Source organism: Oncorhynchus clarkii, unplaced genomic scaffold (assembly GCF_045791955.1).
Source record: "Oncorhynchus clarkii lewisi isolate Uvic-CL-2024 unplaced genomic scaffold, UVic_Ocla_1.0 unplaced_contig_6197_pilon_pilon, whole genome shotgun sequence".
Lineage (NCBI taxonomy): Eukaryota > Metazoa > Chordata > Actinopteri > Salmoniformes > Salmonidae > Oncorhynchus > Oncorhynchus clarkii.
Genome location: NW_027258289.1, coordinates 9,830 through 81,918, shown reverse-complemented (window position 1 = coordinate 81,918; position 72,089 = coordinate 9,830). Strand labels below are relative to the sequence as shown.

At 44.6% G+C, this 72,089-nt stretch overlaps 1 protein-coding gene across 1 annotated transcript; it reads right to left on the bottom strand.

The window, feature by feature from the left end:
• Positions 1-61,582: 61,582 nt before the first annotated feature.
• On the bottom strand, positions 61,583-67,645 carry LOC139396486 (transmembrane protein 131-like; the record flags this gene model as incomplete). Its single annotated transcript, XM_071143508.1, has 6 exons — positions 67,614-67,645; positions 64,657-64,775; positions 64,453-64,561; positions 62,893-63,001; positions 62,398-62,551; positions 61,583-61,744 (listed from the first exon to the last, which is right to left on the bottom strand). Coding segments are annotated over exons 2-6 (627 nt in total), but the record flags the coding sequence as incomplete, so codon positions are not given.
• Between the last annotated feature and the right edge of the window lie 4,444 nt (positions 67,646-72,089).

Genomic DNA, 72,089 nt, shown 5'->3' with positions numbered 1-72,089 from the left:
GTCAACACCTCTTAGTCAATACCTCTTAGTCAACACCTCTTAGTCAATACCTCTTAGTCAACACCTCTTAGTCAACACCTCTTAGTCAATACCTCTTAGTCAACACCTCTTAGTCGGTGGTTTAACAACCAGTGGCCTGAGTCAACACCTCTTAGTCAATACCTCTTAGTCAACACCTCTTAGTCAACACCTCTTAGTCAACACCTCTTAGTCAACACCTCTTAGTCAACACCTCTTAGTCAACACCTCTTAGTCAATACCTCTTAGTCAACACCTCTTAGTCGGTGGTTTAACAACCAGTGGCCTGAGTCAACACCTCTTAGTCAATACCTCTTAGTCAACACCTCTTAGTCAACACCTCTTAGTCAACACCTCTGAGTCAACACCTCTGAGTCAACACCTCTTAGTCAATACCTCTTAGTCGACACCTCTTAGTCGACACCTCTTAGTCGACACCTCTCAGTCGACACCTCTTAGTCGACACCTCTTAGTCGACACCTCTTAGTCGACACCTCTTAGTCGACACCTCTTAGTCGACACCTCTTAGTCGACACCTCTTAGTCGACACCTCTGAGTCGACACCTCTTAGTCGACACCTCTTAGTCGACACCTCTTAGTCAACACCTCTGAGTCAACACCTCTGAGTCAACACCTCTGAGTCAACACCTCTGAGTCAACACCTCTGAGTCAACACCTCTGAGTCAACACCTCTGAGTCAACACCTCTTAGTCAACACCTCTTAGTCAACACCTCTTAGTCAACACCTCTTAGTCAACACCTCTTAGTCAACACCTCTTAGTCGGTGGTTTAACAACCAGTGGCCTGAGTCAACACCTCTTAGTCAACACCTCTTAGTCAACACCTCTTAGTCAACACCTCTTAGTCGGTGGTTTAACAACCAGTGGCCTGAGTCAATACCTCTTAGTCAACACCTCTTAGTCAACACCTCTTAGTCAACACCTCTTAGTCAACACCTCTTAGTCAACACCTCTTAGTCAACACCTCTTAGTCAACACCTCTTAGTCGGTGGTTTAACAACCAGTGGCCTGAGTCAACACCTCTTAGTCAACACCTCTTAGTCAACACCTCTTAGTCGGTGGTTTAACAACCAGTGGCCTGAGTCAACACCTCTTAGTCAACACCTCTTAGTCAACTCCTCTTAGTCAACACCTCTGAGTCAACACCTCTGAGTCAACACCTCTTAGTCAACACCTCTGAGTCAACACCTCTTAGTCAACACCTCTTAGTCAATACCTCTTAGTCAATACCTCTTAGTCAATACCTCTTAGTCAACACCTCTGAGTGAACACCTCTTAGTCAATACCTCTGAGTCAATACCTCTTAGTCAACACCTCTTAGTCAATACCTCTGAGTCAACACCTCTTAGTCAATACCTCTTAGTCAACACCTCTTAGTCAATACCTCTTAGTCAACACCTCTTAGTCGGTGGTTTAACAACCAGTGGCCTGAGTCAACACCTCTTAGTCAATACCTCTTAGTCAACACCTCTTAGTCAATACCTCTTAGTCAACACCTCTTAGTCAACACCTCTTAGTCAACACCTCTTAGTCAACACCTCTTAGTCAACACCTCTTAGTCAATACCTCTTAGTCAACACCTCTTAGTCGGTGGTTTAACAACCAGTGGCCTGAGTCAACACCTCTTAGTCAATACCTCTTAGTCAACACCTCTTAGTCAACACCTCTTAGTCAACACCTCTGAGTCAACACCTCTGAGTCAATACCTCTTAGTCAATACCTCTTAGTCAACACCTCTTAGTCAACACCTCTTAGTCAATACCTCTGAGTCAACACCTCTTAGTCAACACCTCTTAGTCAACACCTCTGAGTCAACACCTCTGAGTCAATACCTCTTAGTCAATACCTCTTAGTCAACACCTCTTAGTCAACACCTCTTAGTCAACACCTCTTAGTCAACACCTCTTAGTCAACACCTCTTAGTCAACACCTCTTAGTCAACACCTCTTAGTCAACACCTCTTAGTCAATACCTCTTAGTCAACACCTCTTAGTCGGTGGTTTAACAACCAGTGGCCTGAGTCAACACCTCTTAGTCAACACCTCTTAGTCAACACCTCTTAGTCAATACCTCTTAGTCGACACCTCTTAGTCGACACCTCTTAGTCGACACCTCTCAGTCGACACCTCTTAGTCGACACCTCTTAGTCGACACCTCTTAGTCGACACCTCTTAGTCGACACCTCTTAGTCGACACCTCTTAGTCGACACCTCTGAGTCGACACCTCTTAGTCGACACCTCTTAGTCGACACCTCTTAGTCAACACCTCTGAGTCAACACCTCTGAGTCAACACCTCTGAGTCAACACCTCTGAGTCAACACCTCTGAGTCAACACCTCTGAGTCAACACCTCTGAGTCAACACCTCTTAGTCAACACCTCTTAGTCAACACCTCTTAGTCAACACCTCTTAGTCAACACCTCTTAGTCAACACCTCTTAGTCGGTGGTTTAACAACCAGTGGCCTGAGTCAACACCTCTTAGTCAACACCTCTTAGTCAACACCTCTTAGTCAACACCTCTTAGTCGGTGGTTTAACAACCAGTGGCCTGAGTCAATACCTCTTAGTCAACACCTCTTAGTCAACACCTCTTAGTCAACACCTCTTAGTCAACACCTCTTAGTCAACACCTCTTAGTCAACACCTCTTAGTCAACACCTCTTAGTCAACACCTCTTAGTCGGTGGTTTAACAACCAGTGGCCTGAGTCAACACCTCTTAGTCAACACCTCTTAGTCAACACCTCTTAGTCGGTGGTTTAACAACCAGTGGCCTGAGTCAACACCTCTTAGTCAACACCTCTTAGTCAACACCTCTTAGTCAACACCTCTGAGTCAACACCTCTGAGTCAACACCTCTTAGTCAACACCTCTGAGTCAACACCTCTTAGTCAACACCTCTTAGTCAATACCTCTTAGTCAATACCTCTTAGTCAATACCTCTTAGTCAACACCTCTGAGTGAACACCTCTTAGTCAATACCTCTGAGTCAATACCTCTTAGTCAACACCTCTTAGTCAATACCTCTGAGTCAACACCTCTTAGTCAATACCTCTTAGTCAACACCTCTTAGTCAATACCTCTTAGTCAACACCTCTTAGTCGGTGGTTTAACAACCAGTGGCCTGAGTCAACACCTCTTAGTCAATACCTCTTAGTCAACACCTCTTAGTCAATACCTCTTAGTCAACACCTCTTAGTCAACACCTCTTAGTCAACACCTCTTAGTCAACACCTCTTAGTCAACACCTCTTAGTCAATACCTCTTAGTCAACACCTCTTAGTCGGTGGTTTAACAACCAGTGGCCTGAGTCAACACCTCTTAGTCAATACCTCTTAGTCAACACCTCTTAGTCAACACCTCTTAGTCAACACCTCTGAGTCAACACCTCTGAGTCAATACCTCTTAGTCAATACCTCTTAGTCAACACCTCTTAGTCAACACCTCTTAGTCAATACCTCTTAGTCAACACCTCTTAGTCAACACCTCTTAGTCAACACCTCTGAGTCAACACCTCTGAGTCAATACCTCTTAGTCAATACCTCTTAGTCAACACCTCTTAGTCAACACCTCTTAGTCAACACCTCTTAGTCAACACCTCTTAGTCAACACCTCTTAGTCAACACCTCTTAGTCAACACCTCTTAGTCAACACCTCTTAGTCAACACCTCTTAGTCAACACCTCTTAGTCAACACCTCTTAGTCAATACCTCTTAGTCAACACCTCTTAGTCGGTGGTTTAACAACCAGTGGCCTGAGTCAACACCTCTTAGTCAACACCTCTTAGTCAACACCTCTTAGTCAACACCTCTTAGTCGGTGGTTTAACAACCAGTGGCCTGAGTCAATACCTCTTAGTCAACACCTCTTAGTCAACACCTCTTAGTCAACACCTCTTAGTCAACACCTCTTAGTCAACACCTCTTAGTCAACACCTCTTAGTCAACACCTCTTAGTCAACACCTCTTAGTCAACACCTCTTAGTCAATACCTCTTAGTCGACACCTCTTAGTCGACACCTATTAGTCGACACCTCTTAGTCGACACCTCTTAGTCGACACCTCTTAGTCGACACCTCTGAGTCGACACCTCTTAGTCAACACCTCTTAGTCAACACCTCTTAGTCAACACCTCTTAGTCAACACCTCTTAGTCGGTGGTTTAAAAACCAGTGGCCTGAGTCAACACCTCTTAGTCAATACCTCTTAGTCAACACCTCTTAGTCAACACCTCTTAGTCAACACCTCTTAGTCAACACCTCTTAGTCAACACCTCTTAGTCAACACCTCTGAGTCAACACCTCTGAGTCAATACCTCTTAGTCAACACCTCTTAGTCAACACCTCTGAGTCAATACCTCTGAGTCAACACCTCTGAGTCAACACCTCTGAGTCAACACCTCTGAGTCAACACATCTGAGTCAACACCTCTTAGTCAACACCTCTTAGTCAATACCTCTTAGTCAATACCTCTTAGTCAACACCTCTGAGTCAACACCTCTTAGTCAATACCTCTGAGTCAATACCTCTTAGTCAACACCTCTTAGTCAACACCTCTTAGTCAATACCTCTGAGTCAACACCTCTTAGTCAACACCTCTTAGTCAATACCTCTTAGTCAACACCTCTTAGTCAATACCTCTTAGTCAACACCTCTTAGTCGGTGGTTTAACAACCAGTGGCCTGAGTCAACACCTCTTAGTCAATACCTCTTAGTCAACACCTCTTAGTCAATACCTCTTAGTCAACACCTCTTAGTCAACACCTCTTAGTCAACACCTCTTAGTCAACACCTCTTAGTCAACACCTCTTAGTCAATACCTCTTAGTCAACACCTCTTAGTCGGTGGTTTAACAACCAGTGGCCTGAGTCAACACCTCTTAGTCAATACCTCTTAGTCAACACCTCTTAGTCAACACCTCTTAGTCAACACCTCTGAGTCAACACCTCTTAGTCAACACCTCTTAGTCAACACCTCTTAGTCAATACCTCTTAGTCAACACCTCTTAGTCAACACCTCTTAGTCAACACCTCTTAGTCAACACCTCTTAGTCAACACCTCTTAGTCAACACCTCTTAGTCAACACCTCTTAGTCAACACCTCTTAGTCAATACCTCTTAGTCAACACCTCTTAGTCAACACCTCTTAGTCGGTGGTTTAACAACCAGTGGCCTGAGTCAACACCTCTTAGTCAACACCTCTTAGTCAACACCTCTTAGTCAACACCTCTTAGTCGGTGGTTTAACAACCAGTGGCCTGAGTCAATACCTCTTAGTCAACACCTCTTAGTCAACACCTCTTAGTCAACACCTCTTAGTCAACACCTCTTAGTCAACACCTCTTAGTCAATACCTCTTAGTCAACACCTCTTAGTCAACACCTCTTAGTCAACACCTCTTAGTCAATAACTCTTAGTCGACACCTCTTAGTCGACACCTATTAGTCGACACCTCTTAGTCGACACCTCTTAGTCGACACCTCTGAGTCGACACCTCTTAGTCAACACCTCTTAGTCAACACCTCTGAGTCAACACCTCTTAGTCAACACCTCTTAGTCAACACCTCTTAGTCAACACCTCTTAGTCAACACCTCTTAGTCAACACCTCTTAGTCAACACCTCTTAGTCAACACCTCTTAGTCAACACCTCTTAGCCAACACCTCTTAGCCAACACCTCTTAGCCAACACCTCTGAGTCAACACCTCTGAGTCAACACCTCTTAGTCAACACCTCTTAGTCAACACCTCTGAGTCAACACCTCTGAGTCAACACCTCTGAGTCAACACCTCTGAGTCAACACCTCTTAGTCAACACCTCTTAGTCAACACCTCTTAGTCAACACCTCTTAGCCAACACCTCTTAGTCAACACCTCTGAGTCAACACCTCTGAGTCAACACCTCTGAGTCAACACCTCTGAGTCAACACCTCTGAGTCAACACCTCTGAGTCAACACCTCTTAGTCAACACCTCTTAGCCAACACCTCTTAGTCAACACCTCTGAGTCAACACCTCTGAGTCAACACCTCTGAGTCAACACCTCTGAGTCAATACCTCTTAGTCAATACCTCTGAGTCAACACCTCTGAGTCAATACCTCTTAGTCAACACCTCTGAGTCAATACCTCTTAGTCAACACCTCTGAGTCAACAACTCTGAGTCAACACCTCTGAGTCAATACCTCTTAGTCAACACCTCTTAGTCAACACCTCTGAGTCAACACCTCTTAGTCAATACCTCTTAGTCAACACCTCTGAGTCAACACCTCTTAGTCAATACCTCTGAGTCAATTCCTCTGAGTCAACACCTCTAAGTCAACACCTCTTAGTCAACACCTCTTAGTCAATACCTCTTAGTCAACACCTCTTAGTCAATACCTCTTAGTCAACACCTCTTAGTCAACACCTCTTAGTCAATACCTCTTAGTCAATACCTCTTAGTCAATACCTCTTAGTCAATACCTCTTAGTCAACACCTCTTAGTCGGTGGTTTAACAACCAGTGGCCTGAGTCAACACCTCTTAGTCAATACCTCTTAGTCAACACCTCTTAGTCAACACCTCTTAGTCAACACCTCTTAGTCAACACCTCTTAGTCAACACCTCTTAGTCAACACCTCTTAGTCAACACCTCTTAGTCAACACCTCTTAGTCAATACCTCTTAGTCAACACCTCTTAGTCGGTGGTTTAACAACCAGTGGCCTGAGTCAACACCTCTTAGTCAATACCTCTTAGTCAACACCTCTTAGTCAACACCTCTGAGTCAACACCTCTGAGTCAACACCTCTGAGTCAACACCTCTGAGTCAACACCTCTTAGTCAATACCTCTTAGTCGACACCTCTTAGTCGACACCTCTTAGTCGACACCTCTTAGTCGACACCTCTTAGTCGACACCTCTTAGTCGACACCTCTTAGTCGACACCTCTTAGTCGACACCTCTTAGTCGACACCTCTTAGTCGACACCTCTGAGTCAACACCTCTTAGTCAACACCTCTTAGTCAACACCTCTGAGTCAACACCTCTGAGTCAACACCTCTGAGTCAACACCTCTGAGTCAACACCTCTGAGTCAACACCTCTGAGTCAACACCTCTGAGTCAACACCTCTTAGTCAACACCTCTTAGTCAACACCTCTTAGTCAACACCTCTTAGTCAACACCTCTTAGTCAACACCTCTTAGTCGGTGGTTTAACAACCAGTGGCCTGAGTCAACACCTCTTAGTCAACACCTCTTAGTCAACACCTCTTAGTCGGTGGTTTAACAACCAGTGGCCTGAGTCAATACCTCTTAGTCAACACCTCTTAGTCAACACCTCTTAGTCAATACTTCTTAGTCAACACCTCTTAGTCAACACCTCTTAGTCAACACCTCTTAGTCAACACCTCTTAGTCGGTGGTTTAACAACCAGTGGCCTGAGTCAACACCTCTTAGTCAACACCTCTTAGTCAACACCTCTTAGTCGGTGGTTTAACAACCAGTGGCCTGAGTCAACACCTCTTAGTCAACACCTCTTAGTCAACACCTCTTAGTCAACACCTCTTAGTCAACACCTCTTAGTCAACACCTCTTAGTCAACACCTCTGAGTCAACACCTCTGAGTCAACACCTCTGAGTCAACACCTCTTAGTCAACACCTCTGAGTCAACACCTCTTAGTCAACACCTCTTAGTCAATACCTCTTAGTCAATACCTCTTAGTCAATACCTCTTAGTCAACACCTCTGAGTGAACACCTCTTAGTCAATACCTCTTAGTCAACACCTCTTAGTCAATACCTCTGAGTCAACACCTCTTAGTCAACACCTCTTAGTCAATACCTCTTAGTCAACACCTCTTAGTCAATACCTCTTAGTCAACACCTCTTAGTCGGTGGTTTAACAACCAGTGGCCTGAGTCAACACCTCTTAGTCAATACCTCTTAGTCAACACCTCTTAGTCGGTGGTTTAACAACCAGTGGCCTGAGTCAACACCTCTTAGTCAACACCTCTTAGTCAACACCTCTTAGTCAACACCTCTTAGTCAACACCTCTTAGTCAACACCTCTTAGTCAACACCTCTGAGTCAACACCTCTGAGTCAACACCTCTGAGTCAACACCTCTTAGTCAACACCTCTGAGTCAACACCTCTTAGTCAATACCTCTTAGTCAATACCTCTTAGTCAATACCTCTTAGTCAACACCTCTGAGTGAACACCTCTTAGTCAATACCTCTGAGTCAATACCTCTTAGTCAACACCTCTTAGTCAATACCTCTGAGTCAACACCTCTTAGTCAACACCTCTTAGTCAATACCTCTTAGTCAACACCTCTTAGTCAATACCTCTTATTCAACACCTCTTAGTCGGTGGTTTAACAACCAGTGGCCTGAGTCAACACCTCTTAGTCAATACCTCTTAGTCAACACCTCTGAGTCAACACCTCTGAGTCAACACCTCTGAGTCAATACCTCTTAGTCAATACCTCTGAGTCAACACCTCTGAGTCAATACCTCTTAGTCAACACCTCTGAGTCAATACCTCTTAGTCAACACCTCTGAGTCAACACCTCTGAGTCAACACCTCTGAGTCAATACCTCTTAGTCAACACCTCTTAGTCAACACCTCTGAGTCAACACCTCTTAGTCAATACCTCTTAGTCAACACCTCTGAGTCAACACCTCTTAGTCAATACCTCTGAGTCAATTCCTCTGAGTCAACACCTCTAAGTCAACACCTCTTAGTCAACACCTCTTAGTCAATACCTCTTAGTCAACACCTCTTAGTCAATACCTCTTAGTCAACACCTCTTAGTCAACACCTCTTAGTCAATACCTCTTAGTCAATACCTCTTAGTCAACACCTCTTAGTCGGTGGTTTAACAACCAGTGGCCTGAGTCAACACCTCTTAGTCAATACCTCTTAGTCAACACCTCTTAGTCAACACCTCTTAGTCAACACCTCTTAGTCAACACCTCTTAGTCAACACCTCTTAGTCAACACCTCTTAGTCAACACCTCTTAGTCAACACCTCTTAGTCAATACCTCTTAGTCAACACCTCTTAGTCGGTGGTTTAACAACCAGTGGCCTGAGTCAACACCTCTTAGTCAATACCTCTTAGTCAACACCTCTTAGTCAACACCTCTGAGTCAACACCTCTGAGTCAACACCTCTGAGTCAACACCTCTTAGTCAATACCTCTTAGTCGACACCTCTTAGTCGACACCTCTTAGTCGACACCTCTTAGTCGACACCTCTTAGTCGACACCTCTTAGTCGACACCTCTTAGTCGACACCTCTTAGTCGACACCTCTTAGTCGACACCTCTTAGTCGACACCTCTTAGTCGACACCTCTGAGTCAACACCTCTTAGTCAACACCTCTTAGTCAACACCTCTGAGTCAACACCTCTGAGTCAACACCTCTGAGTCAACACCTCTGAGTCAACACCTCTGAGTCAACACCTCTGAGTCAACACCTCTGAGTCAACACCTCTGAGTCAACACCTCTGAGTCAACACCTCTGAGTCAACACCTCTTAGTCAACACCTCTTAGTCAACACCTCTTAGTCAACACCTCTTAGTCAACACCTCTTAGTCAACACCTCTTAGTCGGTGGTTTAACAACCAGTGGCCTGAGTCAACACCTCTTAGTCAACACCTCTTAGTCAACACCTCTTAGTCGGTGGTTTAACAACCAGTGGCCTGAGTCAATACCTCTTAGTCAACACCTCTTAGTCAACACCTCTTAGTCAATACTTCTTAGTCAACACCTCTTAGTCAACACCTCTTAGTCAACACCTCTTAGTCAACACCTCTTAGTCGGTGGTTTAACAACCAGTGGCCTGAGTCAACACCTCTTAGTCAACACCTCTTAGTCAACACCTCTTAGTCGGTGGTTTAACAACCAGTGGCCTGAGTCAACACCTCTTAGTCAACACCTCTTAGTCAACACCTCTTAGTCAACACCTCTTAGTCAACACCTCTTAGTCAACACCTCTTAGTCAACACCTCTGAGTCAACACCTCTGAGTCAACACCTCTGAGTCAACACCTCTTAGTCAACACCTCTGAGTCAACACCTCTTAGTCAACACCTCTTAGTCAATACCTCTTAGTCAATACCTCTTAGTCAATACCTCTTAGTCAACACCTCTGAGTGAACACCTCTTAGTCAATACCTCTTAGTCAACACCTCTTAGTCAATACCTCTGAGTCAACACCTCTTAGTCAACACCTCTTAGTCAATACCTCTTAGTCAACACCTCTTAGTCAATACCTCTTAGTCAACACCTCTTAGTCGGTGGTTTAACAACCAGTGGCCTGAGTCAACACCTCTTAGTCAATACCTCTTAGTCAACACCTCTTAGTCGGTGGTTTAACAACCAGTGGCCTGAGTCAACACCTCTTAGTCAACACCTCTTAGTCAACACCTCTTAGTCAACACCTCTTAGTCAACACCTCTTAGTCAACACCTCTTAGTCAACACCTCTGAGTCAACACCTCTGAGTCAACACCTCTGAGTCAACACCTCTTAGTCAACACCTCTGAGTCAACACCTCTTAGTCAATACCTCTTAGTCAATACCTCTTAGTCAATACCTCTTAGTCAACACCTCTGAGTGAACGCCTCTTAGTCAATACCTCTGAGTCAATACCTCTTAGTCAACACCTCTTAGTCAATACCTCTGAGTCAACACCTCTTAGTCAACACCTCTTAGTCAATACCTCTTAGTCAACACCTCTTAGTCAATACCTCTTATTCAACACCTCTTAGTCGGTGGTTTAACAACCAGTGGCCTGAGTCAACACCTCTTAGTCAATACCTCTTAGTCAACACCTCTTAGTCAATACCTCTTAGTCAACACCTCTTAGTCAACACCTCTTAGTCAACACCTCTTAGTCAACACCTCTTAGTCAACACCTCTTAGTCAACACCTCTTAGTCAATACCTCTTAGTCAACACCTCTTAGTCGGTGGTTTAACAACCAGTGGCCTGAGTCAACACCTCTTAGTCAATACCTCTTAGTCAACACCTCTTAGTCAACACCTCTTAGTCAACACCTCTGAGTCAACACCTCTGAGTCAACACCTCTTAGTCAACACCTCTTAGTCAATACCTCTTAGTCAACACCTCTTAGTCAACACCTCTTAGTCAACACCTCTTAGTCAACACCTCTTAGTCAACACCTCTTAGTCAACACCTCTTAGTCAATACCTCTTAGTCGGTGGTTTAACAACCAGTGGCCTGAGTCAACACCTCTTAGTCAACACCTCTTAGTCAACACCTCTTAGTCAACACCTCTTAGTCGGTGGTTTAACAACCAGTGGCCTGAGTCAATACCTCTTAGTCAACACCTCTTAGTCAACACCTCTTAGTCAACACCTCTTAGTCAACACCTCTTAGTCAACACCTCTTAGTCAACACCTCTTAGTCAACACCTCTTAGTCAACACCTCTTAGTCAATACCTCTTAGTCGACACCTCTTAGTCGACACCTCTTAGTCGACACCTATTAGTCGACACCTCTTAGTCGACACCTCTTAGTCGACACCTCTTAGTCGACACCTCTGAGTCAACACCTCTTAGTCAACACCTCTTAGTCAACACCTCTTAGTCAACACCTCTGAGTCAACACCTCTGAGTCAACACCTCTTAGTCAACACCTCTTAGTCAATACCTCTTAGTCAACACCTCTTAGTCAATACCTCTTAGTCAACACCTCTTAGTCAACACCTCTTAGTCAACACCTCTTAGTCAACACCTCTTAGTCAACACCTCTGAGTCAACACCTCTGAGTCAATACCTCTTAGTCAACACCTCTTAGTCAACACCTCTGAGTCAATACCTCTGAGTCAACACCTCTGAGTCAACACCTCTGAGTCAACACCTCTGAGTCAACACCTCTTAGTCAATACCTCTTAGTCAATACCTCTTAGTCAACACCTCTGAGTCAACACCTCTGAGTCAATACCTCTTAGTCAACACCTCTTAGTCAATACCTCTGAGTCAACACCTCTTAGTCAACACCTCTTAGTCAATACCTCTTAGTCAACACCTCTTAGTCAACACCTCTTAGTCAACACCTCTTAGTCAACACCTCTTAGTCAACACCTCTTAGTCGGTGGTTTAACAACCAGTGGCCTGAGTCAACACCTCTTAGTCAATACCTCTTAGTCAACACCTCTTAGTCAATACCTCTTAGTCAACACCTCTTAGTCAACACCTCTTAGTCAACACCTCTTAGTCAACACCTCTTAGTCAACACCTCTTAGTCAATACCTCTTAGTCAACACCTCTTAGTCGGTGGTTTAACAACCAGTGGCCTGAGTCAACACCTCTTAGTCAATACCTCTTAGTCAACACCTCTTAGTCAACACCTCTTAGTCAACACCTCTGAGTCAACACCTCTGAGTCAACACCTCTTAGTCAACACCTCTTAGTCAATACCTCTTAGTCAACACCTCTTAGTCAATACCTCTTAGTCAACACCTCTTAGTCAACACCTCTTAGTCAACACCTCTTAGTCAACACCTCTTAGTCAACACCTCTTAGTCAACACCTCTTAGTCAACACCTCTTAGTCAACACCTCTTAGTCAATACCTCTTAGTCAACACCTCTTAGTCGGTGGTTTAACAACCAGTGGCCTGAGTCAACACCTCTTAGTCAACACCTCTTAGTCAACACCTCTTAGTCAACACCTCTTAGTCGGTGGTTTAACAACCAGTGGCCTGAGTCAATACCTCTTAGTCAACACCTCTTAGTCAACACCTCTTAGTCAACACCTCTTAGTCAACACCTCTTAGTCAACACCTCTTAGTCAACACCTCTTAGTCAACACCTCTTAGTCAACACCTCTTAGTCGACACCTCTTAGTCGATACCTCTTAGTCGACACCTCTTAGTCGACACCTATTAGTCGACACCTCTTAGTCGACACCTCTTAGTCGACACCTCTTAGTCGACACCTCTGAGTCGACACCTCTTAGTCAACACCTCTTAGTCAACACCTCTTAGTCAACACCTCTTAGTCAACACCTCTTAGTCAACACCTCTTAGTCAACACCTCTGAGTCAACACCTCTTAGTCAACACCTCTTAGTCAACACCTCTTAGTCAACACCTCTTAGTCAACACCTCTTAGTCAACACCTCTTAGTCAACACCTCTTAGTCAACACCTCTGAGTCAACACCTCTTAGTCAACACCTCTTAGTCAACACCTCTGAGTCAACACCTCTGAGTCAACACCTCTGAGTCAACACCTCTGAGTCAACACCTCTTAGTCAACACCTCTTAGCCAACACCTCTGAGTCAACACCTCTGAGTCAACACCTCTGAGTCAACACCTCTGAGTCAACACCTCTGAGTCAACACCTCTGAGTCAACACCTCTGAGTCAACACCTCTTAGTCAACACCTCTTAGCCAACACCTCTTAGTCAACACCTCTGAGTCAACACCTCTGAGTCAACACCTCTGAGTCAACACCTCTGAGTCAATACCTCTTAGTCAACACCTCTGAGTCAACACCCCTGAGTCAACACCTCTGAGTCAATACCTCTTAGTCAACACCTCTTAGTCAACACCTCTGAGTCAACACCTCTTAGTCAATACCTCTTAGTCAATACCTCTTAGTCAACACCTCTGAGTCAACACCTCTTGGTCAATACCTCTGAGTCAATTCCTCTGAGTCAACACCTCTTAGTCAACACCTCTTAGTCAACACCTCTTAGTCAATACCTCTTAGTCAACACCTCTTAGTCAATACCTCTTAGTCAACACCTCTTAGTCAACACCTCTTAGTCAATACCTCTTAGTCAACACCTCTTAGTCGGTGGTTTAACAACCAGTGGCCTGAGTCAACACCTCTTAGTCAATACCTCTTAGTCAACACCTCTTAGTCAACACCTCTTAGTCAACACCTCTTAGTCAACACCTCTTAGTCAACACCTCTTAGTCAACACCTCTTAGTCAACACCTCTTAGTCGGTGGTTTAACAACCAGTGGCCTGAGTCAACACCTCTTAGTCAATACCTCTTAGTCAACACCTCTTAGTCAACACCTCTTAGTCAACACCTCTGAGTCAACACCTCTGAGTCAACACCTCTTAGTCAATACCTCTTAGTCGACACCTCTTAGTCGACACCTCTTAGTCGACACCTCTTAGTCGACACCTCTTAGTCGACACCTCTTAGTCAACACCTCTTAGTCAACACCTCTTAGTCAATACCTCTTAGTCAACACCTCTTAGTCGGTGGTTTAACAACCAGTGGCCTGAGTCAACACCTCTTAGTCAATAACTCTTAGTCAACACCTCTTAGTCAACACCTCTTAGTCAACACCTCTGAGTCAACACCTCTGAGTCAACACCTCTTAGTCAACACCTCTTAGTCAATACCTCTTAGTCAACACCTCTTAGTCAACACCTCTTAGTCAACACCTCTTAGTCAACACCTCTTAGTCAACACCTCTTAGTCAACACCTCTTAGTCAATACCTCTTAGTCAACACCTCTTAGTCGGTGGTTTAACAACCAGTGGCCTGAGTCAACACCTCTTAGTCAACACCTCTTAGTCAACACCTCTTAGTCAACACCTCTTAGTCGGTGGTTTAACAACCAGTGGCCTGAGTCAATACCTCTTAGTCAACACCTCTTAGTCAACACCTCTTAGTCAACACCTCTTAGTCAACACCTCTTAGTCAACACCTCTTAGTCAACACCTCTTAGTCAACACCTCTTAGTCAACACCTCTTAGTCAATACCTCTTAGTCGACACCTCTTAGTCGACACCTCTTAGTCGACACCTATTAGTCGACACCTCTTAGTCGACACCTCTTAGTCGACACCTCTTAGTCGACACCTCTGAGTCAACACCTCTTAGTCAACACCTCTTAGTCAACACCTCTTAGTCAACACCTCTGAGTCAACACCTCTGAGTCAACACCTCTTAGTCAACACCTCTTAGTCAATACCTCTTAGTCAACACCTCTTAGTCAATACCTCTTAGTCAACACCTCTTAGTCAACACCTCTTAGTCAACACCTCTTAGTCAACACCTCTTAGTCAACACCTCTGAGTCAACACCTCTGAGTCAATACCTCTTAGTCAACACCTCTTAGTCAACACCTCTGAGTCAATACCTCTGAGTCAACACCTCTGAGTCAACACCTCTGAGTCAACACCTCTGAGTCAACACCTCTTAGTCAATACCTCTTAGTCAATACCTCTTAGTCAACACCTCTGAGTCAACACCTCTGAGTCAATACCTCTTAGTCAACACCTCTTAGTCAATACCTCTGAGTCAACACCTCTTAGTCAACACCTCTTAGTCAATACCTCTTAGTCAACACCTCTTAGTCAACACCTCTTAGTCAACACCTCTTAGTCAACACCTCTTAGTCAACACCTCTTAGTCGGTGGTTTAACAACCAGTGGCCTGAGTCAACACCTCTTAGTCAATACCTCTTAGTCAACACCTCTTAGTCAATACCTCTTAGTCAACACCTCTTAGTCAACACCTCTTAGTCAACACCTCTTAGTCAACACCTCTTAGTCAACACCTCTTAGTCAATACCTCTTAGTCAACACCTCTTAGTCGGTGGTTTAACAACCAGTGGCCTGAGTCAACACCTCTTAGTCAATACCTCTTAGTCAACACCTCTTAGTCAACACCTCTTAGTCAACACCTCTGAGTCAACACCTCTGAGTCAACACCTCTTAGTCAACACCTCTTAGTCAATACCTCTTAGTCAACACCTCTTAGTCAATACCTCTTAGTCAACACCTCTTAGTCAACACCTCTTAGTCAACACCTCTTAGTCAACACCTCTTAGTCAACACCTCTTAGTCAACACCTCTTAGTCAACACCTCTTAGTCAACACCTCTTAGTCAATACCTCTTAGTCAACACCTCTTAGTCGGTGGTTTAACAACCAGTGGCCTGAGTCAACACCTCTTAGTCAACACCTCTTAGTCAACACCTCTTAGTCAACACCTCTTAGTCGGTGGTTTAACAACCAGTGGCCTGAGTCAATACCTCTTAGTCAACACCTCTTAGTCAACACCTCTTAGTCAACACCTCTTAGTCAACACCTCTTAGTCAACACCTCTTAGTCAACACCTCTTAGTCAACACCTCTTAGTCAACACCTCTTAGTCGACACCTCTTAGTCGATACCTCTTAGTCGACACCTCTTAGTCGACACCTATTAGTCGACACCTCTTAGTCGACACCTCTTAGTCGACACCTCTTAGTCGACACCTCTGAGTCGACACCTCTTAGTCAACACCTCTTAGTCAACACCTCTTAGTCAACACCTCTTAGTCAACACCTCTTAGTCAACACCTCTTAGTCAACACCTCTGAGTCAACACCTCTTAGTCAACACCTCTTAGTCAACACCTCTTAGTCAACACCTCTTAGTCAACACCTCTTAGTCAACACCTCTTAGTCAACACCTCTTAGTCAACACCTCTTAGTCAACACCTCTTAGTCAACACCTCTTAGTCAACACCTCTTAGCCAACACCTCTTAGCCAACACCTCTTAGCCAACACCTCTTAGCCAACACCTCTTAGCCAACACCTCTGAGTCAACACCTCTTAGTCAACACCTCTGAGTCAACACCTCTGAGTCAACACCTCTGAGTCAACACCTCTGAGTCAACACCTCTGAGTCAACACCTCTTAGTCAACACCTCTTAGCCAACACCTCTGAGTCAACACCTCTGAGTCAACACCTCTGAGTCAACACCTCTGAGTCAACACCTCTGAGTCAACACCTCTGAGTCAACACCTCTTAGTCAACACCTCTTAGCCAACACCTCTTAGTCAACACCTCTGAGTCAACACCTCTGAGTCAACACCTCTGAGTCAACACCTCTGAGTCAATACCTCTTAGTCAACACCTCTGAGTCAACACCCCTGAGTCAACACCTCTGAGTCAATACCTCTTAGTCAACACCTCTTAGTCAACACCTCTGAGTCAACACCTCTTAGTCAATACCTCTTAGTCAATACCTCTTAGTCAACACCTCTGAGTCAACACCTCTTAGTCAATACCTCTGAGTCAATTCCTCTGAGTCAACACCTCTTAGTCAACACCTCTTAGTCAACACCTCTTAGTCAATACCTCTTAGTCAACACCTCTTAGTCAATACCTCTTAGTCAACACCTCTTAGTCAACACCTCTTAGTCAATACCTCTTAGTCAACACCTCTTAGTCGGTGGTTTAACAACCAGTGGCCTGAGTCAACACCTCTTAGTCAATACCTCTTAGTCAACACCTCTTAGTCAACACCTCTTAGTCAACACCTCTTAGTCAACACCTCTTAGTCAACACCTCTTAGTCAACACCTCTTAGTCAACACCTCTTAGTCGGTGGTTTAACAACCAGTGGCCTGAGTCAACACCTCTTAGTCAATACCTCTTAGTCAACACCTCTTAGTCAACACCTCTTAGTCAACACCTCTGAGTCAACACCTCTGAGTCAACACCTCTTAGTCAATACCTCTTAGTCGACACCTCTTAGTCGACACCTCTTAGTCGACACCTCTTAGTCGACACCTCTTAGTCGACACCTCTTAGTCGACACCTCTGAGTCAACACCTCTTAGTCAACACCTCTGAGTCAACACCTCTGAGTCAACACCTCTGAGTCAACACCTCTGAGTCAACACCTCTTAGTCAACACCTCTTAGTCAACACCTCTTAGTCAACACCTCTTAGTCAACACCTCTTAGTCAACACCTCTTAGTCAACACCTCTTAGTCGGTGGTTTAACAACCAGTGGCCTGAGTCAACACCTCTTAGTCAACACCTCTTAGTCAACACCTCTTAGTCAACACCTCTTAGTCGGTGGTTTAACAACCAGTGGCCTGAGTCAATACCTCTTAGTCAACACCTCTTAGTCAACACCTCTTAGTCAATACCTCTTAGTCAACACCTCTTAGTCAACACCTCTTAGTCAACACCTCTTAGTCAACACCTCTTAGTCGTTGGTTTATCAACCAGTGGCCTGAGTCAACACCTCTTAGTCAACACCTCTTAGTCGGTGGTTTAAAAACCAGTGGCCTGAGTCAACACCTCTTAGTCAACACCTCTTAGTCAACACCTCTTAGTCAACACCTCTTAGTCGGTGGTTTAACAACCAGTGGCCTGAGTCAATACCTCTTAGTCAACACCTCTTAGTCAACACCTCTTAGTCAATACCTCTTAGTCAACACCTCTTAGTCAACACCTCTTAGTCAACACCTCTTAGTCGGTGGTTTAACAACCAGTGGCCTGAGTCAACACCTCTTAGTCAACACCTCTTAGTCAACACCTCTTAGTCGGTGGTTTAACAACCAGTGGCCTGAGTCAACACCTCTTAGTCAACACCTCTTAGTCAACACCTCTTAGTCAACACCTCTTAGTCAACACCTCTTGTCAACACCTCTTAGTCAACACCTCTTAGTCAACACCTCTGAGTCAACACCTCTGAGTCAACACCTCTGAGTCAACACCTCTTAGTCAACACCTCTGAGTCAACACCTCTTAGTCAACACCTCTTAGTCAATACCTCTTAGTCAATACCTCTTAGTCAATAACTCTTAGTCAACACCTCTGAGTGAACACCTCTTAGTCAATACCTCTGAGTCAATACCTCTTAGTCAACACCTCTTAGTCAATACCTCTTAGTCAATACCTCTGAGTCAACACCTCTTAGTCAACACCTCTTAGTCAATACCTCTTAGTCAACACCTCTTAGTCAACACCTCTTAGTCGGTGGTTTAACAACCAGTGGCCTGAGTCAACACCTCTTAGTCAATACCTCTTAGTCAACACCTCTTAGTCAATACCTCTTAGTCAACACCTCTTAGTCAACACCTCTTAGTCAACACCTCTTAGTCAACACCTCTTAGTCAACACCTCTTAGTCAACACCTCTTAGTCAATACCTCTTAGTCAACACCTCTTAGTCGGTGGTTTAACAACCAGTGGCCTGAGTCAACACCTCTTAGTCAATACCTCTTAGTCAACACCTCTTAGTCAACACCTCTTAGTCAACACCTCTGAGTCAACACCTCTGAGTCAACACCTCTGAGTCAACACCTCTTAGTCAACACCTCTTAGTCAATACCTCTTAGTCAACACCTCTTAGTCAACACCTCTTAGTCAACACCTCTTAGTCAACACCTCTTAGTCAACACCTCTTAGTCAACACCTCTTAGTCAACACCTCTTAGTCAACACCTCTTAGTCAATACCTCTTAGTCAACACCTCTTAGTCGGTGGTTTAACAACCAGTGGCCTGAGTCAACACCTCTTAGTCAACACCTCTTAGTCAACACCTCTTAGTCAACACCTCTTAGTCGGTGGTTTAACAACCAGTGGCCTGAGTCAATACCTCTTAGTCAACACCTCTTAGTCAACACCTCTTAGTCAACACCTCTTAGTCAACACCTCTTAGTCAACACCTCTTAGTCAACACCTCTTAGTCAACACCTCTTAGTCAATACCTCTTAGTCGACACCTCTTAGTCGACACCTATTAGTCGACACCTCTTAGTCGACACCTCTTAGTCGACACCTCTTAGTCGACACCTCTGAGTCAACACCTCTTAGTCAACACCTCTTAGTCAACACCTCTTAGTCAACACCTCTTAGTCGGTGGTTTAAAAACCAGTGGCCTGAGTCAACACCTCTTAGTCAATACCTCTTAGTCAACACCTCTTAGTCAACACCTCTTAGTCAATACCTCTTAGTCAACACCTCTTAGTCAATACCTCTTAGTCAACACCTCTTAGTCAACACCTCTTAGTCAACACCTCTTAGTCAACACCTCTTAGTCAACACCTCTGAGTCAACACCTCTGAGTCGACACCTATTAGTCGACACCTCTTAGTCGACACCTCTTAGTCGACACCTCTTAGTCGACACCTCTGAGTCAACACCTCTTAGTCAACACCTCTTAGTCAACACCTCTTAGTCAACACCTCTTAGTCGGTGGTTTAAAAACCAGTGGCCTGAGTCAACACCTCTTAGTCAATACCTCTTAGTCAACACCTCTCAGTCAACACCTCTTAGTCAACACCTCTTAGTCAATACCTCTTAGTCAACACCTCTTAGTCAACACCTCTTAGTCAACACCTCTTAGTCAACACCTCTGAGTCAACACCTCTTAGTCAACACCTCTTAGTCAACACCTCTTAGTCAACACCTCTTAGTCAACACCTCTTAGTCAACACCTCTTAGTCAACACCTCTTAGTCAACACCTCTTAGTCAACACCTCTTAGTCAACACCTCTTAGTCAACACCTCTTAGCCAACACCTCTTAGCCAACACCTCTTAGCCAACACCTCTTAGCCAACACCTCTTAGCCAACACCTCTGAGTCAACACCTCTTAGTCAACACCTCTGAGTCAACACCTCTGAGTCAACACCTCTGAGTCAACACCTCTGAGTCAACACCTCTTAGTCAACACCTCTTAGCCAACACCTCTGAGTCAACACCTCTGAGTCAACACCTCTGAGTCAACACCTCTGAGTCAACACCTCTGAGTCAACACCTCTGAGTCAACACCTCTTAGCCAACACCTCTTAGTCAACACCTCTGAGTCAACACCTCTGAGTCAACACCTCTGAGTCAACACCTCTGAGTCAATACCTCTTAGTCAACACCTCTGAGTCAACACCCCTGAGTCAACACCTCTGAGTCAATACCTCTTAGTCAACACCTCTTAGTCAACACCTCTGAGTCAACACCTCTTAGTCAATACCTCTTAGTCAATACCTCTTAGTCAACACCTCTGAGTCAACACCTCTTAGTCAATACCTCTGAGTCAATTCCTCTGAGTCAACACCTCTTAGTCAACACCTCTTAGTCAACACCTCTTAGTCAATACCTCTTAGTCAACACCTCTTAGTCAATACCTCTTAGTCAACACCTCTTAGTCAACACCTCTTAGTCAATACCTCTTAGTCAACACCTCTTAGTCGGTGGTTTAACAACCAGTGGCCTGAGTCAACACCTCTTAGTCAATACCTCTTAGTCAACACCTCTGAGTGAACACCTCTTAGTCAATACCTCTGAGTCAATACCTCTTAGTCAACACCTCTTAGTCAATACCTCTTAGTCAATACCTCTGAGTCAACACCTCTTAGTCAACACCTCTTAGTCAATACCTCTTAGTCAACACCTCTTAGTCAACACCTCTTAGTCGGTGGTTTAACAACCAGTGGCCTGAGTCAACACCTCTTAGTCAATACCTCTTAGTCAACACCTCTTAGTCAATACCTCTTAGTCAACACCTCTTAGTCAACACCTCTTAGTCAACACCTCTTAGTCAACACCTCTTAGTCAACACCTCTTAGTCAACACCTCTTAGTCAATACCTCTTAGTCAACACCTCTTAGTCGGTGGTTTAACAACCAGTGGCCTGAGTCAACACCTCTTAGTCAACACCTCTTAGCCAACACCTCTTAGTCAACACCTCTGAGTCAACACCTCTGAGTCAACACCTCTGAGTCAACACCTCTGAGTCAATACCTCTTAGTCAACACCTCTGAGTCAACACCCCTGAGTCAACACCTCTGAGTCAATACCTCTTAGTCAACACCTCTTAGTCAACACCTCTGAGTCAACACCTCTTAGTCAATACCTCTTAGTCAATACCTCTTAGTCAACACCTCTGAGTCAACACCTCTTAGTCAATACCTCTGAGTCAATTCCTCTGAGTCAACACCTCTTAGTCAACACCTCTTAGTCAACACCTCTTAGTCAATACCTCTTAGTCAACACCTCTTAGTCAATACCTCTTAGTCAACACCTCTTAGTCAACACCTCTTAGTCAATACCTCTTAGTCAACACCTCTTAGTCGGTGGTTTAACAACCAGTGGCCTGAGTCAACACCTCTTAGTCAATACCTCTTAGTCAACACCTCTTAGTCAACACCTCTTAGTCAACACCTCTTAGTCAACACCTCTTAGTCAACACCTCTTAGTCGGTGGTTTAACAACCAGTGGCCTGAGTCAACACCTCTTAGTCAATACCTCTTAGTCAACACCTCTTAGTCAACACCTCTTAGTCAACACCTCTGAGTCAACACCTCTGAGTCAACACCTCTTAGTCAATACCTCTTAGTCGACACCTCTTAGTCGACACCTCTTAGTCGACACCTCTTAGTCGACACCTCTTAGTCGACACCTCTTAGTCGACACCTCTTAGTCGACACCTCTGAGTCAACACCTCTTAGTCAACACCTCTGAGTCAACACCTCTGAGTCAACACCTCTGAGTCAACACCTCTGAGTCAACACCTCTTAGTCAACACCTCTTAGTCAACACCTCTTAGTCAACACCTCTTAGTCAACACCTCTTAGTCAACACCTCTTAGTCGGTGGTTTAACAACCAGTGGCCTGAGTCAACACCTCTTAGTCAACACCTCTTAGTCAACACCTCTTAGTCAACACCTCTTAGTCGGTGGTTTAACAACCAGTGGCCTGAGTCAATACCTCTTAGTCAACACCTCTTAGTCAACACCTCTTAGTCAATACCTCTTAGTCAACACCTCTTAGTCAACACCTCTTAGTCAACACCTCTTAGTCAACACCTCTTAGTCGGTGGTTTAACAACCAGTGGCCTGAGTCAACACCTCTTAGTCAACACCTCTTAGTCGGTGGTTTAACAACCAGTGGCCTGAGTCAACACCTCTTAGTCAACACCTCTTAGTCAACACCTCTTAGTCAACACCTCTTAGTCGGTGGTTTAACAACCAGTGGCCTGAGTCAATACCTCTTAGTCAACACCTCTTAGTCAACACCTCTTAGTCAATACCTCTTAGTCAACACCTCTTAGTCAACACCTCTTAGTCAACACCTCTTAGTCGGTGGTTTAACAACCAGTGGCCTGAGTCAACACCTCTTAGTCAACACCTCTTAGTCAACACCTCTTAGTCGGTGGTTTAACAACCAGTGGCCTGAGTCAACACCTCTTAGTCAACACCTCTTAGTCAACACCTCTTAGTCAACACCTCTTAGTCAACACCTCTTGTCAACACCTCTTAGTCAACACCTCTTAGTCAACACCTCTGAGTCAACACCTCTGAGTCAACACCTCTGAGTCAACACCTCTTAGTCAACACCTCTGAGTCAACACCTCTTAGTCAACACCTCTTAGTCAATACCTCTTAGTCAATACCTCTTAGTCAATAACTCTTAGTCAACACCTCTGAGTGAACACCTCTTAGTCAATACCTCTGAGTCAATACCTCTTAGTCAACACCTCTTAGTCAATACCTCTTAGTCAATACCTCTGAGTCAACACCTCTTAGTCAACACCTCTTAGTCAATACCTCTTAGTCAACACCTCTTAGTCAACACCTCTTAGTCGGTGGTTTAACAACCAGTGGCCTGAGTCAACACCTCTTAGTCAATACCTCTTAGTCAACACCTCTTAGTCAATACCTCTTAGTCAACACCTCTTAGTCAACACCTCTTAGTCAACACCTCTTAGTCAACACCTCTTAGTCAACACCTCTTAGTCAACACCTCTTAGTCAATACCTCTTAGTCAACACCTCTTAGTCGGTGGTTTAACAACCAGTGGCCTGAGTCAACACCTCTTAGTCAATACCTCTTAGTCAACACCTCTTAGTCAACACCTCTTAGTCAACACCTCTGAGTCAACACCTCTGAGTCAACACCTCTGAGTCAACACCTCTTAGTCAACACCTCTTAGTCAACACCTCTTAGTCAACACCTCTTAGTCAACACCTCTTAGTCAACACCTCTTAGTCAACACCTCTTAGTCAACACCTCTTAGTCAACACCTCTTAGTCAACACCTCTTAGTCAATACCTCTTAGTCAACACCTCTTAGTCGGTGGTTTAACAACCAGTGGCCTGAGTCAACACCTCTTAGTCAACACCTCTTAGTCAACACCTCTTAGTCAACACCTCTTAGTCGGTGGTTTAACAACCAGTGGCCTGAGTCAATACCTCTTAGTCAACACCTCTTAGTCAACACCTCTTAGTCAACACCTCTTAGTCAACACCTCTTAGTCAACACCTCTTAGTCAACACCTCTTAGTCAACACCTCTTAGTCAATACCTCTTAGTCGACACCTCTTAGTCGACACCTATTAGTCGACACCTCTTAGTCGACACCTCTTAGTCGACACCTCTTAGTCGACACCTCTGAGTCAACACCTCTTAGTCAACACCTCTTAGTCAACACCTCTTAGTCAACACCTCTTAGTCGGTGGTTTAAAAACCAGTGGCCTGAGTCAACACCTCTTAGTCAATACCTCTTAGTCAACACCTCTTAGTCAACACCTCTTAGTCAACACCTCTTAGTCAATACCTCTTAGTCAACACCTCTTAGTCAATACCTCTTAGTCAACACCTCTTAGTCAACACCTCTTAGTCAACACCTCTTAGTCAACACCTCTTAGTCAACACCTCTGAGTCAACACCTCTGAGTCGACACCTATTAGTCGACACCTCTTAGTCGACACCTCTTAGTCGACACCTCTTAGTCGACACCTCTGAGTCAACACCTCTTAGTCAACACCTCTTAGTCAACACCTCTTAGTCAACACCTCTTAGTCGGTGGTTTAAAAACCAGTGGCCTGAGTCAACACCTCTTAGTCAATACCTCTTAGTCAACACCTCTCAGTCAACACCTCTTAGTCAACACCTCTTAGTCAATACCTCTTAGTCAACACCTCTTAGTCAATACCTCTTAGTCAACACCTCTTAGTCAACACCTCTTAGTCAACACCTCTTAGTCAACACCTCTTAGTCAACACCTCTGAGTCAACACCTCTGAGTCAATACCTCTTAGTCAACACCTCTTAGTCAACACCTCTGAGTCAACACCTCTGAGTCAACACCTCTGAGTCAACACCTCTTAGTCAACACCTCTTAGTCAATACCTCTTAGTCAATACCTCTTAGTCAATACCTCTTAGTCAACACCTCTGAGTCAACACCTCTTAGTCAATACCTCTTAGTCAATACCTCTTAGTCAACACCTCTTAGTCAGTGGTTTAACAACCAGTGGCCTGAGTCAACACCTCTTAGTCAATACCTCTTAGTCAACACCTCTTAGTCAACACCTCTTAGTCAACACCTCTGAGTCAACACCTCTGAGTCAACACCTCTTAGTCAACACCTCTTAGTCAATACCTCTTAGTCAACACCTCTTAGTCAATACCTCTTAGTCAACACCTCTTAGTCAACACCTCTTAGTCAACACCTCTGAGTCAACACCTCTGAGTCAACACCTCTTAGTCAACACCTCTTAGTCAACACCTCTTAGTCAACACCTCTTAGTCAACACCTCTTAGTCGGTGGTTTAACAACCAGTGGCCTGAGTCAACACCTCTTAGTCAACACCTCTTAGTCAACACCTCTTAGTCAACACCTCTTAGTCGGTGGTTTAACAACCAGTGGCCTGAGTCAATACCTCTTAGTCAACACCTCTTAGTCAACACCTCTTAGTCAATACCTCTTAGTCAACACCTCTTAGTCAACACCTCTTAGTCAACACCTCTTAGTCAACACCTCTTAGTCGGTGGTTTAACAACCAGTGGCCTGAGTCAACACCTCTTAGTCAACACCTCTTAGTCAACACCTCTTAGTCGGTGGTTTAACAACCAGTGGCCTGAGTCAACACCTCTTAGTCAACACCTCTTAGTCAACACCTCTTAGTCAACACCTCTTAGTCAACACCTCTTAGTCAACACCTCTTAGTCAACACCTCTGAGTCAACACCTCTGAGTCAACACCTCTGAGTCAACACCTCTTAGTCAACACCTCTGAGTCAACACCTCTTAGTCAACACCTCTTAGTCAACACCTCTTAGTCAATACCTCTTAGTCAATACCTCTTAGTCAACACCTCTGAGTGAACACCTCTTAGTCAATACCTCTGAGTCAATACCTCTTAGTCAACACCTCTTAGTCAATACCTCTGAGTCAACACCTCTTAGTCAACACCTCTTAGTCAACACCTCTTAGTCAACACCTCTTAGTCGGTGGTTTAACAACCAGTGGCCTGAGTCAACACCTCTTAGTCAATACCTCTTAGTCAACACCTCTTAGTCAATACCTCTTAGTCAACACCTCTTAGTCAACACCTCTTAGTCAACACCTCTTAGTCAACACCTCTTAGTCAACACCTCTTAGTCAACACCTCTTAGTCAACACCTCTTAGTCAATACCTCTTAGTCAACACCTCTTAGTCGGTGGTTTAACAACCAGTGGCCTGAGTCAACACCTCTTAGTCAATACCTCTTAGTCAACACCTCTTAGTCAACACCTCTTAGTCAACACCTCTGAGTCAACACCTCTGAGTCAACACCTCTGAGTCAACACCTCTTAGTCAACACCTCTTAGTCAACACCTCTTAGTCAACACCTCTTAGTCAATACCTCTTAGTCAACACCTCTTAGTCAACACCTCTTAGTCAACACCTCTTAGTCAACACCTCTTAGTCAACACCTCTTAGTCAACACATCTTAGTCAACACCTCTTAGTCAATACCTCTTAGTCAACACCTCTTAGTCGGTGGTTTAACAACCAGTGGCCTGAGTCAACACCTCTTAGTCAACACCTCTTAGTCAACACCTCTTAGTCAACACCTCTTAGTCGGTGGTTTAACAACCAGTGGCCTGAGTCAATACCTCTTAGTCAACACCTCTTAGTCAACACCTCTTAGTCAACACCTCTTAGTCAACACCTCTTAGTCAACACCTCTTAGTCAACACCTCTTAGTCAACACCTCTTAGTCAACACCTCTTAGTCAATACCTCTTAGTCGACACCTCTTAGTCGACACCTATTAGTCGACACCTCTTAGTCGACACCTCTTAGTCGACACATCTTAGTCGACACCTCTGAGTCAACACCTCTTAGTCAACACCTCTTAGTCAACACCTCTTAGTCAACACCTCTTAGTCAACACCTCTTAGTCGGTGGTTTAAAAACCAGTGGCCTGAGTCAACACCTCTTAGTCAATACCTCTTAGTCAACACCTCTTAGTCAACACCTCTTAGTCAACACCTCTGAGTCAACACCTCTGAGTCAACACCTCTTAGTCAACACCTCTTAGTCAATACCTCTTAGTCAACACCTCTTAGTCAATACCTCTTAGTCAACACCTCTTAGTCAACACCTCTTAGTCAACACCTCTTAGTCAACACCTCTTAGTCAACACCTCTGAGTCAACACCTCTGAGTCAATACCTCTTAGTCAACACCTCTTAGTCAACACCTCTGAGTCAATACCTCTGAGTCAACACCTCTGAGTCAACACCTCTGAGTCAACACCTCTGAGTCAACACCTCTGAGTCAACACCTCTTAGTCAACACCTCTTAGTCAATACCTCTTAGTCAATACCTCTTAGTCAATACCTCTTAGTCAACACCTCTGAGTCAACACCTCTTAGTCAACACCTCTTAGTCAACACCTCTTAGTCAATACCTCTGAGTCAACACCTCTTAGTCAACACCTCTTAGTCAATACCTCTTAGTCAACACCTCTTAGTCAATACCTCTTAGTCAACACCTCTTAGTCGGTGGTTTAACAACCAGTGGCCTGAGTCAACACCTCTTAGTCAATACCTCTTAGTCAACACCTCTTAGTCAATACCTCTTAGTCAACACCTCTTAGTCAACACCTCTTAGTCAACACCTCTTAGTCAACACCTCTTAGTCAATACCTCTTAGTCAATACCTCTTAGTCAACACCTCTTAGTCGGTGGTTTAACAACCAGTGGCCTGAGTCAACACCTCTTAGTCAATACCTCTTAGTCAACACCTCTTAGTCAACACCTCTTAGTCAACACCTCTGAGTCAACACCTCTGAGTCAACACCTCTTAGTCAACACCTCTTAGTCAATACCTCTTAGTCAACACCTCTTAGTCAACACCTCTTAGTCAATACCTCTTAGTCAACACCTCTTAGTCAACACCTCTTAGTCAACACCTCTTAGTCAACACCTCTTAGTCAACACCTCTTAGTCAACACCTCTTAGTCAACACCTCTTAGTCAACACCTCTTAGTCAATACCTCTTAGTCAACACCTCTTAGTCGGTGGTTTAACAACCAGTGGCCTGAGTCAACACCTCTTAGTCAATACCTCTTAGTCAACACCTCTTAGTCAATACCTCTTAGTCAACACCTCTTAGTCAACACCTCTTAGTCAACACCTCTTAGTCAACACCTCTTAGTCAACACCTCTTAGTCAACACCTCTTAGTCAACACCTCTTAGTCAATACCTCTTAGTCAACACCTCTTAGTCGGTGGTTTAACAACCAGTGGCCTGAGTCAACACCTCTTAGTCAATACCTCTTAGTCAACACCTCTTAGTCAATACCTCTTAGTCAACACCTCTTAGTCAACACCTCTTAGTCAACACCTCTTAGTCAACACCTCTTAGTCAACACCTCTTAGTCAACACCTCTTAGTCAATACCTCTTAGTCAACACCTCTTAGTCGGTGGTTTAACAACCAGTGGCCTGAGTCAACACCTCTTAGTCAACACCTCTTAGTCAACACCTCTTAGTCGGTGGTTTAACAACCAGTGGCCTGAGTCAATACCTCTTAGTCAACACCTCTTAGTCAACACCTCTTAGTCAACACCTCTTAGTCAACACCTCTTAGTCAACACCTCTTAGTCAACACCTCTTAGTCAACACCTCTTAGTCAACACCTCTTAGTCAATACCTCTTAGTCGACACCTCTTAGTCGACACCTATTAGTCGACACCTCTTAGTCGACACCTCTTAGTCGACACCTCTGAGTCAACACCTCTTAGTCAACACCTCTTAGTCAACACCTCTTAGTCAACACCTCTTAGTCAACACCTCTTAGTCAACACCTCTTAGTCGGTGGTTTAAAAACCAGTGGCCTGAGTCAACACCTCTTAGTCAATACCTCTTAGTCAACACCTCTTAGTCAACACCTCTTAGTCAACACCTCTGAGTCAACACCTCTGAGTCAACACCTCTTAGTCAACACCTCTTAGTCAATACCTCTTAGTCAACACCTCTTAGTCAATACCTCTTAGTCAACACCTCTTAGTCAACACCTCTTAGTCAACACCTCTGAGTCAACACCTCTGAGTCAATACCTCTTAGTCAACACCTCTTAGTCAACACCTCTGAGTCAATACCTCTGAGTCAACACCTCTGAGTCAACACCTCTGAGTCAACACCTCTGAGTCAACACCTCTGAGTCAACACCTCTTAGTCAACACCTCTTAGTCAATACCTCTTAGTCAATACCTCTTAGTCAATACCTCTTAGTCAACACCTCTGAGTCAACACCTCTTAGTCAATACATCTGAGTCAATACCTCTTAGTCAATACCTCTTAGTCAATACCTCTTAGTCAACACCTCTGAGTCAACACCTCTTAGTCAATACCTCTGAGTCAATACCTCTTAGTCAACACCTCTTAGTCAATACCTCTGAGTCAACACCTCTTAGTCAACACCTCTTAGTCAATACCTCTTAGTCAACACCTCTTAGTCAATACCTCTTAGTCAACACCTCTTAGTCGGTGGTTTAACAACCAGTGGCCTGAGTCAACACCTCTTAGTCAATACCTCTTAGTCAACACCTCTTAGTCAATACCTCTTAGTCAACACCTCTTAGTCAACACCTCTTAGTCAACACCTCTTAGTCAACACCTCTTAGTCAACACCTCTTAGTCAACACCTCTTAGTCAATACCTCTTAGTCAACACCTCTTAGTCGGTGGTTTAACAACCAGTGGCCTGAGTCAACACCTCTTAGTCAATACCTCTTAGTCAACACCTCTTAGTCAACACCTCTTAGTCAACACCTCTGAGTCAACACCTCTGAGTCAACACCTCTTAGTCAACACCTCTTAGTCAATACCTCTTAGTCAACACCTCTTAGTCAATACCTCTTAGTCAACACCTCTTAGTCAACACCTCTTAGTCAACACCTCTTAGTCAACACCTCTTAGTCAACACCTCTTAGTCAACACCTCTTAGTCAACACCTCTTAGTCAACACCTCTTAGTCAACACCTCTTAGTCAATACCTCTTAGTCAACACCTCTTAGTCGGTGGTTAAACAACCAGTGGCCTGAGTCAACACCTCTTAGTCAACACCTCTTAGTCAACACCTCTTAGTCAACACCTCTTAGTCGGTGGTTTAACAACCAGTGGCCTGAGTCAATACCTCTTAGTCAACACCTCTTAGTCAACACCTCTTAGTCAACACCTCTTAGTCAACACCTCTTAGTCAACACCTCTTAGTCAACACCTCTTAGTCAATACCTCTTAGTCGACACCTCTTAGTCGACACCTATTAGTCGACACCTCTTAGTCGACACCTCTTAGTCGACACCTCTTAGTCGACACCTCTGAGTCGACACCTCTGAGTCGACACCTCTTAGTCGACACCTCTTAGTCAACACCTCTTAGTCAACACCTCTGAGTCAACACCTCTTAGTCAACACCTCTTAGTCAACACCTCTTAGTCAACACCTCTTAGTCAACACCTCTTAGTCAACACCTCTTAGTCAACACCTCTTAGTCAACACCTCTTAGTCAACACCTCTGAGTCAACACCTCTTAGTCAACACCTCTTAGTCAACACCTCTTAGTCAATACCTCTTAGTCAACACCTCTTAGCCAACACCTCTTAGCCAACACCTCTTAGCCAACACCTCTTAGCCAACACCTCTGAGTCAACACCTCTTAGTCAACACCTCTTAGTCAACACCTCTTAGTCAACACCTCTGAGTCAACACCTCTGAGTCAACACCTCTGAGTCAACACCTCTGAGTCAACACCTCTGAGTCAACACCTCTGAGTCAACACCTCTTAGCCAACACCTCTGAGTCAACACCTCTGAGTCAACACCTCTGAGTCAACACCTCTGAGTCAACACCTCTGAGTCAACACCTCTGAGTCAACACCTCTTAGCCAACACCTCTTAGTCAACACCTCTGAGTCAACACCTCTGAGTCAACACCTCTGAGTCAACACCTCTGAGTCAATACCTCTTAGTCAATACCTCTGAGTCAACACCTCTGAGTCAATACCTCTTAGTCAACACCTCTGAGTCAATACCTCTTAGTCAACACCTCTGAGTCAACACCTCTGAGTCAACACCTCTGAGTCAATACCTCTTAGTCAACACCTCTTAGTCAACACCTCTGAGTCAACACCTCTTAGTCAATACCTCTGAGTCAACACCTCTTAGTCAACACCTCTGAGTCAACACCTCTTAGTCAATACCTCTGAGTCAATTCCTCTGAGTCAACACCTCTTAGTCAACACCTCTTAGTCAACACCTCTTAGTCAATACCTCTTAGTCAACACCTCTTAGTCAATACCTCTTAGTCAACACCTCTTAGTCAACACCTCTTAGTCAATACCTCTTAGTCAACACCTCTTAGTCGGTGGTTTAACAACCAGTGGCCTGAGTCAACACCTCTTAGTCAATACCTCTTAGTCAACACCTCTTAGTCAACACCTCTTAGTCAACACCTCTTAGTCAACACCTCTTAGTCAACACCTCTTAGTCAACACCTCTTAGTCAACACCTCTTAGTCAACACCTCTTAGTCGGTGGTTTAACAACCAGTGGCCTGAGTCAACACCTCTTAGTCAATACCTCTTAGTCAACACCTCTTAGTCAACACCTCTGAGTCAACACCTCTGAGTCGACACCTCTGAGTCGACACCTCTTAGTCGACACCTCTTAGTCGACACCTCTTAGTCGACACCTCTTAGTCGACACCTCTTAGTCGACACCTCTTAGTCGACACCTCTTAGTCGACACCTCTTAGTCGACACCTCTTAGTCGACACCTCTTAGTCGACACCTCTTAGTCGACACCTCTGAGTCGACACCTCTTAGTCGACACCTCTGAGTCGACACCTCTGAGTCGACACCTCTTAGTCAACACCTCTTAGTCAACACCTCTGAGTCAACACCTCTGAGTCAACACCTCTTAGTCAACACCTCTTAGTCAACACCTCTTAGTCAACACCTCTGAGTCAACACCTCTGAGTCAACACCTCTGAGTCAACACCTCTGAGTCAACACCTCTGAGTCAACACCTCTGAGTCAACACCTCTGAGTCAACACCTCTGAGTCAACACCTCTGAGTCAACACCTCTGAGTCAACACCTCTGAGTCAACACCTCTTAGTCAACACCTCTTAGTCAACACCTCTTAGTCAACACCTCTTAGTCAACACCTCTTAGTCGGTGGTTTAACAACCAGTGGCCTGAGTCAATACCTCTTAGTCAACACCTCTTAGTCAACACCTCTTAGTCAATACCTCTTAGTCAACACCTCTTAGTCAACACCTCTTAGTCAACACCTCTTAGTCAACACCTCTTAGTCGGTGGTTTAACAACCAGTGGCCTGAGTCAACACCTCTTAGTCAACACCTCTTAGTCAACACCTCTTAGTCGGTGGTTTAACAACCAGTGGCCTGAGTCAACACCTCTTAGTCGACACCTCTTAGTCGACACCTCTTAGTCGACACCTCTTAGTCGACACCTCTTAGTCGACACCTCTGAGTCGACACCTCTGAGTCGACACCTCTGAGTCGACACCTCTTAGTCGACACCTCTTAGTCGACACCTCTTAGTCGACACCTCTTAGTCGACACCTCTTAGTCGACACCTCTTAGTCGACACCTCTTAGTCGACACCTCTGAGTCGACACCTCTGAGTCGACACCTCTTAGTCGACACCTCTTAGTCGACACCTCTTAGTCGACACCTCTTAGTCGACACCTCTTAGTCAACACCTCTTAGTCAACACCTCTTAGTCAACACCTCTTAGTCAACACCTCTTAGTCAACACCTCTTAGTCAACACCTCTTAGTCAACACCTCTTAGTCAACACCTCTTAGTCGGTGGTTTAACAACCAGTGGCCTGAGTCAACACCTCTTAGTCAATACCTCTTAGTCAACACCTCTTAGTCAACACCTCTTAGTCAACACCTCTTAGTCAACACCTCTTAGTCAACACCTCTTAGTCAACACCTCTTAGTCAATACCTCTTAGTCAACACCTCTTAGTCGGTGGTTTAACAACCAGTGGCCTGAGTCAACACCTCTTAGTCAATACCTCTTAGTCAACACCTCTTAGTCAACACCTCTTAGTCAACACCTCTTAGTCAACACCTCTTAGTCAACACCTCTGAGTCAACACCTCTGAGTCAACACCTCTTAGTCAACACCTCTTAGTCAACACCTCTGAGTCAATACCTCTGAGTCAACACCTCTGAGTCAACACCTCTGAGTCAACACCTCTTAGTCAACACCTCTGAGTCAACACCTCTGAGTCAACACCTCTTAGTCAACACCTCTTAGTCAATACCTCTTAGTCAATACCTCTTAGTCAACACCTCTGAGTCAACACCTCTTAGTCAATACCTCTGAGTCAATACCTCTGAGTCAATACCTCTTAGTCAACACCTCTTAGTCAATACCTCTGAGTCAACACCTCTTAGTCAACACCTCTTAGTCAATACCTCTTAGTCAACACCTCTTAGTCAATACCTCTTAGTCAACACCTCTTAGTCGGTGGTTTAACAACCAGTGGCCTGAGTCAACACCTCTTAGTCAATACCTCTTAGTCAACACCTCTTAGTCAACACCTCTTAGTCAACACCTCTTAGTCAACACCTCTTAGTCAACACCTCTTAGTCAACACCTCTTAGTCAACACCTCTTAGTCAATACCTCTTAGTCAACACCTCTTAGTCGGTGGTTTAACAACCAGTGGCCTTAGTCAACACCTCTTAGTCAATACCTCTTAGTCAACACCTCTTAGTCAACACCTCTTAGTCAACACCTCTGAGTCAACACCTCTGAGTCAACACCTCTTAGTCAACACCTCTTAGTCAATACCTCTTAGTCAACACCTCTTAGTCAACACCTCTTAGTCAACACCTCTTAGTCAACACCTCTTAGTCAACACCTCTTAGTCAACACCTCTTAGTCAACACCTCTTAGTCAACACCTCTTAGTCAACACCTCTTAGTCAATACCTCTTAGTCAACACCTCTTAGTCGGTGGTTTAACAACCAGTGGCCTGAGTCAACACCTCTTAGTCAACACCTCTTAGTCAACACCTCTTAGTCAACACCTCTTAGTCGGTGGTTTAACAACCAGTGGCCTGAGTCAATACCTCTTAGTCAACACCTCTTAGTCAACACCTCTTAGTCAACACCTCTTAGTCAACACCTCTTAGTCAACACCTCTTAGTCAACACCTCTTAGTCAACACCTCTTAGTCAATACCTCTTAGTCGACACCTCTTAGTCGACACCTCTTAGTCGACACCTATTAGTCGACACCTCTTAGTCGACACCTCTTAGTCGACACCTCTTAGTCGACACCTCTGAGTCAACACCTCTGAGTCAATACCTCTTAGTCAACACCTCTTAGTCAACACCTCTGAGTCAATACCTCTGAGTCAACACCTCTGAGTCAACACCTCTGAGTCAACACCTCTGAGTCAACACCTCTTAGTCAACACCTCTTAGTCAATACCTCTTAGTCAATACCTCTTAGTCAATACCTCTTAGTCAACACCTCTGAGTCAACACCTCTTAGTCAATACATCTGAGTCAATACCTCTTAGTCAATACCTCTTAGTCAATACCTCTTAGTCAACACCTCTGAGTCAACACCTCTTAGTCAACACCTCTGAGTCAATACCTCTGAGTCAACACCTCTTAGTCAACACCTCTTAGTCAACACCTCTTAGTCAACACCTCTTAGTCAATACCTCTTAGTCAACACCTCTTAGTCGGTGGTTTAACAACCAGTGGCCTGAGTCAACACCTCTTAGTCAATACCTCTTAGTCAACACCTCTTAGTCAATACCTCTTAGTCAACACCTCTTAGTCAACACCTCTTAGTCAACACCTCTTAGTCAACACCTCTTAGTCAACACCTCTTAGTCAACACCTCTTAGTCAATACCTCTTAGTCAACACCTCTTAGTCGGTGGTTTAACAACCAGTGGCCTGAGTCAACACCTCTTAGTCAATACCTCTTAGTCAACACCTCTTAGTCAACACCTCTTAGTCAACACCTCTGAGTCAACACCTCTGAGTCAACACCTCTTAGTCAACACCTCTTAGTCAATACCTCTTAGTCAATACCTCTTAGTCAACACCTCTTAGTCAACACCTCTTAGTCAACACCTCTTAGTCAACACCTCTTAGTCAACACCTCTTAGTCAACACCTCTTAGTCAACACCTCTTAGTCAACACCTCTTAGTCAACACCTCTTAGTCAACACCTCTTAGTCAATACCTCTTAGTCAACACCTCTTAGTCGGTGGTTTAACAACCAGTGGCCTGAGTCAACACCTCTTAGTCAACACCTCTTAGTCAACACCTCTTAGTCAACACCTCTTAGTCGGTGGTTTAACAACCAGTGGCCTGAGTCAATACCTCTTAGTCAACACCTCTTAGTCAACACCTCTTAGTCAACACCTCTTAGTCAACACCTCTTAGTCAACACCTCTTAGTCAACACCTCTTAGTCAATACCTCTTAGTCGACACCTCTTAGTCGACACCTATTAGTCGACACCTCTTAGTCGACACCTCTTAGTCGACACCTCTTAGTCGACACCTCTGAGTCGACACCTCTGAGTCGACACCTCTTAGTCGACACCTCTTAGTCAACACCTCTTAGTCAACACCTCTTAGTCAACACCTCTGAGTCAACACCTCTTAGTCAACACCTCTTAGTCAACACCTCTTAGTCAACACCTCTTAGTCAACACCTCTTAGTCAACACCTCTTAGTCAACACCTCTTAGTCAACACCTCTTAGTCAACACCTCTTAGTCAACACCTCTTAGTCAACACCTCTTAGTCAATACCTCTTAGTCAACACCTCTTAGCCAACACCTCTTAGCCAACACCTCTTAGCCAACACCTCTTAGCCAACACCTCTGAGTCAACACCTCTTAGTCAACACCTCTTAGTCAACACCTCTTAGTCAACACCTCTGAGTCAACACCTCTGAGTCAACACCTCTGAGTCAACACCTCTGAGTCAACACCTCTGAGTCAACACCTCTTAGCCAACACCTCTGAGTCAACACCTCTGAGTCAACACCTCTGAGTCAACACCTCTGAGTCAACACCTCTGAGTCAACACCTCTTAGTCAACACCTCTTAGCCAACACCTCTTAGTCAACACCTCTGAGTCAACACCTCTGAGTCAACACCTCTGAGTCAACACCTCTGAGTCAATACCTCTTAGTCAATACCTCTGAGTCAACACCTCTGAGTCAATACCTCTTAGTCAACACCTCTGAGTCAATACCTCTTAGTCAACACCTCTGAGTCAACACCTCTGAGTCAACACCTCTGAGTCAATACCTCTTAGTCAACACCTCTTAGTCAACACCTCTGAGTCAACACCTCTTAGTCAATACCTCTGAGTCAACACCTCTTAATCAACACCTCTGAGTCAACACCTCTTAGTCAATACCTCTGAGTCAATTCCTCTGAGTCAACACCTCTTAGTCAACACCTCTTAGTCAACACCTCTTAGTCAATACCTCTTAGTCAACACCTCTTAGTCAATACCTCTTAGTCAACACCTCTTAGTCAACACCTCTTAGTCAATACCTCTTAGTCAACACCTCTTAGTCGGTGGTTTAACAACCAGTGGCCTGAGTCAACACCTCTTAGTCAATACCTCTTAGTCAACACCTCTTAGTCAACACCTCTTAGTCAACACCTCTTAGTCAACACCTCTTAGTCAACACCTCTTAGTCAACACCTCTTAGTCAACACCTCTTAGTCAACACCTCTTAGTCGGTGGTTTAACAACCAGTGGCCTGAGTCAACACCTCTTAGTCAATACCTCTTAGTCAACACCTCTTAGTCAACACCTCTGAGTCGACACCTCTGAGTCGACACCTCTGAGTCGACACCTCTTAGTCGACACCTCTTAGTCGACACCTCTTAGTCGACACCTCTTAGTCGACACCTCTTAGTCGACACCTCTTAGTCGACACCTCTTAGTCGACACCTCTTAGTCGACACCTCTTAGTCGACACCTCTGAGTCGACACCTCTTAGTCGACACCTCTGAGTCGACACCTCTGAGTCGACACCTCTTAGTCAACACCTCTTAGTCAACACCTCTGAGTCAACACCTCTGAGTCAACACCTCTTAGTCAACACCTCTGAGTCAATACCTCTTAGTCAATACCTCTGAGTCAACACCTCTGAGTCAATACCTCTTAGTCAACACCTCTGAGTCAATACCTCTTAGTCAACACCTCTGAGTCAACACCTCTGAGTCAACACCTCTGAGTCAATACCTCTTAGTCAACACCTCTTAGTCAACACCTCTGAGTCAACACCTCTTAGTCAATACCTCTGAGTCAACACCTCTTAGTCAACACCTCTGAGTCAACACCTCTTAGTCAATACCTCTGAGTCAATTCCTCTGAGTCAACACCTCTTAGTCAACACCTCTTAGTCAACACCTCTTAGTCAATACCTCTTAGTCAACACCTCTTAGTCAATACCTCTTAGTCAACACCTCTTAGTCAACACCTCTTAGTCAATACCTCTTAGTCAACACCTCTTAGTCGGTGGTTTAACAACCAGTGGCCTGAGTCAACACCTCTTAGTCAATACCTCTTAGTCAACACCTCTTAGTCAACACCTCTTAGTCAACACCTCTTAGTCAACACCTCTTAGTCAACACCTCTTAGTCAACACCTCTTAGTCAACACCTCTTAGTCAACACCTCTTAGTCGGTGGTTTAACAACCAGTGGCCTGAGTCAACACCTCTTAGTCAATACCTCTTAGTCAACACCTCTTAGTCAACACCTCTGAGTCGACACCTCTGAGTCGACACCTCTGAGTCGACACCTCTTAGTCGACACCTCTTAGTCGACACCTCTTAGTCGACACCTCTTAGTCGACACCTCTTAGTCGACACCTCTTAGTCGACACCTCTTAGTCGACACCTCTTAGTCGACACCTCTTAGTCGACACCTCTTAGTCGACACCTCTGAGTCGACACCTCTTAGTCGACACCTCTGAGTCGACACCTCTGAGTCGACACCTCTTAGTCAACACCTCTTAGTCAACACCTCTGAGTCAACACCTCTGAGTCAACACCTCTTAGTCAACACCTCTTAGTCAACACCTCTTAGTCAACACCTCTTAGTCAACACCTCTGAGTCAACACCTCTGAGTCAACACCTCTGAGTCAACACCTCTGAGTCAACACCTCTGAGTCAACACCTCTGAGTCAACACCTCTGAGTCAACACCTCTGAGTCAACACCTCTTAGTCAACACCTCTTAGTCAACACCTCTTAGTCAACACCTCTTAGTCAACACCTCTTAGTCGGTGGTTTAACAACCAGTGGCCTGAGTCAACACCTCTTAGTCAACACCTCTTAGTCAACACCTCTTAGTCGGTGGTTTAACAACCAGTGGCCTGAGTCAATACCTCTTAGTCAACACCTCTTAGTCAACACCTCTTAGTCAATACCTCTTAGTCAACACCTCTTAGTCAACACCTCTTAGTCAACACCTCTTAGTCAACACCTCTTAGTCGGTGGTTTAACAACCAGTGGCCTGAGTCAACACCTCTTAGTCAACACCTCTTAGTCAACACCTCTTAGTCGGTGGTTTAACAACCAGTGGCCTGAGTCAACACCTCTTAGTCGACACCTCTTAGTCGACACCTCTTAGTCGACACCTCTTAGTCGACACCTCTTAGTCGACACCTCTGAGTCGACACCTCTGAGTCGACACCTCTGAGTCGACACCTCTTAGTCGACACCTCTTAGTCGACACCTCTTAGTCGACACCTCTTAGTCGACACCTCTTAGTCGACACCTCTTAGTCGACACCTCTTAGTCGACACCTCTTAGTCGACACCTCTGAGTCGACACCTCTGAGTCGACACCTCTTAGTCGACACCTCTTAGTCGACACCTCTTAGTCGACACCTCTTAGTCGACACCTCTTAGTCAACACCTCTTAGTCAACACCTCTTAGTCAACACCTCTTAGTCAACACCTCTTAGTCAACACCTCTTAGTCAACACCTCTTAGTCAACACCTCTTAGTCGGTGGTTTAACAACCAGTGGCCTGAGTCAACACCTCTTAGTCAATACCTCTTAGTCAACACCTCTTAGTCAACACCTCTTAGTCAACACCTCTTAGTCAACACCTCTTAGTCAACACCTCTTAGTCAACACCTCTTAGTCAATACCTCTTAGTCAACACCTCTTAGTCGGTGGTTTAACAACCAGTGGCCTGAGTCAACACCTCTTAGTCAATACCTCTTAGTCAACACCTCTTAGTCAACACCTCTTAGTCAACACCTCTTAGTCAACACCTCTTAGTCAACACCTCTGAGTCAACACCTCTGAGTCAACACCTCTTAGTCAACACCTCTTAGTCAACACCTCTGAGTCAATACCTCTGAGTCAACACCTCTGAGTCAACACCTCTGAGTCAACACCTCTTAGTCAACACCTCTGAGTCAACACCTCTGAGTCAACACCTCTTAGTCAACACCTCTTAGTCAATACCTCTTAGTCAATACCTCTTAGTCAACACCTCTGAGTCAACACCTCTTAGTCAATACCTCTGAGTCAATACCTCTGAGTCAATACCTCTTAGTCAACACCTCTTAGTCAATACCTCTGAGTCAACACCTCTTAGTCAATACCTCTTAGTCAACACCTCTTAGTCAATACCTCTTAGTCAACACCTCTTAGTCGGTGGTTTAACAACCAGTGGCCTGAGTCAACACCTCTTAGTCAATACCTCTTAGTCAACACCTCTTAGTCAACACCTCTTAGTCAACACCTCTTAGTCAACACCTCTTAGTCAACACCTCTTAGTCAACACCTCTTAGTCAACACCTCTTAGTCAATACCTCTTAGTCAACACCTCTTAGTCGGTGGTTTAACAACCAGTGGCCTGAGTCAACACCTCTTAGTCAATACCTCTTAGTCAACACCTCTTAGTCAACACCTCTTAGTCAACACCTCTGAGTCAACACCTCTGAGTCAACACCTCTTAGTCAACACCTCTTAGTCAATACCTCTTAGTCAACACCTCTTAGTCAACACCTCTTAGTCAACACCTCTTAGTCAACACCTCTTAGTCAACACCTCTTAGTCAACACCTCTTAGTCAACACCTCTTAGTCAACACCTCTTAGTCAATACCTCTTAGTCAACACCTCTTAGTCGGTGGTTTAACAACCAGTGGCCTGAGTCAACACCTCTTAGTCAACACCTCTTAGTCAACACCTCTTAGTCAACACCTCTTAGTCGGTGGTTTAACAACCAGTGGCCTGAGTCAATACCTCTTAGTCAACACCTCTTAGTCAACACCTCTTAGTCAACACCTCTTAGTCAACACCTCTTAGTCAACACCTCTTAGTCAACACCTCTTAGTCAACACCTCTTAGTCAATACCTCTTAGTCGACACCTCTTAGTCGACACCTCTTAGTCGACACCTATTAGTCGACACCTCTTAGTCGACACCTCTTAGTCGACACCTCTTAGTCGACACCTCTGAGTCAACACCTCTTAGTCAATACCTCTTAGTCAACACCTCTTAGTCAACACCTCTTAGCCAACACCTCTTAGACAACACCTCTTAGCCAACACCTCTGAGTCAACACCTCTTAGTCAACACCTCTTAGTCAACACCTCTGAGTCAACACCTCTGAGTCAACACCTCTGAGTCAATACCTCTGAGTCAATACCTCTGAGTCAACACCTCTTAGTCAACACCTCTTAGTCAACACCTCTTAGCCAACACCTCTTAGTCAACACCTCTGAGTCAACACCTCTGAGTCAACACCTCTGAGTCAACACCTCTGAGTCAACACCTCTGAGTCAACACCTCTGAGTCAACACCTCTGAGTCAACACCTCTTAGTCAACACCTCTTAGCCAACACCTCTTAGTCAACACCTCTGAGTCAACACCTCTGAGTCAACACCTCTGAGTCAACACCTCTGAGTCAACACCTCTGAGTCAATACCTCTTAGTCAACACCTCTGAGTCAATACCTCTTAGTCAACACCTCTGAGTCAACACCTCTGAGTCAATACCTCTTAGTCAATACCTCTGAGTCAACACCTCTGAGTCAATACCTCTGAGTCAATACCTCTTAGTCAACACCTCTGAGTCAACACCTCTGAGTCAACACCTCTTAGTCAATACCTCTTAGTCAATACCTCTTAGTCAACACCTCTGAGTCAACACCTCTTAGTCAATACCTCTGAGTCAATTCCTCTGAGTCAACACCTCTTAGTCAACACCTCTTAGTCAACACCTCTTAGTCAATACCTCTTAGTCAACACCTCTTAGTCAATACCTCTTAGTCAATACCTCTTAGTCAACACCTCTTAGTCGGTGGTTTAACAACCAGTGGCCTGAGTCAACACCTCTTAGTCAACACCTCTTAGTCAACACCTCTTAGTCAACACCTCTTAGTCAACACCTTAGTCAACACCTCTTAGTCAACACCTCTTAGTCAATACCTCTTAGTCAACACCTCTTAGTCGGTGGTTTAACAACCAGTGGCCTGAGTCAACACCTCTTAGTCAATACCTCTTAGTCAACACCTCTTAGTCAACACCTCTTGGTCAACACCTCTGAGTCAACACCTCTTAGTCAATACCTCTTAGTCAATACCTCTTAGTCGACACCTCTTAGTCGACACCTCTTAGTCGACACCTCTTAGTCGACACCTCTTAGTCGACACCTCTTAGTCGACACCTCTTAGTCGACACCTCTTAGTCGACACCTCTGAGTCGACACCTCTGAGTCGACACCTCTGAGTCGACACCTCTGAGTCAACACCTCTTAGTCAACACCTCTTAGTCAACACCTCTTAGTCAACACCTCTTAGTCAACACCTCTGAGTCAACACCTCTGAGTCAACACCTCTGAGTCAACATCTCTGAGTCAACACCTCTGAGTCAACACCTCTGAGTCAACACCTCTTAGTCAACACCTCTTAGTCAACACCTCTTAGTCAACACCTCTTAGTCAACACCTCTTAGTCAACACCTCTTAGTCGGTGGTTTAACAACCAGTGGCCTGAGTCAACACCTCTTAGTCAACACCTCTTAGTCAACACCTCTTAGTCAACACCTCTTAGTCGGTGGTTTAACAACCAGTGGCCTGAGTCAATACCTCTTAGTCAACACCTCTTAGTCAACACCTCTTAGTCAACACCTCTTAGTCAACACCTCTTAGTCAACACCTCTTAGTCAACACCTCTTAGTCAACACCTCTTAGTCAACACCTCTTAGTCGGTGGTTTAACAACCAGTGGCCTGAGTCAACACCTCTTAGTCAACACCTCTTAGTCAACACCTCTTAGTCGGTGGTTTAACAACCAGTGGCCTGAGTCAACACCTCTTAGTCAACACCTCTTAGTCAACACCTCTTAGTCAACACCTCTTAGTCAACACCTCTTAGTCAACACCTCTTAGTCAATACCTCTTAGTCAACATCTCTTAGTCAACACCTCTTAGTCAATACCTCTTAGTCAACATCTCTTAGTCAACACCTCTTAGTCGGTGGTTTAACAACCAGTGGCCTGAGTCAACACCTCTTAGTCAACACCTCTTAGTCGGTGGTTTAACAACCAGTGGCCTGAGTCAACACCTCTCAGTCAACACCTCTTAGTCAACACCTCTTAGTCGACACCTCTTAGTCGACACCTCTTAGTCGACACCTCTTAGTCGACACCTCTGAGTCGACACCTCTTAGTCAACACCTCTTAGTCGACACCTCTTAGTCGACACCTCTTAGTCGACACCTCTGAGTCGACACCTCTTAGTCAACACCTCTTAGTCAACACCTCTTAGTCAACACCTCTGAGTCAACACCTCTTAGTCAACACCTCTTAGTCAACACCTCTTAGTCAACACCTCTTAGTCAACACCTCTTAGTCAACACCTCTTAGTCAACACCTCTTAGTCAACACCTCTTAGTCAATACCTCTTAGTCAACACCTCTTAGCCAACACCTCTTAGGCAACACCTCTTAGCCAACACCTCTTAGCCAACACCTCTGAGTCAACACCTCTTAGTCAACACCTCTTAGTCAACACCTCTTAGTCAACACCTCTGAGTCAACACCTCTGAGTCAACACCTCTGAGTCAACACCTCTGAGTCAACACCTCTTAGTCAACACCTCTTAGCCAACACCTCTGAGTCAACACCTCTGAGTCAACACCTCTGAGTCAACACCTCTGAGTCAACACCTCTGAGTCAACACCTCTGAGTCAACACCTCTTAGTCAACACCTCTTAGCCAACACCTCTTAGTCAACACCTCTGAGTCAACACCTCTGAGTCAACACCTCTGAGTCAACACCTCTGAGTCAATACCTCTTAGTCAATACCTCTGAGTCAACACCTCTGAGTCAATACCTCTTAGTCAACACCTCTTAGTCGGTGGTTTAACAACCAGTGGCCTGAGTCAACACCTCTTAGTCAACACCTCTTAGTCAACACCTCTTAGTCAACACCTCTTAGTCAACACCTTAGTCAACACCTCTTAGTCAACACCTCTTAGTCAATACCTCTTAGTCAACACCTCTTAGTCGGTGGTTTAACAACCAGTGGCCTGAGTCAACACCTCTTAGTCAATACCTCTTAGTCAACACCTCTTAGTCAACACCTCTTAGTCAACACCTCTGAGTCAACACCTCTTAGTCAATACCTCTTAGTCGACACCTCTTAGTCGACACCTCTTAGTCGACACCTCTTAGTCGACACCTCTTAGTCGACACCTCTTAGTCGACACCTCTTAGTCGACACCTCTTAGTCGACACCTCTTAGTCGACACCTCTGAGTCGACACCTCTGAGTCGACACCTCTGAGTCGACACCTCTGAGTCGACACCTCTGAGTCAACACCTCTTAGTCAACACCTCTTAGTCAACACCTCTTAGTCAACACCTCTTAGTCAACACCTCTGAGTCAACACCTCTGAGTCAACACCTCTGAGTCAACATCTCTGAGTCAACACCTCTGAGTCAACACCTCTGAGTCAACACCTCTTAGTCAACACCTCTTAGTCAACACCTCTTAGTCAACACCTCTTAGTCAACACCTCTTAGTCAACACCTCTTAGTCGGTGGTTTAACAACCAGTGGCCTGAGTCAACACCTCTTAGTCAACACCTCTTAGTCAACACCTCTTAGTCAACACCTCTTAGTCGGTGGTTTAACAACCAGTGGCCTGAGTCAATACCTCTTAGTCAACACCTCTTAGTCAACACCTCTTAGTCAACACCTCTTAGTCAACACCTCTTAGTCAACACCTCTTAGTCAACACCTCTTAGTCAACACCTCTTAGTCGGTGGTTTAACAACCAGTGGCCTGAGTCAACACCTCTTAGTCAACACCTCTTAGTCAACACCTCTTAGTCGGTGGTTTAACAACCAGTGGCCTGAGTCAACACCTCTTAGTCAACACCTCTTAGTCAACACCTCTTAGTCAACACCTCTTAGTCAACACCTCTTAGTCAACACCTCTTAGTCAATACCTCTTAGTCAACATCTCTTAGTCAACACCTCTTAGTCAATACCTCTTAGTCAACATCTCTTAGTCAACACCTCTTAGTCGGTGGTTTAACAACCAGTGGCCTGAGTCAACACCTCTTAGTCAACACCTCTTAGTCGGTGGTTTAACAACCAGTGGCCTGAGTCAACACCTCTCAGTCAACACCTCTTAGTCAACACCTCTTAGTCGACACCTCTTAGTCGACACCTCTTAGTCGACACCTCTGAGTCGACACCTCTGAGTCGACACCTCTTAGTCAACACCTCTTAGTCAACACCTCTTAGTCAACACCTCTGAGTCAACACCTCTTAGTCAACACCTCTTAGTCAACACCTCTTAGTCAACACCTCTTAGTCAACACCTCTTAGTCAACACCTCTTAGTCAACACCTCTTAGTCAACACCTCTTAGTCAATACCTCTTAGTCAACACCTCTTAGCCAACACCTCTTAGCCAACACCTCTTAGCCAACACCTCTTAGCCAACACCTCTGAGTCAACACCTCTTAGTCAACACCTCTTAGTCAACACCTCTTAGTCAACACCTCTGAGTCAACACCTCTGAGTCAACACCTCTGAGTCAACACCTCTGAGTCAACACCTCTTAGTCAACACCTCTTAGCCAACACCTCTGAGTCAACACCTCTGAGTCAACACCTCTGAGTCAACACCTCTGAGTCAACACCTCTGAGTCAACACCTCTGAGTCAACACCTCTTAGTCAACACCTCTTAGCCAACACCTCTTAGTCAACACCTCTGAGTCAACACCTCTGAGTCAACACCTCTGAGTCAACACCTCTGAGTCAATACCTCTTAGTCAATACCTCTGAGTCAACACCTCTGAGTCAATACCTCTTAGTCAACACCTCTGAGTCAATACCTCTTAGTCAACACCTCTGAGTCAACACCTCTGAGTCAACACCTCTGAGTCAATACCTCTTAGTCAACACCTCTTAGTCAACACCTCTGAGTCAACACCTCTTAGTCAATACCTCTGAGTCAACACCTCTTAGTCAACACCTCTGAGTCAACACCTCTTAGTCAATACCTCTGAGTCAATTCCTCTGAGTCAACACCTCTTAGTCAACACCTCTTAGTCAACACCTCTTAGTCAATACCTCTTAGTCAACACCTCTTAGTCAATACCTCTTAGTCAACACCTCTTAGTCAACACCTCTTAGTCAATACCTCTTAGTCAACACCTCTTAGTCGGTGGTTTAACAACCAGTGGCCTGAGTCAACACCTCTTAGTCAATACCTCTTAGTCAACACCTCTTAGTCAACACCTCTGAGTCAACACCTCTGAGTCAACACCTCTGAGTCAACACCTCTTAGTCAATACCTCTTAGTCGACACCTCTTAGTCGACACCTCTTAGTCGACACCTCTTAGTCGACACCTCTTAGTCGACACCTCTTAGTCGACACCTCTTAGTCGACACCTCTTAGTCGACACCTCTTAGTCGACACCTCTTAGTCGACACCTCTGAGTCGACACCTCTTAGTCGACACCTCTGAGTCGACACCTCTGAGTCAACACCTCTTAGTCAACACCTCTTAGTCAACACCTCTGAGTCAACACCTCTTAGTCAACACCTCTTAGTCAACACCTCTTAGTCAACACCTCTTAGTCAACACCTCTGAGTCAACACCTCTGAGTCAACACCTCTGAGTCAACACCTCTGAGTCAACACCTCTTAGTCAACACCTCTTAGTCGACACCTCTTAGTCAACACCTCTTAGTCAACACCTCTTAGTCGGTGGTTTAACAACCAGTGGCCTGAGTCAACACCTCTTAGTCAACACCTCTTAGTCAACACCTCTTAGTCGGTGGTTTAACAACCAGTGGCCTGAGTCAATACCTCTTAGTCAACACCTCTTAGTCAACACCTCTTAGTCAATACCTCTTAGTCAACACCTCTTAGTCAACACCTCTTAGTCAACACCTCTTAGTCAACACCTCTTAGTCGGTGGTTTAACAACCAGTGGCCTGAGTCAACACCTCTTAGTCAACACCTCTTAGTCAACACCTCTTAGTCGGTGGTTTAACAACCAGTGGCCTGAGTCAACACCTCTTAGTCGACACCTCTTAGTCGACACCTCTTAGTCGACACCTCTTAGTCGACACCTCTTAGTCGACACCTCTGAGTCGACACCTCTGAGTCGACACCTCTTAGTCGACACCTCTTAGTCGACACCTCTTAGTCGACACCTCTTAGTCAACACCTCTTAGTCAACACCTCTTAGTCAACACCTCTTAGTCAACACCTCTTAGTCAACACCTCTTAGTCAACACCTCTTAGTCAACACCTCTTAGTCAACACCTCTTAGTCAACACCTCTTAGTCGGTGGTTTAACAACCAGTGGCCTGAGTCAACACCTCTTAGTCAATACCTCTTAGTCAACACCTCTTAGTCAACACCTCTTAGTCAACACCTCTTAGTCAACACCTCTTAGTCAACACCTCTTAGTCAACACCTCTTAGTCAACACCTCTTAGTCAATACCTCTTAGTCAACACCTCTTAGTCGGTGGTTTAACAACCAGTGGCCTGAGTCAACACCTCTTAGTCAATACCTCTTAGTCAACACCTCTTAGTCAACACCTCTTAGTCAACACCTCTTAGTCAACACCTCTTAGTCAACACCTCTGAGTCAACACCTCTGAGTCAACACCTCTTAGTCAACACCTCTTAGTCAACACCTCTGAGTCAATACCTCTGAGTCAACACCTCTGAGTCAACACCTCTGAGTCAACACCTCTTAGTCAACACCTCTGAGTCAACACCTCTGAGTCAACACCTCTTAGTCAACACCTCTTAGTCAATACCTCTTAGTCAATACCTCTTAGTCAATACCTCTTAGTCAACACCTCTGAGTCAACACCTCTTAGTCAATACCTCTGAGTCAATACCTCTTAGTCAACACCTCTTAGTCAATACCTCTGAGTCAACACCTCTTAGTCAACACCTCTTAGTCAATACCTCTTAGTCAACACCTCTTAGTCAATACCTCTTAGTCAACACCTCTTAGTCGGTGGTTTAACAACCAGTGGCCTGAGTCAACACCTCTTAGTCAATACCTCTTAGTCAACACCTCTTAGTCAATACCTCTTAGTCAACACCTCTTAGTCAACACCTCTTAGTCAACACCTCTTAGTCAACACCTCTTAGTCAACACCTCTTAGTCAATACCTCTTAGTCAACACCTCTTAGTCGGTGGTTTAACAACCAGTGGCCTGAGTCAACACCTCTTAGTCAACACCTCTTAGTCAACACCTCTTAGTCAACACCTCTTAGTCAACACCTCTGAGTCAACACCTCTGAGTCAACACCTCTTAGTCAACACCTCTTAGTCAATACCTCTTAGTCAACACCTCTTAGTCAACACCTCTTAGTCAATACCTCTTAGTCAACACCTCTTAGTCAACACCTCTTAGTCAACACCTCTTAGTCAACACCTCTTAGTCAACACCTCTTAGTCAACACCTCTTAGTCAACACCTCTTAGTCAATACCTCTTAGTCAACACCTCTTAGTCGGTGGTTTAACAACCAGTGGCCTGAGTCAACACCTCTTAGTCAACACCTCTTAGTCAACACCTCTTAGTCAACACCTCTTAGTCGGTGGTTTAACAACCAGTGGCCTGAGTCAATACCTCTTAGTCAACACCTCTTAGTCAACACCTCTTAGTCAACACCTCTTAGTCAACACCTCTTAGTCAACACCTCTTAGTCAACACCTCTTAGTCAACACCTCTTAGTCAACACCTCTTAGTCGACACCTCTTAGTCGACACCTCTTAGTCGACACCTATTAGTCGACACCTCTTAGTCGACACCTCTTAGCCAACACCTCTTAGACGACACCTCTTAGCCAACACCTCTGAGTCAACACCTCTTAGTCAACACCTCTTAGTCAACACCTCTGAGTCAATACCTCTGAGTCAATACCTCTGAGTCAACACCTCTTAGTCAACACCTCTTAGTCAACACCTCTTAGCCAACACCTCTTAGTCAACACCTCTGAGTCAACACCTCTGAGTCAACACCTCTGAGTCAACACCTCTGAGTCAACACCTCTGAGTCAACACCTCTGAGTCAACACCTCTGAGTCAACACCTCTTAGTCAACACCTCTTAGTCAACACCTCTTAGCCAACACCTCTTAGTCAACACCTCTGAGTCAACACCTCTGAGTCAACACCTCTGAGTCAACACCTCTGAGTCAACACCTCTGAGTCAATACCTCTTAGTCAATACCTCTGAGTCAACACCTCTGAGTCAATACCTCTTAGTCAATACCTCTGAGTCAACACCTCTGAGTCAATACCTCTTAGTCAACACCTCTTAGTCAACACCTCTGAGTCAACACCTCTTAGTCAATACCTCTTAGTCAATACCTCTTAGTCAACACCTCTGAGTCAACACCTCTTAGTCAATACCTCTGAGTCAATTCCTCTGAGTCAACACCTCTTAGTCAACACCTCTTAGTCAACACCTCTTAGTCAATACCTCTTAGTCAACACCTCTTAGTCAATACCTCTTAGTCAATACCTCTTAGTCAACACCTCTTAGTCGGTGGTTTAACAACCAGTGGCCTGAGTCAACACCTCTTAGTCAATACCTCTTAGTCAACACCTCTTAGTCAACACCTCTTAGTCAACACCTCTTAGTCAACACCTCTTAGTCAACACCTTAGTCAACACCTCTTAGTCAACACCTCTTAGTCAATACCTCTTAGTCAACACCTCTTAGTCGGTGGTTTAACAACCAGTGGCCTGAGTCAACACCTCTTAGTCAATACCTCTTAGTCAACACCTCTTAGTCGACACCTCTTAGTCGACACCTCTTAGTCGACACCTCTTAGTCGACACCTCTTAGTCGACACCTCTTAGTCGACACCTCTTAGTCGACACCTCTGAGTCGACACCTCTGAGTCGACACCTCTGAGTCGACACCTCTGAGTCAACACCTCTTAGTCAACACCTCTTAGTCAACACCTCTTAGTCAACACCTCTGAGTCAACACCTCTGAGTCAACACCTCTGAGTCAACACCTCTGAGTCAACACCTCTGAGTCAACACCTCTGAGTCAACACCTCTGAGTCAACACCTCTTAGTCAACACCTCTTAGTCAACACCTCTTAGTCAACACCTCTTAGTCAACACCTCTTAGTCAACACCTCTTAGTCGGTGGTTTAACAACCAGTGGCCTGAGTCAACACCTCTTAGTCAACACCTCTTAGTCAACACCTCTTAGTCAACACCTCTTAGTCGGTGGTTTAACAACCAGTGGCCTGAGTCAACACCTCTTAGTCAACACCTCTTAGTCAACACCTCTTAGTCAACACCTCTTAGTCAACACCTCTTAGTCAACACCTCTTAGTCAACACCTCTTAGTCGGTGGTTTAACAACCAGTGGCCTGAGTCAACACCTCTTAGTCAACACCTCTTAGTCAACACCTCTTAGTCGGTGGTTTAACAACCAGTGGCCTGAGTCAACATCTCTTAGTCAACACCTCTTAGTCAACACCTCTTAGTCAACACCTCTTAGTCAACACCTCTTAGTCAATACCTCTTAGTCAACATCTCTTAGTCAACACCTCTTAGTCAATACCTCTTAGTCAACATCTCTTAGTCAACACCTCTTAGTCGGTGGTTTAACAACCAGTGGCCTGAGTCAACACCTCTTAGTCAACACCTCTTAGTCGGTGGTTTAACAACCAGTGGCCTGAGTCAACACCTCTCAGTCAACACCTCTTAGTCAACACCTCTTAGTCAACACCTCTTAGTCAACACCTCTTAGTCAACACCTCTTAGTCAACACCTCTTAGGCAATACCTCTTAGTCAACATCTCTTAGTCAACACCTCTTAGTCAATACCTCTTAGTCAACATCTCTTAGTCAACACCTCTTAGTCGGTGGTTTAACAACCAGTGGCCTGAGTCAACACCTCTTAGTCAACACCTCTTAGTCAACACCTCTTAGTCAACACCTCTTAGTCAACACCTCTTAGTCAACACCTCTTAGTCAACACCTCTTAGTCGGTGGTTTAACAACCAGTGGCCTGAGTCAACACCTCTTAGTCAACACCTCTTAGTCAACACCTCTTAGTCAACACCTCTTAGTCAACACCTCTTAGTCGGTGGTTTAACAACCAGTGGCCTGAGTCAATACCTCTTAGTCAACACCTCTTAGTCAACACCTCTTAGTCAACACCTCTTAGTCAACACCTCTTAGTCAACACCTCTTAGTCAACACCTCTTAGTCAACACCTCTTAGTCAAAACCTCTTAGTCAACACCTCTTAGTCGGTGGTTTAACAACCAGTGGCCTGAGTCAACACCTCTTAGTCAACATCTCTTAGTCAACACCTCTTAGTCGGTGGTTTAACAACCAGTGGCCTGAGTCAACACCTCTTAGTCAACACCTCTTAGTCAACACCTCTTAGTCAACACCTCTTAGTCAACACCTCTTAGTCAACACCTCTTAGTCAACACCTCTTAGTCAACACCTCTTAGTCAACACCTCTTAGTCAGTGGTTTAACAACCAGTGGCCTGAGTCAATACCTCTTAGTCAACACCTCTTAGTCAACACCTCTTAGTCAACACCTCTTAGTCAACACCTCTTAGTCAACACCTCTTAGTCGGTGGTTTAACAACCAGTGGCCTGAGTCAATACCTCTTAGTCAACACCTCTTAGTCAACACCTCTTAGTCAACACCTCTTAGTCAACACCTCTTAGTCAACACCTCTTAGTCGGTGGTTTAACAACCAGTGGCCTGAGTCAATACCTCTTAGTCAACACCTCTTAGTCAACACCTCTTAGTCAACATCTCTTAGTCAACACCTCTTAGTCGGTGGTTTAACAACCAGTGGCCTGAGTCAACACCTCTTAGTCAACACCTCTTAGTCGGTGGTTTAACAACCAGTGGCCTGAGTCAACACCTCTCAGTCAACACCTCTTAGTCAACACCTCTTAGTCAACACCTCTTAGTCAACACCTCTTAGTCAACACCTCTTAGTCAACACCTCTTAGGCAATACCTCTTAGTCAACATCTCTTAGTCAACACCTCTTAGTCAATACCTCTTAGTCAACATCTCTTAGTCAACACCTCTTAGTCGGTGGTTTAACAACCAGTGGCCTGAGTCAACACCTCTTAGTCAACACCTCTTAGTCAACACCTCTTAGTCAACACCTCTTAGTCAACACCTCTTAGTCAACACCTCTTAGTCAACACCTCTTAGTCGGTGGTTTAACAACCAGTGGCCTGAGTCAACACCTCTTAGTCAACACCTCTTAGTCAACACCTCTTAGTCAACACCTCTTAGTCAACACCTCTTAGTCGGTGGTTTAACAACCAGTGGCCTGAGTCAATACCTCTTAGTCAACACCTCTTAGTCAACACCTCTTAGTCAACACCTCTTAGTCAACACCTCTTAGTCAACACCTCTTAGTCAACACCTCTTAGTCAACACCTCTTAGTCAAAACCTCTTAGTCAACACCTCTTAGTCGGTGGTTTAACAACCAGTGGCCTGAGTCAACACCTCTTAGTCAACATCTCTTAGTCAACACCTCTTAGTCGGTGGTTTAACAACCAGTGGCCTGAGTCAACACCTCTTAGTCAACACCTCTTAGTCAACACCTCTTAGTCAACACCTCTTAGTCAACACCTCTTAGTCAACACCTCTTAGTCAACACCTCTTAGTCAACACCTCTTAGTCAACACCTCTTAGTCAGTGGTTTAACAACCAGTGGCCTGAGTCAATACCTCTTAGTCAACACCTCTTAGTCAACACCTCTTAGTCAACACCTCTTAGTCAACACCTCTTAGTCAACACCTCTTAGTCGGTGGTTTAACAACCAGTGGCCTGAGTCAATACCTCTTAGTCAACACCTCTTAGTCAACACCTCTTAGTCAACACCTCTTAGTCAACACCTCTTAGTCAACACCTCTTAGTCGGTGGTTTAACAACCAGTGGCCTGAGTCAATACCTCTTAGTCAACACCTCTTAGTCAACACCTCTTAGTCAACACCTCTTAGTCAACACCTCTTAGTCAACACCTCCTAGTCAACACCTCCTAGTCAACACCTCTTAGTCAACACCTCTTAGTCAACACCTCTTAGTCAACACCTCTTAGTCAACACCTCTTAGTCAATACCTCTTAGTCAACACCTCTTAGTCAACACCTCTTAGTCAACACCTCTTAGTCAACACCTCTTAGTCAACACCTCTTAGTCAACACCTCTTAGTCAACACCTCTTAGTCAACACCTCTTAGTCAACACCTCTTAGTCAACACCTCTTAGTCAACACCTCTTAGTCAACACCTCTTAGTCGGTGGTTTAACAACCAGTGGCCTGAGTCAATACCTCTTAGTCAACACCTCTTAGTCGGTGGTTTAACAACCAGTGGCCTGAGTCAATACCTCTTAGTCAACACCTCTTAGTCGGTGGTTTAACAACCAGTGGCCTGAGTCAACACCTCTTAGCCTGTGAATTTTACAACTAGGATTTCTGGAAAACTTGGGAATGTAAAAACAAAGTTGCTGTCATTTTGCAACCCTAGTAACATACCTGGTAGTCAGAGGTGATATGTACCCTAGTAACATACCTGGTAGTCAGGGGTGATATGTACCCTAGTAACATACCTGGTAGTCAGAGGTGATATGTACCCTAGTAACATACCTGGTAGTCAGAGGTGATATGTACCCTAGTAACATACCTGGTAGTCAGAGGTGATATGTACCCTAGTGACATACCTGGTAGTCAGGGGGATATGTACCCTAGTAACATACCTGGTAGTCAGAGGTGATATGTACCCTAGTAACATACCTGGTAGTCAGAGGTGATATGTACCCTAGTAACATACCTGGTAGTCAGAGGTGATATGTACCCTAGTAACATACCTGGTAGTCAGAGGTGATATGTACCCTAGTAACATACCTGGTAGTCAGGGGTGATATGTACCCTAGTAGCATACCTGGTAGTCAGGGGTGATATGTACCCTAGTAACATACCTGGTAGTCAGAGGTGATATGTACCCTAGTAACATACCTGGTAGTCAGAGGTGATATTTACCCTAGTAACATACCTGGTAGTCAGAGGTGATATGTACCCTAGTAACATACCTGGTAGTCAGAGGTGATATGTACCCTAGTAACATACCTGGTAGTCAGGGGTGATATGTACCCTAGTAACATACCTGGTAGTCAGAGGTGATATGTACCCTAGTAACATACCTGGTAGTCAGAGGTGATATGTATCCTAGTAACATACCTGGTAGTCAGGGGTGATATGTACCCTAGTAACATACCTGGTAGTCAGAGGTGATATGTACCCTAGTAACATACCTGGTAGTCAGAGGTGATATGTACCCTAGTAACATACCTGGTAGTCAGAGGTGATATGTACCCTAGTAACATACCTGGTAGTCAGGGGTGATATGTACCCCAGTAGCATACCTGGTAGTCAGGGGTGATATGTACCCTAGTAACATACCTGGTAGTCAGAGGTGATATGTACCCTAGTAACATACCTGGTAGTCAGAGGTGATATGTACCCTAGTAACATACCTGGTAGTCAGAGGTGATATGTACCCTAGTAACATACCTGGTAGTCAGGGGTGATATGTACCCTAGTAACATACCTGGTAGTCAGAGGTGATATGTACCCTAGTAACATACCTGGGAGTCAGGGGTGATATGTACCCTAGTAACATACCTGGTAGTCAGAGGTGATATGTACCCTAGTAACATACCTGGTAGTCAGGGGTGATATGTACCCTAGTAACATACCTGGTAGTCAGGGGTGATATGTACCCTAGTAACATACCTGGTAGTCAGGGGTGATATGTACCCTAGTAACATACCTGGTAGTCAGAGGTGATATGTACCCTAGTAACATACCTGGTAGTCAGGGGTGATATGTACCCTAGTAACATACCTGGTAGTCAGAGGTGATATGTACCCTAGTAACATACCTGGTAGTCAGAGGTGATATGTACCTAGTACCATACCTGGTAGTCAGGGGTGATATGTACCCTAGTAACATACCTGGTAGTCAGAGGTGATATGTACCCTAGTAACATACCTGGTAGTCAGAGGTGATATGTACCCTAGTAACATACCTGGTAGTCAGAGGTGATATGTACCCTAGTAACATACCTGGTAGTCAGAGGTGATATGTACCCTAGTAACATACCTGGTAGTCACAGGTGATATGCACCCTGGTAACAGATCTGATAGTCAGAGGTGATGTGTACCCTAGTAACAGACCTGGTAGTCCGAGGTGATATGTACCCTAGTAACATACCTGGAAGTCAGAGGTGAACTTGCACAATTGGTGACTGACTAAATACGTTTTTGCCCCACTGTATGTCATATATATTCTGGTATTGCCCCTCTATATGTCATATATATTCTGGTATTGCCCCTCTGTATGTCATATATATTCTGGTATTGCCCCTCTGTATGTCATATATATTCTGGTATTGCCCCTCTGTATGTCATATATATTCTGGTATTGCCCCTCTGTATGTCATATATATTCTGGTATTGCCCCTCTGTATGTCATATATATTCTGGTATTGCCCCTCTGTATGTCATATATATTCTGGTATTGCCCCTCTGTATGTCATATATATTATGGTATTGCCCCTCTGTATGTCATATATATTCTGGTATTGCCCCACTGTATGTCATATATATTCTGGTATTGCCCCTCTGTATGTCATATATATTCTGGTATTGCCCCTCTGTATGTCATATATATTCTGGTATTGCCCCTCTGTATGTCATATATATTCTGGTATTGCCCCTCTGTATGTCATATATATTCTGGTATTGCCCCTCTGTATGTCATATATATTCTGGTATTGCCCCTCTGTATGTCATATATATTCTGGTATTGCCCCTCTGTATGTCATATATATTCTGGTATTGCCCCTCTGTATGTCATATATATTCTGGTATTGCCCCTGTATGTCATATATATTCTGGTATTGCCCCTGTATGTCATATATATTCTGGTATTGCCCCTCTGTATGTCATATATATTATGGTATTGCCCCTCTGTATGTCATATATATTCTGGTATTGCCCCTCTGTATGTCATATATATTCTGGTATTGCCCCTCTGTATGTCATATATATTATGGTATTGCCCCTCTGTATGTCATATATATTCTGGTATTGCCCCTCTGTATGTCATATATATTCTGGTATTGCCCCTCTGTATGTCATATATATTCTGGTATTGCCCCTCTGTATGTCATATATATTCTGGTATTGCCCCTGTATGTCATATATATTCTGGTATTGCCCCTGTATGTCATATATATTCTGGTATTGCCCCTCTGTATGTCATATATATTATGGTATTGCCCCTCTGTATGTCATATATATTCTGGTATTGCCCCTCTGTATGTCATATATATTCTGGTATTGCCCCTCTGTATGTCATATATATTATGGTATTGCCCCTCTGTATGTCATATATATTCTGGTATTGCCCCTCTGTATGTCATATATATTCTGGTATTGCCCCTCTGTATGTCATATATATTCTGGTATTGCCCCTCTGTATGTCATATATATTCTGGTATTGCCCCTCTGTATGTCATATATATTATGGTATTGCCCCTCTGTATGTCATATATATTCTGGTATTGCCCCACTGTATGTCATATATATTCTGGTATTGCCCCTCTGTATGTCATATATATTCTGGTATTGCCCCTCTGTATGTCATATATATTCTGGTATTGCCCCTCTGTATGTCATATATATTCTGGTATTGCCCCTCTGTATGTCATATATATTCTGGTATTGCCCCTCTGTATGTCATATATATTCTGGTATTGCCCCTCTGTATGTCATATATATTCTGGTATTGCCCCTCTGTATGTCATATATATTCTGGTATTGCCCCTGTATGTCATATATATTCTGGTATTGCCCCTGTATGTCATATATATTCTGGTATTGCCCCTCTGTATGTCATATATATTATGGTATTGCCCCTCTGTATGTCATATATATTCTGGTATTGCCCCTCTGTATGTCATATATATTCTGGTATTGCCCCTCTGTATGTCATATATATTATGGTATTGCCCCTCTGTATGTCATATATATTCTGGTATTGCCCCTCTGTATGTCATATATATTCTGGTATTGCCCCTCTGTATGTCATATATATTCTGGTATTGCCCCTCTGTATGTCATATATATTCTGGTATTGCCCCTCTGTATGTCATATATATTCTGGTATTGCCCCTCTGTATGTCATATATATTCTGGTATTGCCCCTCTGTATGTCATATATATTCTGGTATTGCCCCTCTGTATGTCATATATATTCTGGTATTGCCCCTCTGTATGTCATATATATTCTGGTATTGCCCCTGTATGTCATATATATTCTGGTATTGCCCCTGTATGTCATATATATTCTGGTATTGCCCCTCTGTATGTCATATATATTCTGGTATTGCCCCTCTGTATGTCATATATATTCTGGTATTGCCCCTCTGTATGTCATATATATTATGGTATTGCCCCTCTGTATGTCATATATATTCTGGTATTGCCCCTCTGTATGTCATATATATTCTGGTATTGCCCCTCTGTATGTCATATATATTCTGGTATTGCCCCTCTGTATGTCATATATATTATGGTATTGCCCCTCTGTATGTCATATATATTCTGGTATTGCCCCTCTGTATGTCATATATATTCTGGTATTGCCCCTCTGTATGTCATATATATTCTGGTATTGCCCCTCTGTATGTCATATATATTCTGGTATTGCCCCTCTGTATGTCATATATATTCTGGTATTGCCCCTCTGTATGTCATATATATTATGGTATTGCCCCTCTGTATGTCATATATATTCTGGTATTGCCCCTCTGTATGTCATATATATTCTGGTATTGCCCCTCTGTATGTCATATATATTCTGGTATTGCCCCTCTGTATGTCATATATATTCTGGTATTGCCCCTCTGTATGTCATATATATTCTGGTATTGCCCCTCTGCATGTCATATATATTCTGGTATTGCCCCTCCTCGTTTCTGGTCACAGCTTCAGGAATGGTAAAACAAAATATAAAACACAACATGCACTGAAAATGAACCTTAGAAATAGCCGTGCTGTGCGATCTGGAAAGACAATAATACTGGTAGGAAAGGTTTTCATCTTTGGCTCACAATCTGTGGATAATATACAATTAGAAAGGTTCAATAATTATTCTCCTCTTAGACAGCGCAGTTCTTACTTTCGTCACTAGCAGGGGATTCAGACGATTTCTGGGGGACTGTACTCCCGAAGATGTTGACTGTTTTTGTGCATGCCAGTTAGCTAGCAGTTCTCAGCTGTTAACAGCCAATGGCTAGCAGTTCTCAGCTGTTAACAGACAATGGCTAGCAGTTCTCAGCTGTTAAACAGCCAATGGCTAGCAGTTCTCAGCTGTTAAACAGTCAATGGCTAGAAGTTCTCAGCTGTTAAACAGCCAATGGCTAGCAGTTCTCAGCTGTTAACAGCCAATGGCTAGCAGTTCTCAGCTGTTAACAGCCAATGGCTAGCAGTTCTCAGCTGTTAACAGCCAATAGCTAGCAGTTCTCAGCTGTTAACGGCCAATGGCTAGCAGTTCTCAGCTGTTAACAGCCAATGGCTAGCAGTTCTCAGCTTTTAACAGCCAATGGCTAGCAGTTCTCAGCTGTTAACAGCCAATGGCTAGCAGTTCTCAGCTGTTAACAGCCAATGGCTAGCAGTTCTCAGCTGTTAACAGCCAATGGCTAGCAGTTCTCAGCTGTGTCATGACAGTCCTGCTCGGCTCAGGTTACCAATGACCACCAGAGGAGAAGGGATCTCAAGGGCTAGGAAGATGTGGGGGTTTTATGACCCCTCACGCCCCTGGTAAATCTTAGGCCACAGACAAATTCCTTTGTCCTGTTACTATGGAGAACCAGCCTCAGAACATTAAACATGAAATAAAGGGACTTTGGAACAATGGTTTCCGTCAGCCACAATGGTGGTCATGACGATAGATGGACTATGAAAATGTATGTCATTTGGTGGTCATGACGATAGATGGAATATGAAAATGTATGTCATTTTTGTTCTGTTATTAAAGGTTAATAGACGTTATTAGGAAAATATTGTAACGTCAACAGTTGACCTAGTATATGTTAGATGATTATACATTGTACGTTGTGTGGAAAATGTCCAAATCAAAGAGAATGTTTTGGTAAAGATGAAATGTGAAGTTAGTTGTCTAAAATTGGATTTGAGAAAAACCTAACCCTTGCCTCTTAACTTGGTACGCCCAGAGAATTGCCCTAAAGGCGGTTACGCCCACCTCTGACCTGAGGGTATAAAACCTGTGAGTGAAGAATTAACAGATCAGACTAAGTGACCCGAGCTGCAGCCAAGTCCTAAAAGTAAACAAACCCAAAACTCAACCCAAGGTTGAAGACAAAGAAATATTTTTCTACCCAAGCTACGGATGAGTAGCTGTGTCAAGCCGGACCACCTATCTTCCACTCTCCATCGAATCGTGGTCACTACACTGTTTCATTCCTACGCTGTGAGTTCTGAGCTACAGAGCTGTCTGTCCTCAGAAGACCCCTTTCAGAGCAAGGGCGAGGGAACAGACCACTAAGCCAAATGGACCCTGACATCGTGAGGACAACCAGAGAGTTGCACCGGAGAAGTGCGTCATTGAGCAGCCTAAACGGTCCACGAGGAGCTTCCCATCTGAGACCTTCCACACGTAATTACATCATTATATTCTGACCCATAAGAGCGGCAGTTTGGGGCAAGGGTTAAAATAAGCATAGCTGACAAATTCACCCAAATTTATATTTCTCTCGTGTACTTTCTCTTTTTCTCTCTCTTTTAAATCCCCATTGTGGGTAACACGCGCCATAGTGTGTTGGCCCGTTATACTAAGTTCTAATCAATAGACTATAATGTGTTTTTGTCTATGTGTATCTTTTATCATAATTTTAGCTTTCTAGTAAATAAATGCTCAACTAAGATTGGTGTGGAACTCATTGGTGAGTCCCGGGTCCGTGCAGATTCACGGGCTATACGACGTTCAGAGCGAGATTGTAGAGGAAACTGATTAATTAGCAACTGTTGTGAAATCGATATTCTGACGTTCTTTGAGTAAATTTGGGAAATAGAAACTCAATAAAACTAATTTTTCCATGGTGCCCCAGGTTAATGAGTTAATAATTGCTTGATTCATTTTATCACGCAATTAGAAACCTTTAATCATTCGATGAGCAACAGTCGTCACATTAACTAATAGAACGTCACGACAGCTAATGGCAAGTAGAGGGGGGCATAATGAGACATGAGGGGGCCATAATGAGACATGGGGGAGGGCCATAATGAGACATGAGGGAGGGCCATAATGAGACATGAGGGAGGGCCATAATGAGACATGAGGGAGGGGCATAATGAGACATGAGGGGGCATAATGAGACATGAGGGGGGGGCATAATGAGACATGAGGGGGGGGGGCATAATGAGACATGAGGAGGGGGGGCATAATGAGACATGAGGAGGGGGCATAATGAGACATGAGGGGGAGGCATAATGAGACATGAGGAGGGGGCATAATGAGACATGAGGGGGCCATAATGAGACATGAGGGGGCCATAATGAGACATGAGGGGGCCATAATGAGACATGAGGGGGGGGGGGGGCCATAATAAGACATGAGGGGGCCATAATGAGACATGAGGGGGCCATAATGAGACATGAGGGGGCCATAATGAGACATGAGGGGGCCATAATGAGACATGAGGGGGCCATAATGAGACATGAGGGAGGGCCATAATGAGACATGAGGGGGCCATAATGAGACATGAGGGGGCCATAATGAGACATGAGGGGGCCATAATGAGACATGAGGGGGCCATAATGAGACATGAGGGAGGGGCATAATGAGACATGAGGGGGGGGGGCATAATGAGACATGAGGGGGGGGGCATAATGAGACATGAGGGGGGGGGGCATAATGAGACATGAGGGGGGGCATAATGAGACATGAGGGGGGGGGCATAATGAGACATGAGGGGGCCATAATGAGACATGAGGGGGGGCATAATAAGACATGAGGGGGGGCATAATGAGGCTTGGGAGGGGCTGAGTGCAGGGAACGTGACAGTACTGATTAGGGAAGAAACCGTTGAAGGTTCATATCACTTAGTTCCCTGCTTAGCAAGAATGATGCAATGTTTAGAGATAAGGAGGACCACAGGGGAAGCCATGTCAGTGTCTGAGTTACAGCTGTGTCGACCCTTTGGGAACAATTCAACTTGGTTAAGCTTCTCTAGTGTCCGTGAGTTATTTCATCTGAAAATTGGTTATAACTCCAGTTCTGTTTGTTAAATTAAGATTCTAACAACGGCAGTGTTTTACATAGACTATAGACTGAGGACGGGGGGGGACGGGGGGGGGCAGGTAGGACTTTAAAATTTTTATTTTACTAAAAAATGATGACCGGTCAAAATGAGTTCTTTAGCGGTTCTAGTGCTACAACGGACCAGCAGCTATTTGGACGGTTTACAGTTAACATGTGGATCTCAAGTCAGAATACAGCCCATAATGTCCCCTCTTGGGGGTTAGTGTGTGTGTGTGTGTGTGTGTGTGTGTGTGTGTGTGTGTGTGTGTGTGTGTGTGTGTGTGTGTGTGTGTAGATGTGTGGGTGTGGGTGTGTGGGGGATGTGTAGATGTGTGGGTGTGGGGGATGTGTAGATGTGTGGGTGTGTGTAGATGTGTAGATGTGTGGAGATGTGTCGGTATGTGTAGATGTGTAGATGTGTGGGTATGTGTAGATGTGTGGGTATGTGTCGGTATGTGTAGATGTGTGGGTGTGTGTCGGTATGTGTAGATGTGTGGGTGTGTGTCGGTATGTGTAGATGTGTGGGTGTGTGTCGGTATGTGTAGATGTGTGGGTATGTGTAGATGTGTGGGTGTGTACCTCAAGGTAACCTGTGTAGGCCCTGACAGGAAGGTGGAACTTGGAGATGTTGGTGTTGAGGAGGATGTTGCTGTGGATGTGGATGGAAGGGCGGAACAGGAGAGAGAAGATGTAGCGAGACTCACGAGGAGGGATCAGAACGGGGGTGCTGAGGTTCTGCACCTGGACAGAGACGAGACAACAGGCTCTTCACAGTACGCCACACCGCAGTCAAGACGCTTTGCAAATAAAATAGAATACGCTTTGTTGATCAGAATGAATGAGACTCCATGGACACGGGGGACTTGATCCTAGATCAGCACTGCTGCTCAGAGACAGTACATACAGCCCCTGATCCTAGATCAGCACTGCTGCTCAGAGACAGTACATACAGCCCCTGATCCTAGATCAGCACGGCTGCTCAGAGACAGTACATACAGCCCCTGATCCTATGCTACTCAGACAGTACATACAGCCCCTGATCCTAGATCAGCACGGCTACTCATAGACAGTACATACAGCCCCTGATTCTAGATCAGCACTGCTACTCAGACAGTACATATAGCCCCTGATCCTAGATCAGCACCGCTGCTCAGAGACAGTACATATAGCCCCTCATCCTAGATCAGCACTGCTACTCAGAGACAGTACATACAGCCCCTGATCCTAGATCAGCACTGCTACTCAGAGACAGTACATACAGCCCTTTATCCTAGATCAGCACTGCTGCTCAGAGACAGTACATACAGCCCCTGATCCTATGCTACTCAGAGACAGTACATACAGCCCCTGATCCTATGCTACTCAGAGACAGTACATACAGCCCCTGAACTCACGCTGAACATGGTCTTGGCCTCATCTGGCAGGGTGACGTTGTGTATGCGGACAGCAAAGTTGAAGGCGTTGGTAAGGAAGATGGATCTGTTCACGGGGTCTACTGGACTGTCTCTGATGTGGAACAACATGGCCGTGTGGTCAAAGCACAGGTAGCTAGAAGGGGCAGGAGAGAGGGGAGACCGGTAGAGGTTAAATCACATCAAACCTGATGGGACTAACATACAGGGCCAGTTTAGTCTGACTCAGTACAAGCATAGTCCTGGACTATTAAACTAGAAAGCATCTCCATTGAATGTCCAGGACAAGACATAATCTGCGTCCACTGTGTATTTAAACTGGACTCTACAAGACCATAATTGAACTATGACCTAACCAAGTCAGTGCTGAGTCATGAATGAACCAACACACGTGTATCCTACCATCTAAACACATCATGAATGTTTCAAATCTTGTAAACGGTCAAAAAAAAATAATATATGAAATCAAAGCCCTACCCTTGTAGCACCTCTGCTTGGTACGGGACTTCAAGTTTAGATGAGTTTATCTCCTTGACCTCCACTGTTATTTTACCAGAAAACTGAACCGGTCTTTCTGCTTTTGATGCTGGTAACAAACAAAAAAATCACAGAGAAAATAAAAGAACATATTAAATCCATTTCCATGACTGGGTATACAGATATACATCTGTTGGTCACAGATACCTTAGAAAAAGGTAGGGGGGTTGATCAGAAAACCAGTCAGTATCTGGTGTGACCATTTGCCTCATGCAGCGTGACACACGAGTTGAGTTGATCAGGTTGTTGATTGTGGCCTGTGGAATGTTGAAGTTGCTGGATATTGGAGGGAACTGGAACACGCTGTCGTACACATTGATCCAGAGCATCCCAAACATGCTCAATAGGTGACATGTGAGGTGAGTATTCAGGCCACGGAAGAACTGGGACATTTTCAGCTTCCAGGAATTGTGTACAGATCCTTGCGACATGGGGCCGTGCATTATCATGCTGAAACATGAGGTGATGCCGGCGGATTAATGGTACAACAATGGACCTCAGGATCACTCTCTGCATTTAAATTGCCATCGATAAAATGCAATTGTGTTTGTTGTCCGCAGTTTATGCCTGCCCATACCATAACCACACACCACCATGGGGCATTCTGTTCACAACGTTGACATCAGCAAACCGCTCGCCCACATGACGCCATTCAAATTCTCTAAAATTACGCTTACGGTAGAGAAATTAACATCGAATTATCTGGCAACAGCTCTGGTGGACATTCCCGCAGTCAGCGGGCCAATTGCACCCTCCCTCAAAACTTGAGACATCTGTGGCATTGTGTTGTGTGACAAAACTGCACATTTTAGAGCGGCATTTTATTGTCCCCAGCACAAGGTGCACCTCTGTAATGATCATGCTGTTTAATCAGCTTCTTGATATGCCACACCTGTCAGGTGGATGGATTATCTTGGCAAAGGAGGAATGCTCACCAACAGGGATGTAAAAAAACATTTTAGAAAAATAAGGTTTGCGTGTATATTTCTGGGACCTTTTCTTTCAGCATGAAACATGGGACCAACACTTTACATGTTGAGTATATATTTCTGTTCAGTATAAGCTTTAAAAACAACAAACATTTTCTCTACACCTCCATGGCAAAATGTGCAGAACTGCACAAAATGAACTGCGGCACTTCTGAGTTTTTCCTGTGGCCCCCCCCCCCCCCCCCCCCCCCCCCCCCCCACCCCCATCAATGTTGCCCATCCCTGGTCGATGTCATGGAGAGAACAGGTGTTCCTAATGTTTTGTACACTCAACACACCCACTGAAGAAACGTGAATACCACTGACTTAAAGACATGGCATTTATAAACAGCTTTTCTTCTAAGACACCAACTGAAAGGTTAAACACCCGACAACGTAATGTTATTTCTATTCATTGAGTTTTATAAAAAAGGTTAGTAATAAAAACGTCATGGTCTTTGGGTCCGTGGTTAATATTTCAGGTTTCTCAATTCAAGTGATTTAAACATTTTCAAAAGATCACAAGACTTACCATCAAAACTAATACTTGCAACTTTGGTATATCTACTCTCGCCTGCTTTTAGGGTGATTGCTTTGAAATTGATGGAAACCGCTTCGTTGGATGACCTCGTCCGTATACTCTGGGGGAAAAAAAACACCAAAATACAAGTTTACCTGGACGTCGGAGCGGAAGAGTCAACAGACAAACAAGAGGAGGAAGTGCCAAGCAACTCACCGCGATCCAAACATCTTTCCTTCCCGAATTCAGTAGATGTGAGTTCAATTGTTCCGGCCGATCTTGTGACCGTAATGTACCGCAGTCTAGCATCTCTGTGGAGGAGTATATACCAGGGGCTAGAGGGAAGAGACCAAACAGAAAGAACCTATCAACCTCATGTGGACCAGTCAATCAACAATACCCGAGGTGACCTCCACCTCCACAGGCAGTATGATAAACTGGTCTAATACCTGAGGTGACCTCCACAGACAGTATGATAACCTGGTCTAATACCTGAGGTGACTTCCATAGGCAGTATGATAACCTGGTCTAATACCTGGTGACCTCCACAGGCAATATGATAACCTGGTCTAATACCTGGTGACCTCCACAGGTAGTATGATAACCTGGTCTAACACCTGAGGTGACCTCCACAGGCAGTATGATAAACTGGTCTAATACCTGAGGTGACCTCCAAAGGCAGTATGATAACCTGGTCTAATACCTGGTGACCTCCACAGGCAGTATGATAACCTGGTCTAATACCTGGTGACCTCCATAGGCAGAATGATAAACTGGTCTAATACCTGGTGACCTCCACCTCCACAGGCAGTATGATAACCTGGTCTAATACCTGGTGACCTCCACAGGCAGTATGATAACCTGGTCTAATACCTGGTGACCTCCACAGGCAGTATGATAACCTGGTCTAATACCTGGTGATCTCCACAGGCAGTATGATAACCTGGTCTAATACCTGGTGACCTCCACAGGTAGTATGATAACCTGGTCTAATACCTGGTGACCTCCACAGGCAGTATGATAACCTGGTCTAATACCTGGTGACCTCCACAGGTAGTATGATAACCTGGTCTAATACCTGGTGACCTCCATAGGCAGTATGATAACCTGGTCTAATACCTGAGGTGAACTCCATAGGCAGTATGATAACCTGGTCTAATACCTGAGGTGACCTCCACCTCCACAGGCAGTATGATAACCTGGTCTAATACCTGAGGTGACCTCCATAGGCAGTATGATAACCTGGTCTAATACCTGGTGAACTCCACATGCAATATGATAACCTGGTCTAATACCTGGTGACCTCCACAGGTAGTATGATAACCTGGTCTAATACCTGGTGACCTCCACAGGCAGTATGATAACCTGGTCTAATACCTGGTGACCTCCACAGGTAGTATGATAACCTGGTCTAATACCTGGTGACCTCCATAGGCAGTATGATAACCTGGTCTAATACCTGAGGTGACCTCCACAGGCAGTATGATAACCTGGTCTAATACCTGGTGACCTCCACAGGCAGTATGATAACCTGGTCTAATACCTGAGGTGACCTCCACAGGCAGTATGATAACCTGGTCTAATACCTGAGGTGACCTCCACAGGCAGTATGATAACCTGGTCTAATACCTGAGGTGACCTCCACACACAGTATGATAACCTGGTCTAATACCTGAGGTGACCTCCACAGACAGTATGATAACCTGGTCTAATACCTGAGGTGACCTCCACCTCCACAGGCAGTATGATAAACTGGTCTAATACCTGAGGTGACCTCCACAGGCAGTATGATAACCTGGTCTAATACCTGAGGTGACCTCCACAGACAGTATGATAACCTGGTCTAATACCTGAGGTGACCTCCACCTCCACAGGCAGTATGATAAACTGGTCTAATACCTGAGGTGACCTCCACAGGCAGTATGATAACCTGGTCTAATACCTGAGGTGTCCTCCACCTCCACAGGCAGTATGATAACCTGGTCTAATACCTGGTGACCTCCACAGGCAGTATGATAACCTGGTCTAATACCTGGTGACCTCCACAGGCAGTATGATAACCTGGTCTAATACCTGAGGTGACCTCCATAGGCAGTATGATAACCTGGTCTAATACCTGGTGACCTCCACAGGTAGTATGATAACCTGGTCTAATACCTGGTGACCTCCATAGGCAGTATGATAACCTGGTCTAATACCTGAGGTGACCTCCATAGGCAGTATGATAACCTGGTCTAATACCTGGTGACCTCCACAGGCAATATGATAACCTGGTCTAATACCTGGTGACCTCCACAGGTAGTATGATAACCTGGTCTAATACCTGGTGACCTCCATAGGCAGTATGATAACCTGGTCTAATACCTGGTGACCTCCACAGGTAGTATGATAACCTGGTCTAATACCTGGTGATCTCCACAGGCAGTATGATAACCTGGTCTAATACCTGAGGTGACCTCCATAGGCAGTATGATAACCTGGTCTAATACCTGGTGACCTCCACAGGCAATATGATAACCTGGTCTAATACCTGGTGACCTCCACAGGTAGTATGATAACCTGGTCTAATACCTGGTGACCTCCACAGGCAGTATGATAACCTGGTCTAATACCTGGTGACCTCCACAGGTAGTATGATAACCTGGTCTAATACCTGGTGACCTCCATAGGCAGTATGATAACCTGGTCTAATACCTGAGGTGACCTCCACAGGCAGTATGATAACCTGGTCTAATACCTGAGGTGACCTCCACAGGCAGTATGATAACCTGGTCTAATACCTGAGGTGACCTCCACACACAGTATGATAACCTGGTCTAATACCTGAGGTGACCTCCACAGGCAGTATGATAACCTGGTCTAATACCTGAGGTGACCTCCACAGGCAGTATGATAACCTGGTCTAATACCTGAGGTGACCTCCACAGACAGTATGATAACCTGGTCTAATACCTGAGGTGACCTCCACCTCCACAGGCAGTATGATAAACTGGTCTAATACCTGAGGTGACCTCCACAGGCAGTATGATAAACTGGTCTAATACCTGAGGTGACCTCCACAGGCAGTATGATAACCTGGTCTAATACCTGAGGTGACCTCCACAGGCAGTATGATAACCTGGTCTAATACCTGAGGTGACCTCCACAGGCAGTATGATAACCTGGTCTAATACCTGCGGTGACCTCCACAGGCAGAATGATAAACTGGTCTCTGTTGGTTTTGATCCTGATGAAGGCTGTGTGGTTGTCTGCATCTCTTGACGAGAAGCTAGCCCTCATCACACCCTTCGTCTCAAACGGAGGGATCTCCTACAACACAGAGAATACAAGATTAATAAAACAAGGACACAGTCAGGACACAGAGGATACAAGGACACAGTCAGGACACAGAGAACACAAGGACACAGTCAGGACACAGAGGATACAAGGACACAGTCAGGACACAGAGGATACAAGGACACAGTCAGGACACAGAGAACACAAGGACACAGTCAGGACACAGAGAACACAAGGACACAGTCAGGACACAGAGAATACAAGGACACAGTCAGGATGCATCCCAAATGGCTAGTACATTAATAGTGCACTACTTTTGACCACATTCTCTAGTGCACTATAAAGGAAATAGGGATCCATTTGGGAAGCTGCATCAGAGTGAGGGACCCTAGAGCAGGAACTAGTGGTCAGAGTGAGGGACCCTAGAGCAGGAACTAGTGGTCAGAGTGAGGGACCCTAGAGCAGGAACTAGTGGTCAGAGAGAGGGACCCTAGAGCAGGAACTAGTGGTCAGAGTGAGGGACCCTAGAGCAGGAACTAGTGGTCAGAGAGTGGGACCCTAGAGCAGGAACTAGTGGTCAGAGTGAGGGACCCTAGAGCAGGAACTAGTGGTCAGAGTGAGGGAGCCGTAGAGAGAACTGACTGGGTTCTGACTAGACGCACTACAGCTATGACAGGAATATATATATATTTTTAAGGACATTTTACTCCAAAATGAATGAAAATAAAATGTTGACCACATTTAAAATAGAATTTCCACCTCCAGAAAAGAGCCCAATAACATATTGGTGAAACTTTAATTAAAGCCTATGCATGGGTTCAGACTAGAGGGAGTACAGCTACGGCAGGAAGTTACTATTTCATAGCAGGTTAGGATAATTAATATGGCAGGTTATGTTCCCAAACTGTGGGGCGAGGGGTCGGCAGGGGGAACCTCGCGGTCCCCAAATTTAAAAATAATAATAAATACACTGAACAAAAACATCCAAAGATTTGACTGAGTTACAGTTCATATTAGGAAATCAATCAATTGAAAAGCACTCATTAGGCCCTAATCTATGTATTTCACATGACTGGGAATACAGATATGCATCTGTTGGTCACAGATACCTTAAAAAAATCAGGGGTGTGGATCAGAGAACCAGTCAGTATCTGGTGTGACCACCATTGTCTCATGCAGCTCAACACATCTCCTTCACATAGAGATGATCAGGATGTTGATTGAGGCCTGTGGAATGTTGTCCCACTCCTCTTCAATGGCTGTGAGAAGTTGTTGGATATTGGCGGGAACTGGAACACGCTGTCGTACACGTTGATCCAGAGCATCCCAAACATGCTCAATGGGTGACATGTCTGGTGAATATGCAGGTCATGGAAGAACTGGGACATTTTCAGCTTCTAGGAAATGTGTACAGATCCTTGCAGCATTGGGCTGTGCATTATCATATTATAAAACTATGAAATAACACATGGAATCATAACCAAAAAAAGTGTTAAACAAATCAAAATATATTTGAGATTTGCCTTGATGACAGCTTTGCCATCCGAGTGAAAAAAGCTCCTGGGTTAGGAGACGCAGGTTAAGGTTTGAAAAAGTGTACAGGTTAGCTAAAACGCTCTGCTAACCTAGAGATTCCCAAAGCACGTTTAGTTTTTTTGACCTAGCACTACACAGCTGATTCAAATAACCAATTCATCAAGTTTTGCATCAGTTGTGTAGTGCTACGGTCAACAAAAAAAACATTCACCCAGGGGGGCCCCAGGACCGAGTTAGGGAAACCATGTCTAATCTGCTACGAAAAGACACTCCCGGTCGACGCTGTGCTCCTTCTAGTCACAACCAACCCATTGTACAGGATTTAAATTTGACATCATAAGAGACGGAAGAGACAACTATTTTGACATTCTGATTTGATATGAAAAAGAGACAGAAACATGAAACTAACCCAGAATGTTCTGGTGCCTCCTTGTTGACCCGTAGGCGGGTCCAGATGGTGGTGATCTCCACTGGAGAACATCTCCACAACCTGCAGGTTAGAAACATTATGTTGGATTAAAAATGTTGGATTAAAAATGTTGGATAAAAAATGTTGGATTAAAACAATTCCACAGATTTGCTAATAAAGGGCTGTACATGTTTTTTTCCCTCATTAGAACAGACTGGTATTACTTCTCATGTAATTTACTGTTGTTTACACTGTTCCAAAACAGGCAGAACAATTATATTATAATCTAGCAGAACCTGTTGATCACATAATATTCACAAAGCTCTATACCCTAATTTTTCTTGATCTCATTATTGTTACAATTATTCTGATCATGGTTATAATAAGTAAATGTCGTTATCATTAGTAGTCTTTGTGTAGTATCCTTGTATAAGCAGCATCGAGCTGTAGGCCTAAGAGCACATCCTGTTCAGTCTTAATACCCTAGAAAATAAAAGAGAGCCGCACACTCTAGGAGCTTAGATGCAAAAATGTAATACAAGCTGTCGAAACGTTGGTATTCCATTTTTGCATCTGAGCTCCTAGAGTGTGCGGCTCTCTTTAATTTTCAAGTTTCTACTTCTGCACCTCGTCTTAATAGGTGTGCGTTTCTTTTTCTTCTATATCAGTCTTAATACCCTAACCTACTATATTTTTATATATAGGCTACTGGATGAATCAATCAATCCTTCACGCCATCACACAGCATACAAGACATTTAGGCTTTGAAATGCAATCAATAATTTTAGTTTTTAAAATGAAATAAAGGGGATCTTATGAACGGCTTTAGGCCCGAATGGGTCACTCGGATGAGTCGCTTTACATGCTTTACGTAAAGAGAGCAAGGGTTGAAACAAATTACGGATTTGGGTTACAGAACTTTTCATTAAGAAACTGAACGGCTGAAAAGACATAATGAAACACCTGGTGCCTTTTCACTGCAGTAGGGAGGAGAGCGAGACAACGTGCACCAGCTTCAGCACAGTCAATAAAACACCTGGTGCCTTTTCGCTGCCGTAGGGAGGAGAGCGAGACAACGTGCACCAGCTTCAGCATGGACAATAAAACACCTGGTACGCCTTTTCGCTGCCGTAGGGAGGAGAGCGAGACAACGTGCACCAGCTTCAGCATGGACAATAAAACACCTGGTGCCTTTTCACTGCAGTAGGGAGGAGAGCGAGACAACGTGCACCAGCTTCAGCATGGACAATAAAACACCTGTTGCCTTTTCACTGCAGTAGGGAGGAGAGCGAGACAACGTGCACCAGTTTCAACACAGTGTGACCATCTGGCTCTTTCTTGAGTCATTTGTGTGTCTGGATCCTGGACTTCCTGTCGGGCCGCCCCCAGGTGGTATGGGTAGGCAACCACGCTGATCCTCAACACAGGGACCCTTCAGGGGTGCGTGCTTAGTCCCCTCCTGTACTTCCTGTTCACCCACGACTGCATGGCCAAACACGACTCCAACACCATCATTAAGTTTGTTGACGACACATCAGTGAGACAGCCTATAGGGAGTAGGTCAGAGACCTGGCAGTGTGGTGCCAGGACAACAACCTCTCCCTCAACGTGATCAAGACAAAGGAGCTGATTGTGGACTACAGGAAAAGGAGGGCCGAACACGCCAACATTCACATCGATAGGGCTGAAGTGGAGCGGGTCGGGAGTTTCAAGTTCCTAGGCGTCCACATCACCAACAAACTATCATGGTCCAAACACTCAAAGACAGTCGTGAAGAGGGCACGACAAAACCTTTTCCCCCTCAGGAGACTGAAAAGATTTGGCATTGGTCCTGAGATCCTCAAAATAAATTCTACAGCTGCACCATCGAGAGCATCCTGACCGGTTGCATCACCTGGTATGGCAACTGCTCGGCATCTGACAGTAAGGCGCTACAGAGGGTAATGCCTTACCCCTTTGTTTTTACACTGCTGCTACTCACTGTTTAATAATCTATGCATAGTCATGTGACTCCTACCTACATGTACAATTTACCTCAACTAACCTGTACCCCCTTGACTCGGTAGGGTACCCCCTTGACTCGGTAGGGTACCCCCTTGACTCGGTAGGGTACCCCCTTGACTCGGTAGGGTACCCCCTGTATATAGCCATTATTGATATGTTGTATTATTTTTTACTTTAGTTTATTTGGTAAATATTTTCTTAACTCTTCTTAAACTGCATTGTTGGTTTAAGGTCTTGTAAGTAAACATTTCACGGTAAGGTCTACACTTGTTGTATTCGGCAACAAATAAAGTTTGATTTGATTTAATCTGATGCTTAAAGCATCCGACAGGCTTAGGCCATATGTAGTTGGTTTTATTCAAAACACACAGACAGTGTTGTGAATAAAAAACAGCTTCTATCTCAAGGCCATCAGACTGTTAAA